The sequence below is a fragment of the Panicum virgatum genome, chromosome 5N (assembly GCF_016808335.1).
Source record: "Panicum virgatum strain AP13 chromosome 5N, P.virgatum_v5, whole genome shotgun sequence".
In the NCBI taxonomy this organism is placed as follows: domain Eukaryota; kingdom Viridiplantae; phylum Streptophyta; class Magnoliopsida; order Poales; family Poaceae; genus Panicum; species Panicum virgatum.
This window is the reverse complement of record NC_053149.1, coordinates 68,843,666-68,913,647: the sequence shown is the minus strand read 5'-3', so window position 1 is coordinate 68,913,647 and position 69,982 is coordinate 68,843,666. Positions and strand designations below refer to the sequence as shown.

Sequence of the window (69,982 nt, the reverse complement as noted above, 5' to 3'; positions counted from 1 at the left end):
TCAAGCTCCGTGATTCCGGCTCTGGGGATGACATTCACCGTCGGCAACATCACTTGGACCCGCGGAGACGGCGCAGATCCAATCTGTGTCAAACGGGCCATCAGTTACCGCCGGGTCGATCGCTTGCTCCATCGACCCTACTGAAGGCGCCGACTTCATGGCGGCGGCTCAGATCCAATCTGGGCGGGCAATTCTTCACCTACTACGTCTCCGGTTGCACGCCCGGAGACACGACCACCACTTCCTCGCTACGAGCCCCGGTTCAACCATGACATCGACCACCTGCTCGAAGGCTTCGATCGCATCGACCCCCCCCCCCCTCAGAACTACATGCTGTGACAAGTCTTTTAAACTAGGACAATCCACGCGCCTGCTGCGTGAGTTCCACTGAATTTAAAGAAAGATAGCACGAAAGAAAGAAAAATGAAAAGGGAAAAATAAAAAACTGCTCCAGCTCAACCCCATCGAAAAAAAATCAGCCCAGGTCCACCGGCCACCGCCGCCGGCAGCCGGATCCGCCGCCCGCGCGCCTCCTCCTCGACGCCGCCGGCCCGATCCACCACCGTCCGGATCTGTCGCCTGTACGCCAAGTTCCGCCAGGGCGGAGGCCTGCAGCGACCGGGATGGAGCGGGGGGAGGGGGAGGGTGGCGGGGACCTTGACGGACGGCGGAGCGGATCAGATTCACCTCCGGCACGCCGCGGGTTGGATCCCCCGCCGGCGGTAGGGCGGAGCGGACGGCAAGGTTCGCAGGGTCGGCGACGGGGGAGGGGGTCGAGAGGTGGGGAACCCGGGATGGGGCGGCGGCCAAGGGAGCGCGGCCGGCGGCAGCGGAGGAGAGCGGTGGAGGGGGCTGAGGCGCAGAGGGCGGTGACCTGCGGCGGGGGCGGAGGGCAGCGGTGCGGCGGCGGGGGCGCTAGGGTTGGGGTTTGGGGAGGGGGAGGGGAGGGTGCGCGGGGGTGGGAGGGGTGTAGGGACAGTGGGTGTTTTTGAAAAAAAATCTGGACGGCGGGTTTGATTAAACACAAACTGAAGGGCATAGTCGCAAAATAACTAAAGAGCGGCCTGGATCACCTCCTGCGACGGATCGAACGGTCCGCGTTGGGCGTCTCCTCCAGCTGCGACACGCGGCACTCCCGGGATGACGGAGCGCTCCCAGCGCCCCATCCCCCGGGTGTATAGAGTATTCTCCCACACCCCTAGCCCTTCCAAGTTGAGGGGTCTTCTAAGGTTGATATCCCATCCCCTCCTACCCCAAACAGACGTCGGCCACTCTTGCATTTTTGTCACAGCAATAGTCATAAATTTTGGGGAAGAGGGTTTTCAGGGGCACTTCCCCTAACCAGGTGTCCTCCCAAAACAAAGTGTTCTGTCCATTGTTTACTTCAAATCTGGCTCCCCACTTTATTTTCGGCTTAATCATTTGAATATTAAGTGCAGTTTGTGTTTCTCACTGGAGTTGCGCTCTAGTTTTAGTACCAAGCAAGTGGATGGCCAAACATAACCTCCATACAAAATAAACAGAATTATCCCCAAAATTTCACAAATTCAACTGCGTAGGCTATGAAAAATACTACCCATTTACACTATTCTGGATCATAGTTTAAGGGATGTCCATAAATTAGAACTATCAGGATAAGCTGAAAGAATGGACAGGGCTTGTCCAAGTTTTCAGTATGATAAGACTACTGGTATTAGTATTACAACCGATATATTTGGTGAACAACAAAAGCGACTACCTAGCACCTGATTGATCAGAACTGGCCTACCACGATGAGAAAGGTATAGCCTGAATGGCCGCACCATCTGGGTTGTTGCCCTGATCGCCACCACTCACATGGTAATAGCCATGGTACTGCAGCTGCGTACCAGGGCCAGGAGAAGCAACTGCAGTGTGGCTGGTCGATGTGCTCAGAATGGATGCTTGCTTGCTGTCTCCCACCCTCGCGTTCGCGTAGGACATACCGGTGAGCGAGACGTCGCCGCCGTCGGGGAGCCGTGCTGCGCCGCCGTACTGCAGCGCCGCGCCGAGGGGCTGCGCGGTGGGGATCATGGTCGTCGTCTGTGCCCGTGTCGGGTTGTCTGACAGAAGAGAGAGAGCACAGTTGCCGTTGCTATGCTTGCTGCTGCCCTCTGAGGAAGCGGTGGTGATCGTGAAGGGCTGGCTGGCGAAGGCCCCTGCCGCGTCACCGCCATGGTGGTGGTCGGTCAGGAAAGGCAAGTGCTTCCGGTCCTTGCCGTGGAAGAGGGAGCCGGCACCGTTGAGGTGGAAGGGCGGGTAGTAATGGTCTTGGAAAATGTCAGCCTCCGTCTTCACGACCGGCCATTTGGGATCTGCCATGGATGAAGCGAAGAGCTGTGGGTACGATGTGAATCTTGCCACTCCTAGACAAGGCAAAAATGAACTGCAGTTAGATTTCTGGTGTTGCAGTAGATTTCTGGTGTTGCAAGTGCAGATGATATATACTAGGCCAGATCAGCATTCACCAGGTAGCCAATGTATCAACATTGCACGTACAGGGCCAAGTTTATTCAGGGATGAATTTGATTTGTGATTAACCATGGTAAAATGAAGTAAAAGCCATCTTTCTCTGATATTATCAGTTCATTGCCCATAATTGTTTTCACAAGTAGGGAGCTTTTGAGGAATTCATGTGCATATATGTTCCAGATTGGTTATTGATACAGGTGTTTCTTGGAAAAGGGGCACCCAAAGACCCAACTAAACTGAAGATTATGTTACTAGCTGGTTTCAGCGATATTCACATGCATGAAGTTTCAGAGAAATTTCTAGGCCACACAAATATATTCCGGATTGGTTATTAGTACAGGTATTTCTTGGAAATGGCCAACCAAAGACTAACTAAACTGTTGTTGCTTCCGAACAGCAGCCTAGGTTCATCATGGTAGTGCAGGATTAGTACTAGGCAAGCTCCCTTTCCCCACCTCTTGGTTAAGAACAACATTTGATTGTAGCACTTGGCACTTGCAATGTGCGAAATGAATTTTGGCATAGTGCTGACAGGTGAGGACTCGGTTCAGCATACGATCAATCAAATGCAAGTTACTGATCCTCAAAGTTCAATAAGCTGTGCCTCAGCTCAGCTCACAAAATATGAAAATAACATAACTAATTATAAGCTGCGCTACCCGTTTGTGCCAGGTAATAATCCTAATCCAAATGCAACCTTAAAAAACAAATAATTTTCTGAAATTTCTGCTTTAATTTCCTTACATCGATCAATTCAGTGTTGTGTTCTCTATAGTTAATTCATCTCGCTAAACCTTGTGTTTGATTTCTCATGTATGTATGTTCAGTGGCAGACACATGTTCGATTCAAAAATAGAAGTGATTGCCCTGCGAGGAGCCAAGGAGAAATGAATTTACCATGATGGTTAGCAAACAAGCCTCCGGGGTTGAGAGGGTCCGGCTGCGGCTTGCGGCGCCGCCGATTGTGCCCATCAAGGCGCTTCCTGCAGCTCCTCTTCGTGTCATCGAACTCACCAAGCGAATGAAACCTGCAAGAAGAAGCAATTCCAAAGACCGTAAGGACTTGGCAACTCACCACAAGCATAAATCAGGGAAGCCGGATTCACCACATTTCAAAAAAGTTTAGTGATAAGTTCCAAAATGGCAAGTTGGTGTCACGGTGGCGGACCCGGAGTGCGGCTCACACAAGTGAAGGCGGAAAGCGGGAACGCGAAGGCGGGAAACGAAAGAGTAGCGTGTGCGTTGCGTGCGTTGTATGTGGGCCCGGTTGGCCAGTGAGAGAGGGAGAAACGGTGTATAACACCGCACAGCTGTAACAAACGATTATCGATTTGCATTTTGAACTCTGGTTCTCGGGACAGGGTGTCCTCGGCCCGTCCCCGTATCTCTCTGCTTCCTCTTGCGTGCGTGCTCACGTCGCCCGCGATCGCCGCCGGCCAAGGGTGTGTGACAGTTGGTTCCTAAAGAAAAACACTGGCCTTGTTTGGTTTCAAAGCGCTACCTAGCGCTACAAAAGAATCTCGCATGCATGGTGTGCTAAATGAAGTCTATTTACAAAACCTTTTCAGAGATGGATGTAACTTTTCGCGATGAATCTAATGATGGTAATTAATTGATGATTTGCTACAGTGATGCTACAGTAACCATCCTCTAATCGCGCGGTCAAAGACCTCATTAGATTCTTTAGGGTCACTAGCGCGGGGTTCTGGAATTGGTTTTGTAAACTGACTTTATTTGACACCGTAATTAATGGTCAAAGTGGCACTATTCACTAGCGCTAGAATCCTAGCGCGCATCCAAACAAGGCCACTGCTGGGTTATTGACTCCGATCTGGTCAACTCTTCAAGGTATCAACTACAGTCTACAGCGAACATACTGCAGACCCGAAACCAAATCCTCGTAACCTTCACGGCACGCTCTGGGAAATTCAGAACTTGATGATGATTCTGAATGAGGAGAAGACAAACCGAGCTACCCCTACCTGGGAATTCAGGCCCTTCTCTTCTAGAACACAAGATCCATCGGAATATGTACCTGATTGAGGCCTTTGAAAACAAAATTATGGAATGTGGAAAGCATGGGCAAGCCACGCAGACAACGACGACGACAGGGACACACACGCACACATCGGAGAGCAGGAGGGAAAAAATTGTTGTCCGAGTGAGACTGACAAGGACGGGAGGCAGGGACCCTCAGCTCAAAGTCCAGTTCCATTGCATCTGCCGCGCTGCCCCTTGGTCTGCGGTGTCGTAGGGACACCCTGCGAGCACGGGCTCGCATGCAGCGGCAGCCAAGCACTAGCAGCCGGCCTGACGGTGGGTGGTGTTCAGACCTTGACAAACAAATTCAGGACCAGGAGCTGGGATTGCAGGCTAATCCCACGTTTACAACTGTAATAGGAGTCCGGTCGTCAGGCTCAATTCTACTGTAAGTTTGGCTGTCCAAATCGTGCTACTGGAATAATTCTGCTCCAACTTTTGCATAAAAATGGGATCTTTGGTCGGCGTTGCTTTGCTTGCAGTGTTTAGTAGGTTTATTACTTCTGCATTTGACCGTGCCGTGCGTGCGAGACAGACGGATGCCGGAAGTTTTGGCTGTCGCACGTCGTTCAATCAATGGCAAAGCGCCAAACATCACGATGGCAATTAAAGGGACACATACAGGAGCTGCTGCAGCTGACAGCGAGTTCTTGGTCGCCCAAGCAAGCGGTCCAGTGATCCTGAAGCTAAACCGCCGTGTTTAGTGCAGAGCAGTACGGTTGTACGTGGTGGTAATTAACTAGTAGTAGGAAAATAATTCACCCCCCGGGAAGGAACACGGATGCATACAAGAAAAAAAACACGCATGCGACAGCCATGGACAGACAGAGGCTGTGGCATCTAGAGCTCGGACTGAATTATTTGAGCAAGAAACCAAAAGAGAATCATGAGTTTGAAGGGGAGGAAGGAATCCAAGAATAAGTATGGTGCATGGGATGTACGAGGGGTGAACCTGCTGCACTGCTGGCAGAAGCGCTGCTGCTGGCCGGCGACGGTGACGACGGGCGTCTTGGAGTGCGCCTCGCAGACCTTGTGCCGGCGGTGGTAGTCGCGGCCCTTGGACAGGTCCGCCGCGCAGCCCACCACGGAGCACGCCGGCACCGCCTGCTGCGCCTGTCCCGGGCGCGGCCGCTTCACCGGCGCGGACGACGACGGCCGCGGCGGCGCGGGCGGCGACGGCAACGGGGCGGGCACCGGCGCCAGGGCCCCCGCCCTCCAGCTCGTTGGCCCGCCCAGCTTCAGGTCCAGCGCCCCGCCTCCGCTGGAGCCGGCGGCCGCGACGACACCGACCCCGCTGCTGGGGCCGACTACCGTGCCCAGGTCCCACGCAGGGAGCATCTTGGCGTCCCAGTCCATGGCAAGACCACCGCTGCGTGTCTCGGGATCTTCTCTTCTATCGGGACGCACAGAGAAGGGCGGCCCTGCCGGCTGGTTTGCAGCTAGCTCGCCCTGGCTAGCGATGGCTGCTTGAAAGGAAACTGCGACCGCCTGCAGCGAAGGAAGCACAGGTCGTCGGAGACAACTGAATTGCTGCTCCCCCGAAGAGTAAGGAAGGGACCAAAAAGAAAAGCTGATTGCGAGCAAAAGCTCCGGGAGGAGGACAGGAGGGGCGGGAAAAGGAATGGATGAGGAGCAGAAATGGAGAGAGAGAGAGAGAGAGAGAGAGAGATCACAGCAGCTGCGACAGCATGCAATTAAGAATCCAAGAACAGCAGGCGGCACCCGCCACCAAGGGGAGCTGAGGAAGGCGGGGAAGGAAGAGATCAGGGAGCGAGCCAGCTGCAGTGGGGGGTTTAAAGCGAGGGGAGAGGAGCGGAGGGGAGGACAAGGAGTCAAGGTCCAAGGACTGAGGACACGGATGGATGGATGGATGGATGGCTGCTGGCGGGACGCAGCGTCCCCGTAGAGAGGAGGAAAGGCCCGAGCGAGCGAGCAGGAAGGTCGGAGATGGAAGGAGAGGGAGGGACAGTGGTGGCAGACAGCACAGGAGGAGACTCCTATTGGAGGACTCCAAACTCCAAGGGTGGCAATAATTGCCGAGAGCTGGGGCAAAATTTTTCTTTTTTGCAACTAAACGGGCTCTTACCAATGCCAGTGACATACACAGTGAGAGAAGGTGCGTGTGGTTGGGGGAGTAGGTAGGTGGGAGGAAGAAGAAATGAACAAACTACAAGGAGATGTGGGGTGAAAATTCAGAAAGAAAAAAAAAACACAGCAGCAGCTACTCCATGTATCTGGATGGAGCAAGGAGACGAGAGGAGGAAGAGCCAGAACCAATGAAGCACAGGGAGGATTCGCCCTCTTTGGTGGTTGCTGCTAGCTGCTGCCTTTCCTTCCTTTGCTCTCTCGGCATCAGCCTAGTAGTAGGCTTTGCCTCCTTGAGGGTTGCTTTTTTTTTTAGGGGTGGAAGGAAGCTCGTTCAGTGCAGCTTTAATTTTCTCCCTGTTGTGCACCAACAAATGGGCAAGATGAGCTAACCAGCTGCCCGCACCACTCCCCTTAAAATACTGCTAATAGAGTCTCTTCAGAGAGAGATGGGGTGAGAAGGACTAATTAGGCCCTGTTTAGATTTTTACATGTAAACGCAAAAAAGCCGTAAATGCATTAAAGTGAAACAGAATTTTACTAATTTGAAGTATTAAATGAAGTCTATTTACAAAACTTTGTGCATGGTTGGGCTGTAAATCGCGAAACGAATCTAATGAGCCTACTTAATCCATGATTTGCAACAATGATGCTACAGTAATCATCCGCTAATTATTGATTAAACATGGATTAATTAGCATCATTAGATTCGTCTCGCGATTTCAACCCATCTATGTAAAAAGTTTTGCAAATAGACTTTATGTAGTACTTCAAATGTCCTCTTTACATCTTTACACAATTTTACAAAATGAACTAAACCCCCCTTAAGTGCAGGGCTCCTCCCTTCACCTTTTGTAGGGGGGTTGGAGGCAGGGAAAAAGTACAAAAGTTGGGAAAGGGATGGATACGGTCTACGGAGGAGCTAGGGCAAGGAAAATGAGGGGGGTAGGCAGCGCCATAGCTTTCTTTCCTTCTTTCTTTTCTGTGTTGTTGTGTTTGCAGCTGCTTCTGTGCTGCCTCATCTCAGCTGACATGATCATGTTCACAAATCACAGCCACAGGACCATCATGAAACCTGGTATTGCTTCCTGCACTTCCAAAAGTGTACATCCATTCTCAAATGCATCATCTGGCTATGGACACTGGTTTCTTTTCTAGTTCCCCTAGGGTTTGTACTACTATATACAATTTCAAACATTTAAACATGTGGTCTTTGTCATAGATTTTGATGTAGCGTATAGAATAGCTTCACCTAGTTAACAGGGCATTTGTTGGGAATGGCAGTAGTAGAGGTAGAAAGCAATATTATGACATGTCGCAATATGATATTATTTTCGAGATTCGCTCCAATATATAGTACGCGTATCTCATCGCTTTTCAACGGTAAAAGTACATGCTCCACACTTTAAAATACAGGGATCAGCAAATTGGCTTTCATGGAACTAAAACGAACTAATAACTTATTCCTAGTTGTGAGCAGCAAAGGACTTTGATTGCTACTACCCGGAAAAAGTAACATATATATTCTTAAAGCACCTAGGCTGAAGTTCCAGGCTTGTGAATATTGTGGCGTGTCCTACTAGCCGCCGCCTTGTGTTCATGACTGTGGTCCCTCTAGCAAAGCAGAGGTATTTGCGCCTTCTTTAGCATAGTTTTATTCCCCTAACGAAGATTATTAATGTCCGCTGCCGATGCACCTACGTGAGGTCCAAGTTCCAAGTCTTAACTTGTATAGCCGCTGTTCTGCCTTTCCTAGTTTTCACACGTTGACCAATGGTCAAGAGTCGTATCGTCTTCACGGCAGTAGTACTACTAGTAATCTACTAGTCCCCTCTGGCCGTGTTTGGTTTTTTTCATGGAATTACTGTAGCACGCTTTCACAGCTAATTTAGAGTATCAAATGAAGTCTGATTACAAAACCACCTCCACAACCCCCTTAAATCGCGAGACGAATCTAATGAGGCTTTTGACCGCGTGATTCGAGGATGGTTACTGTAGTATCACTGTAGTAAATCATCGATCAATTACCGTCATTAGATTCGTCTCGAAAAGTTACACTCATCCCTGAAAAAGTTTTGTAAATAGACTTTATTTAGTACTCTATGTAGACATTCGTCTTTTTGTGTAAACTTGATTTGATGGCTTACCAAACACGCCCAGAGAGAGTTTATTTTTGTGTTTGCCTTTACCCCACGAAGACCTAGAATTTGTAACAGCGTGTTGGCGAGGGTTAGGACGGTAAATTAATGGTCTAGGCATCCGAGACCCGGGCCTGGTCAAAAGCTTTGGTCGAAGGAGATATTTATGTTACGAGGCAAATTTAGGTCCTTGTTTATTTTTGTCTTTCTCTCTTCTTTTTAGCTTCCAATGAAACTTCTTTTTTTTTTGCGAAACTTGACGGGTTAACCAGAAAGGACATCCAACAGTTTGTTTTGATGACATAATGTGCACTTATATCTTATCTTACTAGTTACTACTACTGATTGAAGACTCTCTTGAAGCATTCACATGAAACCATCTAGAATTCTACGTAAACACTCTAAAAAATATAGAGAAATTCTTAGAAAAATTAGAAGCGTCTAACCTTCAATCCGATCTAATCACAATAGCATTGGATCTGCTATCTATTCTAATAAATAATCCAACTCTGATATTATGAAAATAGACTAAACTAATCCCTAATCTTCATATAAATTACCCATATATACCATTATAAAAATAATGCAAGTAACTCCCTAAAATTTCATATAAACTATCCATTTGTATTATTAAAAAGTTAAAGTAACCCTAAATCTAAACCAAAATTATATAATTGTAAAAATATTAAAGTCACCAACATAAAATTCTAAATTACTATTTTTATAATTATTAATATATTATTTATGATATGTGTTACCATATTCATGTATGATGTAAGAGATAAGAATATCAATTCACAAACAAGTAATTCCACTAAATATATATCAAATGCATATGGATGTGTGATGCGAAATGAAATCTATTACAATTAGATAATGATAAATATATACTTTAAAATATATGTTAAAATATTTAATATATTAAAGAGGTTGTGAGAAAATAATTATAATTAATTGTTATAAATTTTATTTTAAATTAATTCTAGTTAGTCCAAGCAGATAGTCAGTTGTCTTTAACAGTGGGCAAGATTTCAAATTTGCAGTGTCGTGGGATTTTGGGAAGAAAGAATCAACGGACTTTTTTAAGTAAAGAATCAACTGACTCCGAGGAAAGGGGAAAAAATGAACTCTGAGGGCACTCCCAATGGAGTATTAATGGTAGTTTCTATCTCTATTAAATAGTTTGTCAAATCAGCAAAATGGTGATATGGCAGCTTAATTAATAAGAAAAGAGAGCACAAATCATAGAAATGGTTTCCTCATGGAGAAACCATGTCTACTCTTGACCCAATGCACAAGAAACCATGAATTTATTATTGGGGAGAAACCACTAATTTCTATGGAGTTAATGCAACGCTTCCCATTAGTGGAATTGAGAGAGAGAAAGAGAAAACAATTATTATTCAAAGACACTGAAAAATGGTTTCTATAGATGATTTTTTTTTCAATGGAAACCGTGTTAGCTTAGGCCAGTCAGGTCTATCCAGGGCCAGACCAGGATTCGGCTGTGGCGCAGTACTGTGGATAGTGCCACTGCAGACAGATACAGTAGAGAGTAGACTAGTAGTAGAGTAGAGTTGCGGATGCGCCCAGGCAGAAGAGACATGTCAGCGGGGATGCACATGTGAGAAACAGCCAATGGGGTTTTGTGATACAACTACTAGTACCTGAACTACTACCACAGCTGCATGCTGTGCCGTACTGGTACTGTAGCGGTATCAAGCACAAGCAAGGTCAGCCTCTGTTCTTCTCAAGCTTTGATCCAAAGTTTTTTTTTTTGGGGACATGCAGCGGAGTACTCCTAGAGTAGAGTAGGAGGACAAAAAGGAAGCCATGGGTAGCCTAACAAGGCGGCTGCATGTCTTGGCTTTGACCGTTATACAGTGCGCGAGTGACCACCGTCCATCCCCGACATTCCAGAAACAAGGGCCATATGTTTGGTTATATGTCAAATCACAATTTGCACAAAAAGATAAACGTCCGCATGGATTACTAAATGAAGTCTATTTGCAAAATCTTTTTAGGAATGGATGTAAATTTTCGAGACGAATCTAATGAGCCAAGTTTCATCATGATTGTCTACAGTGATGCTACAGTGACCGCGCTCAATCATCCTCTAATCATGCGGTCAAATGACTCATTAGGTAGAGCAACTGCTACAGTACCATAGTTATGTAGGTAATTTTGTAATTAGACTTTATTTAATACCCCTAATTAGTGGTCAAACATCATTTATCTCTCATCAAAATATTTTCACACTTCAACCAAACATGGCCCTAAAAAAACGCAGCGGCATCCGGCATGTGAGCAACGGCAAGTGCAAGGAATTAGAAATCCGTCACGTTGCCTCCTCTCCTCCCTCCATGGCATTGACCCCCGGGGGACTCATGCTTGGGTTTCCCCGCTGCCATCATCATGGGCTGGCTATGGCTGCTGGCTTGTGTACGCCGCTGGTGTTGCTGCAAGCCTCTGCCCGTCTGCCTCTGCAAGGAAGGAGAAAGCTTTGGGTGACGTGGCTCTGTTTGGTTATCAGTAGCACAAATAGCGCAATATTTGCAAAACCGTTTTAGAAATGGATGTAACTTGAAGGTAATTAATTAATAATTAGCTACAGTAATGCTACAGCAACTATCCTCTAATTGTGCGGTCAAAGACTTCATTTGATTCGTCTCGCAAAATAACGCAGGAGTTGTGTAGTTAGTTTTGCAAACTATCTTCATTTAATACTAATAATTAACGATCAAAGTGTTTGTGCTACTTCTACCAAACACGAGGAGGCAGGTGGGCTGGGCTGGCTGGATTGGTCAAGTCACCCAAGTCCCATCTCCATCTCATCTGCTGATCTGCGGCTCCCTCCGCGTCGTCCTGTTTGGCCGGCCGTGTCGTGCTCTTTTTCGGGTTGCCTGCTTTCTGCCGCGGCATGCAGCTCTGGCCACCATTGGGGCCCCGGCCCCAAGCTGCTGCGTGCGTGCGGGCATGCATGTGTGGACAAGCATGCAATTCACTGCCGCGTGCGGCCCCAAGCTACTTGACTATTCGATTCGCCAGCAGCACATGCGTGCCACGACGCACTCACTGCCGCGTCGGGTATGTATTGTAGGGGTAGCATAGCCATGGAGACTGGCCAGCAAGCAGCGGGAGAGTAGTAGTAGATAGATGGAGCCGCAGGCGCTGCTGCCTTGCCTCCTGCCTCAACAGACAGTGATTCCGTTAACAACACGGCCCAAGCTAGTTGCGTGACGAGGCATGGCATGCAAAATTCCACCAACAACGTGACCAAACCAGTACTCGTTAGCCACGTTCTGCAGTCTCCCTTCCCTTGGAATCCCGGCCTAGTACTTTACTGGTTCACACATGACATGCATGCTGCATGTATCGTGGTTAAGTTTAAAAGTCCAGAGAGGCGACCGACGACCAGGGTTCTCCTTTTCGTTTTTGGACCGAATCCCGCCATCCGGCGGAAACGGAATTCCGGGCGAAATTTCGCTAAATTTCGGTAATTCCGACCGAAATGGGTTTTTGAATTCGAAAAACGAAATTTCGTTGCATTCCGACCGGAATTTCGGTTTTCCCGACCGGAATTTCGGTAATTTTGACCGAAATTTCGGTTTTGTCACCGTAAAATGATGCAAATTAACAGAAAATGATGTGTACATATGGAAAAATTGAAAATTTTGGCAAAATTTCCCCTGATTATGTGTATATTGACAGTTTATAATGCATAACATATATATAACTCCACAAAACAATGACAAATACACCATTTAACACATAACTCATGTCCAAAGTCCACACATACAACGTAATACATCCAAAGTCCATTACAATTATTACACATAACTCATGTCCAAAGTCCACACATAGAACGCAATACATCCAAAGTCCATTAGAATTATTACAATCCAAAGATACAAAAGAGGCAAAGGCATAGTCCAGAATAATCCATGTAGCATATTCTCTGCATTTAAATATTTATGTGAAATAAATTAAATAAGTAGAGGAAGCAAAACGTATAGATAATTTCTGTTGATAGGATAAGTACCTGCATTCTTCAGTCCTCAAATCTCTCTCCCGGTGGTCCCTCATACGGCTCGTCTGTTGGTGGCAAATACACGTACGTAGGTGGGTGATGTTGCAACTGTGGAGCTCCATATGGTAGGTAGCCGTGATAATCCAAATAAGGCAATGCTGCAACTGCCTGCGGAAGTGGCGGGTTCACCACCCCTGGTGGTGGCCACAGAAAGCCCCCTGCAGGGGGAGAAGTACTGTAAGGGTTGTAGTACTGACCACTGGAGGCAGAGTTGGAGCTATCTTCATCATATGCAAGTGGGGCCTGTCGACCATGTCGACTTGTCGATGTTGTTTGTCGTTGTGAAGTAGGTGCTCCATGATCTGTATCTTGTGTTGCATGGGTGAAGTCCTCCTCCCCAGTGAACCTTATAGTAGGAGATATACGATAACCACCACTTTCGCCATCACCATCATCATCATCATCACCATCATCATCACCATCACCATCACCATCACCATCACCATCACCATCACCATCATCATCATCATCATCATCATCATCATCATCATCATCATCATCATCATCACCAATGTCCTCACCACCACTAGGCTCAGGTGTGGTATCGTCACTACCTAACTCCTCCTCAGTGCGTGGTTTCTTCCCTTTTCTCATTTCGGGACCAATCTTAGTCTTCCTTTTTCCCAGATGTGTGTCCCCAATTGTTTCTTCGGCCCATGTCTCCACATCTTCATCGTGACCATGAGAAGAGCCTATGTCAGTGAACATCTGGCTCGGCAATGGAGTGTCAGTGAAGTCTGAGTCTTCATCAAATGCTGGGTCTCCATTGGACCTTGAAAGCTTCATCCAATTTTGAATTGCTGATGACTGCCGGTACAAAGAAAGATCCATGAAACTGCTAACTGGATCATAGTCATATGGATCGGCCCCTCTAGTAGCACGTTGCAGACGCAAGCGGAGGTTGTAGTTCACAAAGACCAATTTATCCAATTTCTGGTGGCTCAACCTATTGCGCAGTTTGGTGTGGATGTAAGCAAAGGTGCTCCAGTTCCTTTCACATCCACTAGAGGCTGCACACTGCGACAACAAGCGTCGAGCGACCCTTTGCAACACTGGTGTATCTCCCCCAAATGTTGCCCACCAAGCAGCTGGTGAAGTTTTCCGGTCAATGGCCATTCGCCTAGCAATGTCACTAGAGAACTCACCTTGCTTCGTCCTGAATATTTCAAATTCCTGCAATGCAATTGCTGCTGAATTAGTATTCAACATTTTCTCCAGACCGTTGCGCATTACTGCCATGACTGTCTGTGATGTGCCCAAACTATACTGCACGTAAGGGTTAAGAGCACAAGCAGTGGCCATATATGTGCCTGACATCACTGTGTTCATCCTTGCATCTATCACAGCCATGATCTTTTCAAACCGGGGGTAGTCATTGCTGAACTTGCTGGCATATGTTTGCCTCATGTTTTGATACTCCATTGTCACCTCACTCAAATTAGGTGTCTTGTCTGTGTCAGCAAATCTCAAAAACATGTACAGAGGCTCAACATCATTGATCACATACTCCATATTCGCCCACCATTGAAGACTTGTGATGCATTCGTAAATGTACCTTCCAGTTTCACTTTTGAAGTGGCGGGACCGTCGGAACTCAGGTGACACTAACCATGTCATGAACTGGTCCTTCTTCCTATACATGCTTTCAAGGAACATGTAGTTGGTCCCAAATCTTGTTACATTCCACTTGACCAACTCTCCTCCGATGGCTTCCCTCATCATGCTGTGTAAACTGTTGGAGTTGTAGAGCCAGCTGCAAATTCGTTGCGCGCTTCGAATACAAGCATCATGCTCCGGCCACTTCCCTATGTCCTTCAGCATAAGGTTGATGGTATGGGCAAGGCAAGGCTGCCATGCAATGGTAGGGAACTCATGACATATAATTTTGCAGGCTTTTTTGTAGTTCGAACCATTATCCGTGACAAGCTGAATCACATTGTGAGGCTCCACTTTCATGACCACTACTCGTATCTCCTGCACAACATTGCCAATGTGATATGCGTATGGTCCTATATTTTATGCCAAGGTGAGAACAATGCTTCGATACATGGACATACCTTCAACAAGTATTGATGGTCCTGTATTTTGTCGGACGCATTGATGGACTTCAAGAAATACATGGTGCCACCGCTATACACCAAGAAATTAATGACCGAGTTACGCATAGGCCCCGTCCACGAATCACACATGATCGTGACTCCACATTCATCCCACTCGTTCTTCCACTTCTCTATCTCTTTCTCTATCTCCTTCACATTCTCATCCAAATATTTTCCATCTATCTCCCTCCCTGATGGTATTTTGATTCCAACACCTGCGGTCATAGAAGAGAAAGCATTAAGATCACAATGAAGGATATGTAATGTAGCTCAAAATATACATTGTTACCTTGTTTCTGGGTCTCCACGATCGCAGCTTTAAAGTATGGGTCATCGACTTTCCGGCCGGGAATACCGACAGTATGGCACGCCTTCGCCCATGCCCTCCCTAGAAGCTCTCTTGATGTCCTCCCCTTGACAGTCCATGGGCCGGTATCAATCCTTTGCTGCCGTGGACCACTGCTCAACCCTAGATGGTAGTCCCTAACCCTCTCGGGGACTTGTGACTGGCTCCTTCTGAACATCGAAGGCAGCGGTCCACCACTGCCTCCAACACCACCACCCGATCCGCCACCCCTATCATATCGTGGCCCAGCTTGCTGCATAAATTCATACTCTTGGCGGGACTGGTGTAAGGCCGCTTGTAGTTCTGCATCCTCGTCGAGCCCCTGGCCTTCCTCTTTCTCTAGATCAATGTGCGGCCTCCTTGCAGATTGGTCCCTCAGGAGCTTTTCTCGGGCCCTTGCTTTAGCTCTAGCCTTGTTCCTGTCCAACTGCTCACTAAAGAAGGCCTTAACTTCGGCTGGAACCGAAGGGCAGTCCTTCACATCTTTCCCCCTATGTGCCAAATGCTCTTTGAATCTTTGAACCTTGTTGCTCCTCCCCCACTCTTCTCCTCCCTGCAATACTTGCATTTGAAACCACCCCTGATCTTTTGGCCATGCTCCCACACTAGGTCTGGCATTGTCCTACAATTACAGAAAAATAGTAAGGTGTAAGTTCATGAATAACACATGAAGTAGCAACTCATGTTCTTTTTGATGAATACCTACTAACAACCCATGAATATCACATAAACTAACAATTCATTAAAACTACCAATTCATACATTGAGACTAACATGAAAAAATTCATACATATCAACTAACTGATTTTTTCTATGCTTTCTATGTCACTTGGTCTCTAGAATCTCAAATCAACTAACTTAGATCGACATCAACAAGCATCAACATAAAAAAAAACCTTCTCATACCTTAGTTCCCGGAGCCGAGGCGAAATCCGGTCGGTTTCACCGGTTTTCCGCCGAAACCGCACCGAAATCCGCCCGGATTACGGATCCATTCCGACAGCGTCTCCCGGGAACGGTATCCGCTACACCCCGCCCGGATTTCGCCGCCTTTCCGCCGAAATTTCGGTGCGGGGAGGCGAAAATCGCCGCCGGCGGCGGAGGGGACCAGAGAGGAGAACGTGGTGGGGAAAAAAGAGCTCGGGCGACCGTCACCCCTCACGCTGACGAGCAGATAAGGTATACCTTGTTAACGGGTTAACGGGTCCACTCATCGTTAACGGGTCCGAACTCATTTAGTGATTTTAACCAATCAAATCAACTTATATTTGAACGATTTCAAGTGATAGTCGCTCAAAAATGCACCTAGTTTTTTATCATAATTTTTTCATATTTTTTTTACAAATTTTTTTAAATTTTTGAATTTTGAAACGAAATTCACCGAAAAGTAGCGAAATTCCACTTCCCGGTAACTAGCGGAAACGGAATTTTTTCCGGAATTTCGCCGAAATTCCGCCGAAATTGTGAACCTTGCCGACGACAGCCCTAGCGAGCGGTTGGCCGGTGCACGGCTGCCGGCTCCGCCTAGCTCCGTCTCCGGCTGGCGGCTTCGGTCCTACTCCTACGTACGCCGGGCGGGACGCTTGCTATGCCGATGCGGCACATGATCGACGTGCGTGCCAGCAGAATTAAGGAGGTCACCTGACCTAGCTACTAGTACAGCAGCTCCATGGATTCCACGCCGGAGGATGCATGCATGATGCAATTAGTGGATCGGAGAAGATAATTCAACAAGGACCTAGGGGTCGGTCCCGCGTGTCTCGCTGGCAACGGCGACCTACGACGCAAACCCGGCCGTCAGGTGCAAGGACACAAGGACCACGCGGCGGTGCGCGCACCAGAATCGCCATTCGCTCGCGCGCTGGCAGCAGGCCGGGCCGCGCGTCGTCGTCCACCTCTCGCTAGCTTGACGCCTGGACCATGCATCGCCTGCCGATGGATGCATATAGAAATAGAATAGAACCAAACGCGAGCGCCGAGCTGTGCCCCGTTCGATCAGCATCTTGGTCGACGACGGCGACCGGCGACCTAATGTGAGCCGGCCGGCCGGCGACGAATTCCACCGTGCGTGCGTCCAAGAACGCCCGTCGTCGTCGGTGCAATAATATACCCCGTCAAGGTCGAGATGAGATTATACAATTTTCACGCAGCCAAGACGATCCTGGAATGGGATGGTTTGCTGCAGAACGTATTTTAATTTCACTACTGGAAAAAGGCCCAAAGACACCGGTTAGGAAAAGACTTAGGTACCGATTTTTGAACTACTATTCGGAAACCAAGACCAAAAGTCATGGCCATTATTACTGGGTAAAATAATTGAATTGCTTCTTGTACGACGACCGGCCCGTCGGTTTCAGATCGATCTATCCATCATGCATGCATGCATCAAAATCGAATCTTTCTGGTTCATCACCAGTAGTCACCGACTGGTGGACCCCTTTGTCGGGTACCACGATTAGGGACATCCTAATCGAGGTACTAAGATCACCTTAGAAAAACACAAACGCATGTTAGGCGACTGGGCCCACGAAGGCCCACAGCCACCTTCCAGTCTGGAAGAAAGGAAATGACTCAAAGGAGCCCAGCATGCGGCCCATTTGCAATCCCCTCGGACCCGCGGGGCAATCTCCGCCTCGCTCGAGGGCTCCCATCGAGACCCTCGACTGCGCCCCGCATCTCCGCCTCGCTCGAATGTAGCGAATCTACCCTCGAGCGGGCAACGCATCTCCGCCTCGCTCGAGGGTAGCGAACCTACTCTCAGCGCCACTGAGCATCCGCCTCAACCGACTTCTCCTCTAGCAGAGACCTGGGAGCTTCCCTCCCTCTCTCGCCACGCCTGTATCCCCCTACTACAAGCACCACCGGTGCAAGATAATACAGTGCCCTCACACACTCTCTTTGCTGGACGTACGGCCTCGTGGCCGGAACCAGAATAAACTCATGTGTTACTGTGTTGCCTCTTGCATCAACATCTGTTGGGATCCGGACCCCGGGTCGGAACACTGACACCCTCGAAGGCTCGAATGTTGTATTACAGTAGCAAGACTCCGGCGAGCAGGTCTCCACACGTACGCACATGTGATGAGTGCACAGATGGACACGAGAGTGGAGATCGACGACTGCCATATATGCAGCGACGACCTGCGAGCTGAGGAAGCCTTGCAGGCTTGCAGCGACGGAGACCGACCGACCGAGGCACGGGCCGGCACCAGTAAAGTGTAAAGTGAACTGAAGAAACCCGACCGGCCGGGCGGCCCCCCCAGCAACGGGGAGCCGCCGCCGCCGCCGCCGCAGCCCGCCGGGGACGCGATGGCAGCAGGGCACGTAGGCCAATCCATGCGGAGCAAGAGTTCGGATGCGTCACGCGGCTTCCACCACCTTATTATTAGTAGCACTACTAGTATGTATATGGCCTGGACGGATCATCATACAGGTTATAGGAGTATATAAATCATTGAGTGATGGATGCTGACGTAAATAACCCTCCAATAATGGGTACACCAGGACACAATCGAGGCAGCATACTGCTCCTTGTGTGTGGTAACATGATAGTAATTAAACCGCCTACTCTTATCCTACTCCTACAGAATGATTAAGGAGGTTAATATATACAAGTACCACTCTAAGTCAAGGTTTTTCTTGGTATGTTGGTGGAGGTACGGTGTTTTTTGGGGCAAAAGTTAATTTAGTCAAAATAAATTGGAAAGCATCATTATTTTTAGAGTCACTTTGCTAGCTAAATGATCTGGACGGAGTATGGTCAAAATCACCATACATATATATGCCTTGATAAATCTATGAATATAGATCACATAATGAGACGTTAGCTTAGCCACGCATGAGTCAAACAAAGCATGAGACCTTTATTACCACGCAGCATGCACAGCATGCGTAGCCCCTAGATCGATCACAGCACTAACTAGACAACCAGCGTCAAAGAATGCAACTTGCAACAATAAAATAGGTACGGGCCGGGCGTGACAGTACATAGATGAAAGTACCCTCTTATCTCCTACTTCAATAACAACACACGCAAATGGATCGCACATTATATGTGCTCATCATCAACCCTAGCTCCAACATAATTATTACACACAAGTCACTCGATTATTGGGCCCAATCTCGCAAACATGCAGAGAAAATTACACCTCCGCCACTACTAATGGCATATAGTATGTGCATGCTCGCTTTATGTCTCTGCGTGTAGTAGATAATTAAGTTGTACATGCATGTTGCTTGCTTTATAGCAAAAAGGAAGCTTTGCAGAAATTAAAGGTGGCCTAGTATTTCGTTCTGCTCCAAAGTAACTGGATATATATTGTGTATATATAGTTAGACCTTGTTGCACAACACTACTGCCAGATCAAGGTCACTGAACACTACTAGCTTGACGTACGGTGATGATGATGATCCACGGCCGGGACAGGGCAAAGGCAAGCGTTAAGTACGGTTTCAGAGAGTAGTTGTTGTTTATACTAGTGTTCAGTGGCTACTTAAGCTTTTGGCGGTACCTTAAACTAAGCTATGTAGCCCTCAAAGAAAGAGCAGCCTAGCTACTATAGAATAACCAGTGAGAGCAAGTATTATGGTGGGCTATAAAAGCAGGCTAAATGCTGAGGTGGAGGAGAGAGAAGAGAAGGGAGAGGAAAAGTGGGCTGTTAGCTTACAGCCAGCTTCAACACAAGAATCAAGACATTTTGTGAGATAAACAAGTGGGCCATGTATTTATGGTGGAAAGCTAAACCATTATAGAAGTGAGCTAAGAGATGACCTGCAAAGGTTCTTGCAGCCAGCAGCAGACTAAATCATTAGTCTTGCTCTGAGAGATAGTCATCGTCTTGGCACGAGGGCCGACCGGCCGTGTACTAATCTCTTTTGTTAATTTTCTTGATTAAGACCTAGACCTATGCTTCGCGCACTAATCAAGTCGATCGTGCCTGTAGCAGCTGCACTTATTGCTTGAGCCACTTTAATCACCTTAGTTAATTACGTAATTTAACTGTTTTGTAACCTAGCTAAGCGAAGTGGCTTTTGAAGGCCACCCATCTGATGAGTATCTGTCATTCTACTCCGTCTAAAGTTGCGTATAGTTTCCTGTTTCGTTGTTCTTCTTCGTTCGGTAACTAAGTATACTTTTCTAGTGAACTTTATAGATACATACTTTGTGTATCCCAATTCCCATGTACAAGGTATATAATGTTTCACTAAAAATTGAAAAAAATGCAAAAAAAAAAACTGTATTCAATGCCGTAGGCTTCTCGTATTGCTCAGGTCCGTGGAAAAATTGAAAAACGCAAAATACATACTAATTAATATAAGAGGTAGGTCGTTTTTATACCATGCTGCAGACAAGCGAATCAATTTGCAGCTGAATCCGTACTTGTTTGCCAACTTTTGTTGGTGTATTTATTCATGCAGGCATGTTGTAGAACCAGCCCGCCACCTCGTACTGTCGCACATGCATGTTAGTACGCCCGTTAATTATACTGCTAGCCTATTAACCCATGCAACTGCACGAGCAAGTAAATTACAGTTATATGTTTCTAGTTAACACTCTTTTTATTTAAATTATAATTTATTTTGTCTTTGTCTAAAAATTTCATTTAATTTAACTAAGTTTATGGGAAAATAGACTGAGATATATTTAGTCCATCTAGTGAACCAAGTTTAATCTATTATCCTATTATTTGGCCAACAAACGGAGCCTCCACGTTCACTCTCAAGACCTAGAAATTCCCACATTTGCCTAAAAATAGAAAAGTAAAAATTACTCACCACTGCCATTATGATAAAAATTAGACTAAAATACACCTTTGTCTAATTAAAAATCACCCACCAATGCCATTATGAAAAATTAAATATAAATACCAATTACCTATGTATCAGTTACAAATATATTCTATTAATAAAAACAAAAGCTAACAAAAATGAATCAAAATAAAATGAAAATAAGAATAATTATATGCATAATATTATTAAACCTCAACAAAACAAATTGTTATTACATGTATATCATATTTGAATTGTTTTAACCAACAATAAGACATAATTTACGATAATGAATAGGGTGATGTATGATAAAAAAAATAGTATAATCTTTAAGTAAAGATACAATGATATGCGAATTTTGAATTTTCAATACTAGCCGCGCAAATGCGCGGGCTGTACGCCTAGTTTTGTAGATATTTATGGATTTTTTCTATAAACTTGATCAAACATAGAGATGTTTAACTTACAACCAAACTAAAATTATTTATACTTTGGAATGAAGGGATTAGGCAAATGGAGTTTTTATTTATACACTATAATACTTCAAATAATTTGAATATAATTTAACTATTTTTCGGGTAAATATACTTTAAGTATACATCACAATCATGACTAATGCGCTTGTAAGCCCAGCTCTATCTTAGTGCCAGTAATCTAGATCAATACCATGGCATGACGCTCATCACAAAAGCATCGAATGATTTTTGTTTTTGGAAAGGACAACATCTCTCTTATGACATAGACACATCTACACATATATATCTGATTAGTCCTTTGGGATAGACTCTTTGATTTAAATAAGGAGAATAGATGAAGAAGGATAGTTAGGGTAGATATATATGACGGGTACTATTTTATAGACTTAAATTTTTTATAGATCTAAATTAGGCTAGATCTATTTTTTCTGTAATGGAGCAAGTGGGTAACTAAAATATAGATATAGGATATAAATTAGGTTGGATCTATTTTTTCCGTAATGGCAGATATGAATATTAAGATATGGATATAGAAGGTTATGTCACCTGCACTATCTAGAATGGCTCATGGTCAACGATGAAAATTTCTTTCTTATGTGAAAAGTCGATAGATCAACGATTTGAGGCCTTTTTAGGCTAGTTCTTCATAATAGCATAGGTGGGAAATTTTTAGAGACAAAGTAAATCCAAAGGCTATTATTATCAATGATGATTACCATATAGTGATTGGTGGCTAGATATTTTGCTCTTTAGATAATTTTTTTTCATGGTCGCGAAAAAAAAGATAATTTCTTTTTTATTTTTCTAAAGCTAGAATTCGATATGATTTTTTATAGTGGGTTGGAAAGGAGTCTCCAATTAGTAATACTAAGTTACTAACATATATTCAGTGGCGTCCTTGCGTGCATGTGTTCCATTTCCCGGCTGCTACTACTTGCCGATATAATAATTGATTTGCTTTTCCTACGGTAATTATATGGTCCGCACACGCGCACGACCTCGTACTTATACTAATTAACACCGAGATCGGTGAGCCCTCATTGTCTCGCATGGCTTCTCTTGACAAAAAAACTAGATGGTTAAGGGACCATTAACGGTGACACCGGCCTAATGAGGCAGCATCTTGCACGCAGGTAGAATTATATTTATAAATGTGCGCTGGTGTCTTCATGCTGTTAAGTGTTAACTAGATGCCTCGCAAAAAAAAGTGTTAAGTAGATGAGCAGTACAAGGTTGGTCGTTTTTTAGATAGCAACAGGACAGGCCGTGTTCCTTAATCATTACTATCAATTTGAATGTTTTCAAGTATATATGTACGTTTCTGTTCTCTCTCGTACAGTACTAGCGTAAAGTTTAAAAGGTAATAATAATAATACAGCAGGCTAGCTAGGTGTGGTCTAAAATAAGCTGACATAAGGGCAGCCGCAATGTGGTAAAAAAGTGGTCATTACGCAATAAATGCACCTTTGAGGACTGGCTATATACATTGCACAAGTGGTCTTTATAGCAATGATTGCTAAAGTAGTTCATAGCCATATGGACCGGCCATAAGAGAATAGAATATATTAACTTTTGATTTTACTGTGTACAAATGGATATTAAACTGAAACAGTTGGCGTTGGAAATGAGGAGGTTGAGTAAAAGCAAAAAAAAAATTAACTTGTGGGACCCACCGTATGACCTACCTAGTTATTTGCACATTGTGAAGTAACTTTTAGACTATTGACACCTGGCGTGGCCCCCGCCTTATGGTCCATGCGGTCCTCTAACATTGCCCTCGCCCTAACAAGTTGGTCCATGGCAGGCTAGCTGGCAGCTTACAGGATTATATGAGCTGGGGTGGCCTAGATTATATAAAAGTTGGGGTGTGTTTTTTTTTCCTTGATGAAATGAAAGTTGGGGTGTTTGTTATTATATATTGACCACATGAGCTCATATAAGCTATATTATAAAGTCAAAATAAGTTGGATTATATAGGCCGTGGAGGTAAACAAATAGGCCCTTCCTTTTTTCTCACTTACTTTGATATATATATATATTTATGTTTTCTTTATGTTTAGTTCACTGTGTGACCTAGTTTTCTTTGGAAAGACTACTGCGCGTCGTCCCACCTTTCTAGTTTGCTGAGATTTAGCTTGCTTATAGCTGGGTTTCTGTAGAAAATAAAGTATTGTAAGGAAACATGGTTAATACACTCGTACCAGACAATTAAAAGTCTTAACCCTTAGTTAGGAGTTTTTATTTTCCATTTTTAAAAAGCAATATAGCAACAACTTGCAAGCCCATGCAGATCGACAGGTCTATAGATTAGTGCAAAAATAATCATCATGTTGATGTAAAGTCGTTCAGAAAGAAGTAGCATATACTACATGCATGTTAGAACCTTCTATTCTCTTGCACTGGATTGATTTAACAATACCAAAGAAAAATATGAGAATATCATGAGAACGTGAAGACACTAATAATGGGCAGAAACGAGGAATCACCTAATGCTAGCACAGAATTTTGCTGATACGTTTTCTTTTCTTAATACATTTAGGAAAAGTTGTTTCTTTTTCTTTTTCTACTAGATGCGCAAATAGGTTGCTTGTTATATATAGTTTATTGTGTAGAATCTGTGGCTGCCGTTGTGCATCAGTAGTTTTTTTTTTTTGACTCGGTGCATCAGTAGTTGATATATGAAAATATGAAGTGGTAGCATCCTATACATGAGAACGCAGGTGTTACTAATCCCAAGTTGGAATAAATAAATATATACTGTAATCATCCTATGAACGACATCAGTGCAAACACCAGACAGAGGCCAGCCCAGATACCAACATGTCCACCAGACTGATGGTAGTGTAGCACGCATTAGTAACAGCGACACACAGCCAACGCCCAACAGTCGCCCACTGCAGACGCATGCAGACAGGATGTCACCATTTGTGATCTGTGTAGCGTCTTGCATGCGTCGTCGCCTTGTGGCTCTCAAACATCTCGCCATTTCTGTTTGGTTCCGCGAGAGATCGATGAGCGAGAACCTGTAACATCGTCCTACTAGCTAGCTAGTCGTTCTGTGAACTGGAACCTGAATTCTGCTAGCCGTAGCTGCTTACAGAGACCAGCTGCCGGCCAGTCGTTCTCAAACGAAGTGATTACCAGCTGCGCATTCAGGCGGCCATATATGGGCGCAGATGTCGATCGATCGCCAACTTTTCTAGGCGCGTTATGTTGTTTATTCATGGATGCAGGCATGTTGTTGTTGAAGTTGAACCACTCGCTGCATGCAGCCGGTTAGCCCCCATTCAGTGTCGGCCGTACAGACCTAGTGTGTGGTCCGTTTCTTGCTACTCGATCAGTTGCCGACTGTGATTTGTTGCTACGGCTGTCACGGGTCCGCACAAACATGCATGTCTGCAGCTCAGTCCTAGGTTGCTGTACACGCTCAATGTCCGCACAACTTTGCTAAACATTATCTTGAGAAAAGTTGTTTCAATTTGGATTTATATATGTGTGCAACTAGGGCACTTGTGTTCTTTTGCTCCAGAGAATAATCTGCCCTTTTGGACACGCTTCTAGAGCGGACGTAGGACCCCGAGCAAATAACAAGGGCGCAGGAACCAACAGATTTGTCTTGAGGTCTGATGAATCGTTGTGCGCGTACGCGTGCCACAGCTGCTGGAAGCAGGGGCAGGCATCGCCGTCGGAACTGCGGAAACCTCCAGCCAAAAAATCACTCTGTTCGGCAGCTACAGTAGCCTCCAGCTCAACAGTATTTTTCTCTCACACCACTCCAGCATCAGTTTCCAGCCACCAGCTAGCCAATAGTATTTTTCTCTCGTACAACTCCAGCCACCAGCTCCAGCTGCATCACAACGAAGAGTGAATATGCATGTGCGCACGCACCGCGCGCGTTGATCGATGAGCATCGGCCGAGCCTGCAGGTAGCTAGTAGGCCTCGCTCGTTTTCGCATCCGTTCTTTTTTCTTTCCGATCCGTCACTGAGTCGATCCTAAGCTACTAGAGTTTCCCTCACGAGCTGCAACTACTAACCTGCAGCAACAGTGTGTGTATCTCGTACGTGCCAAATAAAGGCAGCGGCGCCGTGCCTGGTTGCCTGCATTGCAATTACAAGGGTTGGAGACAGCGCATTTGACACCAGTTTAGCGAGATCGAGGGCCTGTGGAAACAGCCCGGGCGGTCGGTGCAGTGCATTGGAAAGTATCAACCGGCAGGCACTCTTGGAATCTGAACCTGAACCTGTAAGGATTTTTTTTTTGAAAAGAAAACCTGTAAGGATTCTCAATGCAGAGCTAGCTACTGCCTATAGCTAGGGGCTACTATACCGGCGGCTAGCCAGTCCATAGATTGGACGATCCTTTGTCCACGGTGAAGTCGTGAAGAGAACTAACTAGAGAAGAGAAGGCATGCATGGAAACGGATAGAAAGCAACAAGCACCCCACGTGTTGCGTCTAGCGGCGCTTTCAGATCCAGAGAGATAGAGACGCGTCAGTTTAATATCACATCTGCACATACATGTTCTAATCATCAGCTAATCTAATGGTAGTAACGTAGTGCATTGGGGCAGTAAAACATCAGGCATTGCAAACTCAAGGCAAGGCAGTCTACACCATTCTGAACCCTCAATGGATCCATGTCGATGCACCACCATTTTTTTTTCTTTTTGCAACCATGTAGATGTTCCATTGGCTAGCTCACTGTCACTGCTGCTTCCCAGTTACCACGAGCATCAAGTGACTAGACCAATACAGCTGCAACGACGTCAGAGTGGCTTACCCAATAAGATCTAATGAACCTGCAGCTACGAAATTTTATTTGCCTGGTCTCGGGACGCATGCATAAACAATGGCGACCCGGTGGTCGCTGTCGCAAGGAAAGGTCACCCCCAATCCACGCACGCAGCAGGGCCGGTCGCCGTCGGCGACGTCGCTGTAAGCCTGCGGACGTGCGCCGATCCGAGCAGCGGGATCCGATGGCGCCACCATGCCTGCCCGCTCGCCGGGCGTGGTTTGGTTGCTGACTGGGCAACTGCACACACATGCCTTCGATCTCCTTCTTAGACCGGTGGTTGGAACAGATCAAATCTAGCTTTTCCTGCACCGCATTGTTCCTCCATCTTGGTTCGTCACCCATCACCAGGATGCTTAGAATATCCCGACATGGTCCTTGCCAAATCCGGAGCCGATCATCTTCTTTAGGGATCTTAATTCACCCTAGGTAACTAGATACACCTAGGCCCTCAGCAATGGCAGCTACTACCGGCTGGTCTGAATCGGCTGGGTGGTCTCTGACACTGACAGTAAAGCAGCAGCTGATCGACACGAGGTATGCTCCGAATTTTTTGGAAGGACCTAGACCTCTCTGCAGAAGATTAGTTGAATCTTTAAGTAAGCAGTGACGACGCTTGTTGCTGGGCTCCGTGCAGGTAAACCACTCAACAAAATATGGTCCATGGTGTGGCAGCCTGGCAGGACGTCGTCATTACAAAGTAATACGATCACTCGTGCTGGGCCATGTTCAGGATTTGGGAAATTTCGCTAGCTCCTAGACGCTACTACAGGCTACCGAAAATAGGAAAAACGCGACCCGACCTACTCTCCGACAATCCCTGGGGGGAGGGGGGAAAAAGGACTCTATAGAAGTAGCAGGTGATGTTTAAACAGCAGGAAAGCAATGTGCTTGAATCTGACCAACTCAAAAATGGGATTTCATGAAAATATTGTCTGTGTTGTCTGGATGGTGATACAAGTGAACGACTTTGCTGCTGTTCCTAGTTTTTGCGTGGGCCTGTGGGTGGCAAAAGTTCCACGAGTATACAGCAAAGCCCAAGAATTAGATGAGCCGACGGGCCTGGGTCCAAAGCCTGAACGAACGTTTCTTTAACTGGGCCTAGACAGCGGAACCATGAGCTCTGGGCCGAATTATGTGGCCAACATACGACCACAACAAAGCAAGCAGCATAAACCCAGCGTTTTTTTTTATCACCAGAACCGAGTAGGCCGGGCCATGAACAAAATTGCCGTCACTCCGACCGGGGGTACAAAATCCGGGCCCATGTAGGACCCAGCAAGGAAGCAAAAAAGCATCGACGACGCGACACGGAATTCCATGGCGAGGTGGCAGAAGATACCTGACACGATCGATCTCCTCCCCTCCGAAGAAAAGATACTCCGGCTGACACGAACACGAGCCTGCCTGCACGGAATCATCGTAAGCAGGCGCAGAGAGGCTGACGCGAAAGCGACCCAACTTGCTGCGCGTCTGCCCGCGCCGCGAATTGCGGCCGGAGACGTTGCCCCTTTCGGTGCCTGCGTCCGACTGCAGATCGGGTGGCAACCTCACAGGCTCGCTTTCGGGGTTCGCGGCCGCCTCGGGCAGCGCGGCGCGTCGACGGGTCATCGGCGGCCGTCGCAGATGCGGGCCAGGCGGCGCCGGCGCGGTCGGTGGCCGCCACCGGCCAAAGCGCCGACGCCGTCGGCATGAGCACGGGCCGTGGCCATCCGAAACCGACGGGTTCGTATCATCCGATGATGCCCGCACAGTCGCGGGATCTCAGGATTGTGTTCTGGTATGGTTGGGAGTCGGAGAAAGGAGAGGCAGCCAGTAGCCGCACATCCGAGATCCGACTGGGATGGGATCCCATCGGCGACTGTTCACCACTCGAGAGGATTGAGCGTGGACGTGAGCAGGCAGAGAGGCCCCTTGCGTTTTTGTGGTCCGACTGACATGCGCATCGCATGTTGTATAGTAGCAGCAGCATCCAAGCTTTTACAGCCGCCGTAGTAGCCCTGTTACCTCGTGAAATCACAACAGATACTGTACGGAGGAAGCATAGATCCAAGGGCTGTACACAGTGACGGAGCTGGGATTCAAATTGAGGGAGGCTCATTTTCCTTTCTTCTTCCTCCTCCTTCCTTTTTCTTCTTCTTTCTCCTCCTTTCTTCCTCCTCTTCTTCACTCATGCTTGAAAAATATTGAAAGGGGCTTGGGGGGCTCCATGGATTCTATGGAAGTAGGGGGGCTGGAGCACCCAGCACCCCCCCGCTCCGCCACTGGCTATACAGTCGGCACTCGGCAGCAGCAGTTACTTGCTGCACGCCATTTCCGGCGAGAGCTGAGCTGAGAGAGCTCGCTGCGCTGGTTGTGTGGACTGTGGTTGGGTATCCGAGGCAGGCACCTTTTTAAGCCGTTCGTGGTAGCAGAACGCATTATTGATCGGCGGTTGGTTAATCCGGGCAGGTCGGCTGCCAAGTTGCATGCATGGGCGCCACCATGTGATGACCCGGCCGGCCGCTCCTCCTCCACCATCATCTCCGCCTTTCCGGTAGCGCAGACTCGTGACCCGATTCGATTCCGGTTCCGGCGGGGTCACCAGCACCGCTCTACAGCCTCCCGACCTCCCTCCCCGCACTTCCCCTTGTCTGCTCCGATCGGTCGGTCCATGGCGCGACGAGGCTTCCCTGTTGCTTCCCCGCACCGTTGGGCAGCACAACTGCTGCTAGATTCCGCTCGGCCGAGAGCGCAACCGCAAGCCCGGCAACCACCGGCTGCGTGGTCCCGGACATGAGGCCTGGCGGCCGGCACGGCGGTGTGCGGGACGCACGCACGTATGATTGGAGCCGGCCGGCGGCGGTGCCCGCGACGCTGACACGGCGGCGACGGGTCAGCGGATTAATTCCGGTCAGCAGGCAGGTCGCCAGCTGCTTAACGGTAACCACCGGGGTTAGGTTAGAGGCGCGGCTGGCGTGGAGCGTGCGTGCGCTGGCTGCCTGAGAGGTCGCCCTCGCCCCGGCCGGCCGGGCACCGAGTCCTGGCGGCGGCCGCTCGCTATGGCGGACCCGTCCCCACGGCACGACCGCACAAGCTGTGGCTGGCAGCGTTGGTACGGTGTGGTACCAGTACTGTTGCCCACCAAACGGCGATAACACCAACTCGGCCGGCGGCCCCGTCACCATCAGCCGCAGATCAAGGTCTTCTTTAGTTGCAGGGTGTAAAATTTTTTGAAATAAAATTTTTCTAAATTTAAAGTACTAAATATAAATTAATTATAAAATTAATTACAGAACCCGTCTATAAATCGCGAGACGAATCTAACGAGCCTAATTAATCCATTATTAGAGGTGTTACTGTAGTGTTACTGTAGCAATTTAATATTTAATTACGCTCTAATTAGATTCATTAGATTCGTCTTGCGGTTTACAGGTAAACTGTGCAATACATTTTTTATTTCGTCTAGATAATCGCAGGCAAACTGTGCAATATGTTTTTTATTTCGTCCAGATTTAAATTTTCATGTTGATGCCGAATTTTTTTTTGGAATTTTGAATTATACAACTAAACAAGCGCCAACCCCCTGATAACGAGCACACGCTGTCTGAATGATATTGTTGGTATTCATGTGAGCTCGTTTTTACCGCAAAACAGCTGGGTTTTGGTGAAGCTATTCGGCTCAGCTGGCCAGCTGGGTTTGCCGCAACAGTACTGCAGACAGTACGGACATGTGGTGCCTAGCGAGCTTAGCTCCCGATGTGAACATAACAGTTACTTAGGCCGTGTTGAGATGTTTTGCAAAAAAAAATTGCGATGAAATCTTACTAATTTGAAGTACTAAATGAAGTTTATTTACAAATTTTTTTGCATAAATGGGTTGTAAATCGCGAGACGAATCTAATGATGCTAATTAATTCATAATTAATCAATAATTAGCGGATGGTACTGTAGTATTACTGTTACAAATCATGAATTAAATAGGCTCATTAGATTCATCTCGCGATTTACAGCCATCCATGCAAAAAGTTTTCTAAACAAGACCTTAACGGCACTTATGTCACACTTGAATAATTAGCGGATGATACTATAGTATTACTGTTACAAATCATGAATTAAATAGACTCATTAGATTCGTCTCGCGATTTACAGCCATCCATGCAAAAAGTTTTCTAAACAAGACCTTAACGGCACTTATGTCACACTCGCCTCGCCCCAACATTTCACCTCGCCTTGCTTGCTTTGGAGGGAGGAGAGAGGGGGTGGGGAGAGGGGGGCAAGTAAACGTGGTGTGGTGGCCTGGTGGTCGTCCCCCGAAAAGAGCGAGGGGGGCGCGCGTCCCCAGACAAAGATTTCAGAGCGCATATGCACTCTGCGGCTCGCGACAGGCGAGGTGGAAATCGGCAGCAGCGGCCGCACACCACCCATCCACTCGCCCGCCTCGATGCCATTGATAAATACGCGTCAGGTAGCAGCCCACGCCTCTCTTCCCTCCCTCCCTCCCCGCTTCCCCTGCTCTGCTCTGCACCTGCTCACTGTGCCATATGCCCCTGCGAGCCCATGGCATCCTGCTGAGAGCCTGAAATCCATTCCCCATTGCCGCTTGCAGCCGCCGCCTCGACTGGGTGTGGCTCCCAGATCCACGCCGCCGCTTCCCAGTAAAGCTGCTGTCGGCCGGTGGCGTCGCGCTGTTGTTGCTGAAGCGGCAATGGCGGACGCCGTGGAGGCGCTTCCTCCTCCTCCCCCGGAGAGCGGCGCCGAGTCCGGGAGGTCGTCGCCGTCCCCGACCGCGTCGCCGGAGTTCGAGTTCTGGATGGTGGGCAGGAACCCTTCCGCGTTCCCGGCCCCGGCCCTGCTCACCGCCGACGAGCTCTTCTCCGGCGGCGTCGTGCTCCCGCTCCACAACCTCCAGGCGGCGGCCCCCGACGGCGACGCCGCCCCTGAAGGCGACGCCGAGGGCGCCGCCAAGGACGCGGACTCCGCGGCGCTCCCGCTGCCAGAAGCGGAAGGCGAGGTCGCCGCGCAGCCGCTCGCGGAGTCCGGCATCGCGCCGACGCCTGACCTCCCCGCGGTCACGTTCAAGTGGAAGGACATCTTCAAGGCGGCCGGCGGCGAGGCCAAGGACCGCAAGAAGGTGGAGCGCCGCGTCAGCAGCGTCAGCGGGAACGCCGAGCTGATCAACATCAACATCTGGCCCTTCTCCAGGAGCCGCTCCGCCGGCCACTCCGCGGGCGGCGGCGCAGCGACGGGCTCCTTGAGCAGGGCCAAGCCAGCGAATCCGAATCCCAACGCCAGCGCCGGCTCCAGCGGGAGCGCCAACACCAATGCCGGTGCGAATGCCAGCGCCGCGAGCGCGCCGCCGGCCCCGCGCAAGGTGAGCAGCGCCCCGTGCTCCCGTAGCAACTCTCGCGGAGAGTCCTCCGGACCTGCGCCGGCCATTCCCGCCGCCGCTGCGGTTGCAGTTGCCGCCGCCGCCGCCGCCGCGGCAGCAGCACCACCGGCAGCAGAAGAAGATGCGACGGCCGCCCAGGCGGTGCCGTTGCCCACTCCTATCACCACCAGCAGCAGCAGCGCCTCATCCATGTTGAGGAGGCTGGTGCCCGGACAGGGCCGGAACAACAACAGCAACACCTCCGGCGGCACTGGCATCCGCGTCGGGCGCCCCAGCCCCGTGTGGCAGCTGCGGCGCAACAAGCTGCAGCAGACCGCCGCCGAGCAGAAGCATGCCAGCGCCAAGAAGAAGGCCACGCCCGCCCCAACACCCACAGCAGCCACCGAAGCAGCCGGCGACGACAAGGCGGCGCCGAGCGTGGCCGCGCCCGCGGCCGGGTGCCGGAACAACGCGGGTTGCTCGGAGGGCGCTGCCGAGGAAGGGAACCCGCCGCAGGGGCTCTTCGGGCTCCGCACCTTCTTCTCCAAGAAGGTGTACTGATCCACCGGCAGAGCAGACCACGGGCGAGGCGTTGTACATACAAATTCGAGCTCTAGGCTCGTTCTTCCACATCTTTACCTTACGTCCCTCTTCCTTTTCTTTTGCTTTTTCTCCGTCCTCTCCTCTAATTCAACTGCTAGTAGCTTCTTCAGCTCGTTCTCGTTACTGTACTGCAACCTCTGCTAAGCTCTTAGTGCTCACCTCAAGCAGCAAAGCTATGCATCTGATCGACCATGAATCAAGCACCCATGTACGAGTAAACGGTAACACGCCTCATCCATGCCACTGGTGTGCAAGTGTGAAATGGTGAGGGGCCGTTTAGTTCCCAAAATTTTTTTTCTCCTGCATGAAATATTAAATATAATTAAACAACAAAATTAATTGTAGGATGTACACGATGAGACGAATTTTAATTTTTTAAATCTAATTTGTGTGATTAGCTATAAGTGCTACAGTAATTCATATGTGCTAATAATGCGGTCAAAAGTCTCAAAAGATTCGTCTTATGATTTTTAAGAGAGTTCTAAAATTATTTTTTTAATTAGTGCCCGAAAAATACTTTTGATATTTAGTGAAACAATCCATGTGATCTTTAAATCAAAAATTTTCGCTAAAACATGGGATGATGGGTCGGTGGTGACTCTGGCCAGAGTGCCCTGGGACGACGGGACGTGACGAGATGCCAAATGATTTGGGGGCAAAAGGCTGGGGAAAAGCCGGTGGCAGGCCGCTGTTGGGCGTGGCCTCTGCAGCGTTTGTCCCGTCGGGCGATCGATCGAGCAGCGTGGGGTGGAATTGGATCGAGCGGCCGGGGACGGGACCGAGGGATAAGCAGCAGCAGCAGCAGCAGCGCATGCGGCCCCGCGCGTCGCAACAAGCTGCGGCGCGGGGGCGCATGGGTTCGTTCGTTCGGCACCAGGGCGCGCGACACCGGCCACGGCTATCCATTCCCACGGGCCGGGCGGCGCACGCCCGGAACGCACACGCACGCCTGCGCCGCGCGCATCGGGCGCACATGCTGGGATCTCGCTGGCTGGCGGCCGCATTATTCTACAGGTTCCTCCGTGCCACCGCCCATGCTGAATCGCTGGGCGCTCCTGCTGCTCGATTCGTGCCCGGCATGCAGCCGGAGCCAAGCACTGGATCCCCTCCCCGCTGGGCCCGGATGGTGCTGGACCATGCGCCCGTGCCTGCCTGTCGTCCCTGCCCGGGCGCCCTGCAACCAGATTTGCAACCATCAGCCAGCCCCGCGATGGATGGGATGGGATCGACCGAGCTGTGGCTGTGGCCTGTGGGAGCCCCAGCGCCGGTGGGATGAAGGGCCAGCCGGTAACAAATAACCCCACACCCCTACTTGGCTACTAGCATCTACCCTAGCGCAGCAGTAATGGCCGTGCTGGTACGCCGCGTTGGAAAGGTAAGATAATGATTTAGCTTGCTGCTAACTGTAAAAGTTCAGGCGTTTTACATGTTTTTGTAAAAAAAAATTGTATGGGAATTTTACCAATTTGAAGTACTAAATAAAGTCTATTTACAAAACTTTTTACACAGATGGGTTGTAAATCGCGAGACGAATCTAATGATGCTAATTAATCCATGATTAATTAATAATTAGCGGATGGTTACTGTAGCATCACTGTTGCGAATCATGGATTAAGTAGGGTCATTAGATTCGTCTCGCGATTTACAGCACAACCATGTAAAAAGTTTTGTAAATAGACTTCATTTAGTATTTTAAATTAGCAAGATTCCTTTAAACTTTTTTGTGTTTACAGTTTTTTTGTTTACACGGAGTGGAAACTAAACATGTTCTCATTTTTACCGTTAGACCTTCTCCAAAGGACTAGCGACGTCGCCGGTGGACGTGGAGGAGAGAGGGATGAGAAACCGGCGCAGGTACAACTTCGTGAAGCGTGCATAAGAGAGAGAAATGCATACTAGATATGCGACTATGGTTTTGTTTGGCTCCAGGATTTTTTCAGAAGTCCCTATCACATCAAAAGGAATCTTACTATTTTATAGTATTAAATAAAATCTGTTTATAAATGTTTTTTTACAGCTGAGTGCTTTTTCGCGAGACGAATCTAATGAGCCTAATTAATTCATAATTTGCTACAGTGATGCTACAGTAACCATTCGCTAATCATAGATTAAGATACCTCATTAGATTCGTCTCGCAGTTTAGTCCAAGGGTTCTACAGTTAGTTTTATAATTAATATTTATTTAATACTTCTAAATACTAAAAAGTCCCTAGGACTTTTTTGAGTCCCTGTTTCTAAACACCCCCTAAATTCTCGCTAGCGAGAGACTTTTAGCACTGTTGATTGAATAAAATATTGAAATGCATACTAGATATGCGACTAAGTTCTCGCTAGCGAGAGACTTTTAGCACTGTTGATTGAATAAAATATTTCTTCAGCTGACGATGTCGCCCATCATTAGAGGAGGTCTTATATATAAGTGGTTTAGCTCTCCACCATTAATACACGGTCTACTTATCTACTCTCTCCGTCTCTAAATAAGTGTCGTTTCGCTTCCCGAAAAATAATTTTATGTTAAAAAATATTAATAGTTATGATACATAATTAGTATCACTGGAAAGATATTTGAATCTAGTTTTTTAACAAAATTATTTGGAGACTCAAATGTTGCACATATTTGCTACAAATTGAGTTAAATTTGTGGCAAGTACACCAACAACGATACTTATTTAGGAACAGAGAGAGTATCTCCCAAAGTTTCTAGATTTTTATGTCGAAGCTGGGTGTCAACCTACTTTCCCTCTTTTTCCTCTTATTTCATCTCCACCTCATTATTCAGTTTGTTTGTGGTTCACCATAATACCTACTCGAAGTAGAGGCGGCGGATGTACCGTGGTTTGGCGTTAAAGGATCGCTGTCTCTTCTTAACTGCGCGGCTAGCCCAGCGTCTCGTACGAGCGCCGTGCCGGCGCGGCAAGGCGCCCGGACACAAGTTGGCTCGCAACTACTAGCTACGAGAAAAGCCGCGCGGTTCGCATCGAAGTCGATTGAAATTTAAGTTTAAGATTGACCTGAGGGCAGCATCTAGGCGAGTACAGCATCCGAGCCTGATGGTGACTAATCTAATCACGGATGCAGGCAGGATTAGGCAGTACGGGCCCGGGCCGTCGGATCGGGGCGCCACGCGAGAGCAACTGAGCAAGTGGGCCGGCAGCGCCTGACCCCGGAGCCTGGATGAGGAGTAGATTATGCTACGCAGCCTTCGCTTCGAGGTTGCTCACGACGCGCAGCACACTCACAATCCTTTCTGCTTTTTTTTTCTTTGGACAAAAGGTGCAGCCCGGGCCGGAAGAGGAGGAAGGTGGGAATCAAAAGGAAAATCAGCAGCTTTGACGTATCATGAGCCCCTTGAGATTTGGGCTGGGGCGGCAGAGCGACAGGGATGGCTCCGCTCGTCAGAGAGAGGGAGACGACTATGAATGGAAATGGGTCGGGTCGATCTATTGGATAGTTTACCCGATCCATAAAAATATGGCCAATGGGTTCTAGAAGCCGATTCTAAATTTCAAAATAAGTCAATAGAGCTGAAATCTATTTTTCAAAATGAGTCAATAGAGCCGAAATCTATTGACCCAATAGGTATTATGGGTCGACTCAATTGTCATATTAATAATTTTTTATTTAATTTATTGGTTTTCTTCATTCTTTTGAATAAATACAACTGGTCATAAGTTGTTAGATTCTATATACTTCAAAATATAGTGATGAATATTATACGTTAGAAGTGAAAATGAATAAAATTAAAATCATGGATCGCTAGTAAACATATTTAATTTGATGCATTGCTAACAATCTTAATATATTATTGTGATAGGTTTTAATCTTGAATCTTATCTTTTTTTAAAGTGTTGATAGTATTTATAGTTTAGAATTATAAAAAAAATATGAGTCGACCCATAATATCTAATAAACCATTAAAGTCATAACATATAGGAAAAATAGGTCAACCCACGACCTCTGGGATTGGCCTGGAGGCCATGGTGCCGGGTCCAACACCACCCGGGCCGGGTCGGCCCGTTCCAGTCTCGAGAGACGACAGACGAGAGGAACCGTGCTGCGGCGACCGGCGCCGATGCCGGTGGATTCGATCGATCGGCGACGAGCGAGCGAGCGGTGGCATCGCACTTAAGGCTGGGCCGCGGGGTGTTGGTGGTCTGGTTGCGTTGCAGGCAGGCGGGGGACGGTGGTGGTGCCAGCCCCAGGGCCGTGCGCACATGCCGTGTTGGGAACGGGCGAATCGGTTCGCCCGGATCCATGCGTTGCACGGATGGATGGTGCCGTCGCCGGATGGCTAGGGCCCCGGCCCCCGGGGTTGTTTCCTTTCCTTTCCTCTGAGGAGCGAGCGATTGGACGGACGGATAGACCAAGGGGATTCAGCTGCCGACGATTCAGAAGTGATAGTATGCGTCATGCGGTTAGGCTGACCACAGCGGAGGGAGCAAGAGCAAATTTGCTCCCTCCTCGTTTCCCATGCCCTCTCTGTCTACAGTGCCAAATAGTGCATCTACAGTGTCAAACAGTGTATTTACTCCTTCATTTCCTCCTTTCACTGTGGACGGTCTTATGGCACTGCCTGTCTCTCACTCTATGTCTGTCACCGTATGTGAGCTTTGGTTGGTAGTAGATAGTACTAGTAGTAGAGTTGGTAATGGTTTGAAGTTTATTTTTTAAACTTGCCCGAATGGTTCGAATCGAACACGGTTCCGATGAACGATATAGTGTTAGTACGAGCTTCTTGGGCTGGTGGTCGAGATGCATGCTTGTTAAGGTGTGAGCACAAAACACGGTTCCTCTTGTTTCTTCGCTGCTACTAGAACATGCTAACCATGCCTGCACCCCATGGTATATTGGCCCTGTTTAGTTCCAGCGCAAAAAAATTTTGCGTTGAAATCTTACTAATTTGAAGTACTAAATGAAGTCTATTTACAAAACTTTTTGTACAGATGGGTTGTAAATCGCGAGACGAATCTAATGATGCTAATTAATCCATGATTAATCAATATTTAACCCATGGTTACTGTAGCATCACTGTTGCGAATCATGGATTAAGTATGCTCATTAAATTCATCTCGCGATTTACAGCACATCTATACAAAAAGTTTTGTAAATAAACTTCATTTAGTACTCCATGCATGTGTCGAAACATTTGATGTGACGGTTTTTTTTACGTTTACGGAGTTTATGGGGCGGGAACTAAACATGGCCATTATATTATATAGCAGTAATAAGATCCACAGCCTGCGGGTTCGATTTGTCGGTGAACGTACGTGCAGTGCTACCGCATCGGTGGGTGAACCCGCACGACGAGGAAGGATCAGCTTCGGAACACATGGACGACGGATCCCTTTCGCGGGATGACAGGAGGGCCCGCGCGCTGCTGCTCCCGGTAACAGTCACTTCCCTTCGCGCTGCTGCTCAATCTCCAGTTGCTCGCCATCGCATTCGCATCATCAGAGGGGCCGGGCGCGCGCTGCCGCGGCCCCGCGTCACCATCAAAGATCGCGGTGGCATTAGGGATCCGTGTTTAGTTGGCGGATGGTGTAAATGTAAAAAAAATTTCGACAGAATCTTATCAATTTGAAGTACTAAATGAAATCTATTTATAAATTTTTTTGCACAGATAGATTGTAAATCGCGAGAAAAATCTAATGATACTAATTAATTCACGATTAATCAATAATTAGCGAATGGTTACTGTAGCATCACTGTTGTAAATAGACTTCATTTAGTACTTCAAATTAACAAGATTCCTTCGCAAAATTTTATGTTTTTGTGTTTACGGTGTGGTAAGGAGTAGGGGTCTCAGATCGATGCAAGTCGGGGGCGCAGGGAGGACGGAGCCCGAGTGAGGAGTAGGGGTCTCAGTTCGATGCAAGTCGGGGGCGCAGGGAGGACGGAGCAGTCACGGGGGGAGGACCGGAGGAGCTCAGGAGCAGGAGACCTTGCAGCTTGCACGCCGCAGGCCCGGGACGGAGGACCTGCTCAGCTGTTCCCGCATCGGCCGGCACATTACTCCGCGCCGCGCCGCGCCGCGCAGCTAGCGTGGGCGCGCACTGGGACTGGGACTGGACCTGGGCAGCTAGCGCGCGCGGCCGGCAGGGCACGTACGTGCGCGCAGGGTTGTCAGTGCCAGTCGTCACCCGGCGGCCCCCATGCCATGGCCATCGCAGATGCAGATCCAACGTGCATCGTGGTGGCAGTGGCACTGGGGTCTCCGCGCGTGCGCCAATCATGACTCAGTTGGTCCGTCTTGTGGCCTCCTGGGATCCCGTCCACGGCGCCGCTCGGACTCGGCAGTGGGCAGACACGGGCGCGTGCTCCTCCGTATTTATGCAGCTAGGAGTTTGTTAGTACCGTTCCTGAGACTGACTCTGATCCAACTAGGCCTCGGTGCTCATCTCGGCCCAAGCTTCCAAACATGTGTGTATCTGGCCGTGAGTGGATTCGGCCCGAGTAGTGGTGTGAGTGAGCTGGCGCCTGCGTGCGCGTCGCGTTGACGGGTTCCTTGCTTAAGAGGAAAGAAGGAGTAGAGCTCCGGCATGTATGAACAAACACAACAACTCTCTCATGGAGTAACCTGACCTCCGACCGAATTCCCTCTCTTCCTCTCGCGAACTCTTCCTCTGATCCGCTCCTCTCTCCTCGGTAGCTAACATCCTGGTATCAGATTCACTGTCCTGGATCCCCTTCCCCCTCACGATCACTTTACCCGACTCCAAAAGCGCGCCGGTGCCATGGATCCCGCCGTCAAGCTCGTCCTCAACGAGATGCAACAGCGGTTCTCAGAGGACCTCCACAAGGGCCTCTCCGAGCACGACGACAAGTGGGATCAACGATTCCTCAACCTCGAGCACACCCAGAGCGCTCGGTTGGATCGCCAGGAGGAGGCGGCGCAGGTGTTCGACGATTGGCGCCCGCGCATCGAAGCCACCGTCGACAACGTCAAGCTCGAGCTCGGGAAGGTCACCCGCTTCTGGGATCGCTCCTTCCGCGAGCGCGCCGTCCAGGAGCCTCCGATCTTCCCCAGCCCGCAGTCGGCGATGGAGCGCCTACCTGCTCCTACCGGCATCGACAGCCCCAATGGGCACCGTGTTGATCCACAACCCCGGGATGAAGGATTCGGATCCGTGCTGATCCAGTCCCACATCTCGGTCAAGGGTGCGTCCTCTCACTCATCCCCCAACCCTCACCCCCATCCCTCCCCGGTGTCCTCTGGTTTCTCGCGGGACAATCCGCTTCTCGGCAAACTCCCCAAATTACACTTCCACCGATTCGATGGCGACAATCCCCGCCTCTGGATCTCTAGATGTCAGGATTATTTTGAGATGTACTATGTTGATTCCAGTTTTTGGGTTCACCTTGCTCTGAATCAACTCGATGGTGCAGCCACACATTGGTCCCAATCTGTGGCCAAACGTCTTAAATAGTGTTCGTGGTCCGAATTTTCGTCTATGTTGCTTGAGCGTTTTGGTCGGGATCAACAGGAATCCTTGATCCGTCAGCTTTACCACATCCGCCAAACCACAACAGTCACTGATTATGTCGATCGATTCTCTGAACTTGTCGACCAGCTCATTGCTTATGAACATACCACTGATCCCATGTATTACACCATTCGATTCCGGGATGGCTTGCGAGATGACATTCGTTCTGTTGTACAAGTTCAGAGACCGTCTACTCTCGATATTGCTTGTTCCCTCGCTTTGTTGCAGGAGGAAGTGGCCGGTCCGGCGTCTCGACGGGATGCTCGTCGTCCTGATGATGGGTTTCAGTGGAGGCCGCCGCCTCCCAGAGGGCCTCTACCACTTCCGGCACCGCCTCGCGTGGACAAGCCGCCTGCTCCATCCCTCGTTTCAGCAGACGACAAGCATGCCGCCGACTCCGGCAAGCCATCGGTCGACAAGTTTGCGGCGCTCAAAGCCTATCGGCGCGCTCGCGGTCTCTGCGACAAGTGCGCTGAGCATTGGCGTCCGGGTCATCAGTGCGCGACGACAGTACAGTTGCATGTCGTGCATGAACTCATGGACCTTCTCTCTTCGGATGTGGGTGATCATGTTGGGCTGTCCGATTCGGCAGACACATATCCCGGCTCTTCTACTTCGAGTGATCAGGCACACTTGTTTGCCACTCTCTCCTTGGATGCTCTCGCAGGCTCAGATGGTCCCAAGACAATGCGATTCATGGGCTCTCTTCAGGGACAGGACATTCTGATTTTGGGCGACTCCGGTAGCACCCACTCTTTTGTGAGTATTTCAGTGGCCGCTCGTCTCCAGGAAGTCTATTTATAAAACTTTTTGCATGGATGGGCTGTAAATCGCGAGACGAATCTAATGAGCCTACTTAATCCATGATTTACAACAGCTACAGTACCATCCGCTAATTATTGATTAATCATGGATTAATTAGCATCATTAGATTCGTCTCGCGGTTTACAAACCATCTGTGCAAAAAAGTTTTATAAATAAATTTCATTTAGTACTTCAAATTAATAAAATTTCATCGTATTTTTTTTTCAAAACATCTAAACACGGGCCAAATGCGGTGGCGGCGACCCGATCCAGCGGTGGGAGCATCGGGTCGCGCGTGGCACTGACCGCCTACCTGCTTTGCCTCTCGTTCTGCCGGATTCCCATCCTGTGCTGCTCCGTTGATTTCTAGTGCAGTAGACCTCAATTGGTTCAGCATTTCCTTTTGTTCCGGGTTCACCCGCATGCGGCATGGAATCGGGAGCTAATTCACAAGATCTTTGTTTGGTTGTGTTTAGTTCCTCCAAAGTTTCCAAATTTTTCATCACATCGAAACATTAAATATAGCAAATGATGCATGCATAGAACACTAAATGTGGGTAAACAAAACAAATTATTGCACAGTTTGGATATACGTTGCGAGATGAATCTTTTGAGCCTAATTAGCCCATGGTAGGACAATATTTACCACATACAAACAAAAAATACTACAATGCTTTTCAGCTTTACTTTTCACAAATTTTTCGCATCTAAACACAGTTTTTCTATTTTTAAACATCAAACCGAAGTAAATTCCGGCATCTGCATCGAGTTCAGACTTGAAACGAAGCAGAAAGATCACGAAACAGTCCATATTTGACTGTACATTTACTACAGGAAGGATGGCCCCAATGGCACAACCACATTGGGCCTCCAAATGCTGCAACACCGCTTCAACAACGGCCTAGCCTAACAGTCCAAGATCAGGGCCCAAAGGTAACCCGTAAAGAAGACCGGGGGCCCATGAAAATCAGCCGACGGCCCTAGCCTAGAAACCTTCGCCTCCGTCGAACAAGACGACAGAAACGTTCGTAGTTTCCAACGCCGCGGCCTCGCGATTTCCTCCCTTTCCCGGCGCGGCGATGGCTCCTCCCCTCCGCCTCCCACTCCACTCCAACCAGCCAGCGCACCGCGCCGCCTCGACACCCTCGAGCTCCTCGCCGAGCCCCGGAGACTCCCATGAATTATTCGGCGGCGGTGGCGGCGGCGGCGGGGTGGCTGCTGTCGCCGTTTCTCAACAGCCTGAGCGACCGGATCCGCTCCTGCGCCGACGACCTCTTCCGCTACCTCCCCTCGGGGTCCGCCTCCGCCGACCTCGAGCGCCTGCAGGACTACATCGTCCGCCTCAGCGCCTATGCCTCCGCCGTGGAGCGCGCCCGGTGCCGCCCGCTCCACACCACCCTCCTCGCCTGGCTCAATCGCCTCAAGGACGCCGCGGACGACGCCGACAACATCCTCGACGAAATCCACTACAGGAGCCTTGCGGATGCACTCACCGCACCCAGCCCCGATCTCTGCAGCATCCTCGTCACCCCCGGCTCGGTCTGCGGCCACCTGGTATCAGTATGCTCCGACCACCCCTTCAAACGGTTGCCCTCCGTCCTCGACAAGCTCGCCACCGCCTGCGCGGACTACGCCGGGATCGCCTCCCTCGTCGGGCTCGACGGGGCCGGCTCTCCGCAGCGTGGGAACCGGCTCGCCAGGAACTCTAGCTCCATCATGCCGGCTGACGACGCATTCTTTGGCCGCCAACGAGAGCTCAACCTTCTGGTTGAAACGTTAGTTCGTTGCAATGGTTCTGCTCAATTCGGGAACCAGAGTGTACCGGTTGTTGGCATTGTTGGAGATGGTGGGATTGGCAAGACAAAACTTGCTCAGATGGCGTTTCATCATCCAATAATTCTGGAGCACTTCGATCTGCGGATGTGGGTGTGTGCCTCGAGTCATGTGGATGATTTGAGTCTTACTAGGGGGATCCTGCAGGTCGCTGCAGATTGGAAGGTGGACTATGATGGGATAGTGAATTTTGACAGGTTGCAAAATTTACTGGATTCTGCTGTTGCAGGGAGGAGGTTCTTGCTTGTCCTAGATGATGTTTGGGATGACAAGGAGATGACCATGCCGGCCAACAGGGAGAGGTGGAGGAATCTCCTAGCTCCTCTGCAGCGTGGGAAGCAAGGGAGCAGGATCGTCGTGACTACACGAATGAAGGTGGTTGCTGACATGCTAGGTGTGAGGATCCCAATGATGTTGGGTGGGTTGGGACTGGAAGAGAATTGGTGTCTGCTCATGAAGTGTGCGCTGGGTAGTGAGGATAGTCGTAAATACCCAAGTTTGCAGAAGATTGGGAAGAAAATAGCGTTAAATCTTAAGGGATCCCCTCTTGCTGCCAGACATATCGGTGGGATGCTCAGTAATACTCGAAGTGAAAGAGAGTGGAACAATATCTCAGGGACAGATATTCATGATGACATTTTCTCGACACTTTTATCGAGCTATTATCATCTCCCTCAGCATTTGCAGTATTGCTTTTCGTATTGCAGCATATTTCCAAAGAACTGGAAGTTTGACCACAAGAAATTGGTCAGAATGTGGATAGCACAGGGTTTCGTTCAGACTGAAAGTGGGAGCTTGGAGGATTTAGGTATGAAATATTTCAAACGGAGCTTAGAGGATTTAGGCATGAAATATTTCGAACAACTGTTGGCAAGATCATTCTTTCATACTCTTAGGCAGGGAAACAGAATGCACTATGTTATGCATGACCTGATTCATGATTTGGCACAAATGGTTTCCCACTCTGGTTGTGCAAGGGTTGAAGGCAACATGTCCAAAAGCATACCTTCAACTGTTAGACACATATCTGTTTCAAGCAACTTCCTCCCACACCTCAAGAAGCAATGTGACTTGAGAAGATTACGGACATTAATTGTATACAAAGATTCGTTGATGACCTCAAGTACTATCCCAGTTGATTTTCTCTCAGAGGTAAAGAATGTACGCACTTTAGATCTCACTGGATGTCTTATATCTGAGTTACCTGAAGCAATTGGTCATCTAATTCATCTGCGTTACATTGCACTTCCTGGTACTATCAAGGTGCTACCTGAATCTGTGAGCGTGTTACTGCATCTCCAGACTCTTGATATTCCAAAGAAGTGTCAACTAGATGCATTGCCTGAGGGTATGCACCAGCTGGTCAGCTTGCGGCATCTTGGCGTAGATTTGAAGTACATTTCAATGATAAGAGGTATTGGTAGCCTCGTTAAACTTCAAGGGTCTATCGAATTCCATGTTAAAACAGAAAGCGGGCATACCTTAGAGGAGTTGAAGAATATGAAAGACCTCCATGGTCTACTTCACATCAAGAATCTGGAAAATGTTCAATGCGAGGACGAAGCTTGCGATGCACAACTGTCCAATAAGGAACATCTTAAAATTCTGAAACTTGAATGGACCTCCGCAGGTTCAGCTTTTGGTCCCCCCATGGATGCTGAAGTATTACAATGCTTACAACCTCATAAAAACCTTGAAGAGCTTCATATCAAAAGGTACAAGGGGAAATCATCACCAAGCTGGCTGGAGCTAAAAAGTTTTGAGGTGGGATTTCTATCGGATCTAAAATCCTTGTATCTGACAAACTGCAGAAGGTGGAAGCTGCTTCCTCCACTTGGACAGCTTCCGTCTCTGAAGGTGTTGCACCTAAAGGAGATGTCCTCTGTTACTCAAATTGGAATTGAATTCTATGGTGGTGGCACTATGACATTTCCATCACTGAAGGATCTTGAATTTGATGACATGTCAAACTTAATTAGTTGGACGGGAGGAAATAGCAACTTAAATTTTCCTCGCCTGCGTAAATTGAAGATCTTAAACTGTCCAAAATTGGTCAAAGTGCCCTTGCTTCCTCCTACAACAAAAAGTGTGACGATAGAAGGAATTCAAAAGATTTCTAATCTCAAATTGACCCCTTACTGTTCATCTAAATCAGGTAAATTTGTTTTGGAAATTTCGTCTGCGAGCATGTTGGGAGAAGGGTTCTTGCATCAGAAACACCTTGAGGCTATTGAGGTTCTAAACATTAGAGGTTGTTGGGGTTTGATACTTGCTGAAGGATTGTGGTTACCTTCACTAAGAAAACTGCGACTATCACAGTTCAACATGGATGATGAACAGCTGAGTTTGTGTTTGGAGCACTTAACTGCTCTCACCTCATTAGACATAATTGACTGCCAGAATATCACATCTTTTCTCTTGCCAGAAGGTTCAAGGCATTTTGAAACACTCCGGCATTTGTGCTTTCAGGATTGCCAGATGCTTTCCTCCTTGGCTAACCTGGAAAGCTTTGTTTTCCTAAAAAGTTTGATCATTGAGAGGTGCGCAAGAGTTATGACAGAGTCCTTGCCAACTGAGCTCACAGGAATGACATCTCTTAACAAACTGAGCATTTCGCACTGCCCAGGGTTTCAATCACTACCGAGAAACATGCCATTGTCCCTGGAATTTCTTCATTTGATTGGGTGCCATCCATTGTTGACCCAGTGGCTTCATGAGAGGAACGGTCCAGAGTGGGAAAGATTGCCATTATCTCAGATCACAGTATACTAAAGTGATACCATCTGTTCTTGCACGGTATGCTATTACACTACATTGTTGGATTGCCTTTTATTGTCCTAGTGCATGATGATTTTAGAATTATTGTACAACGGTTAACATGAGTCGATCTTATTTTATCTCGAGGGCATGGTGTGACAGCTGTACAGTAGTTCTAGCCTGGTTTGAAGCATGATTGGAATAATAGGTCAATTGGCTTATTCAATCGTGTGGCATACTGGCATGGTCCTATTACAATAAAGGTTCCTAACCTTTTTCACCTCAAAACTAATCTTAATGAACACTACTTTTTTGCTTACCATTTGTATTTAATAGGTTTGAATATTGAACTTGATTTTTATGGTCTAATTGTAATTAGAGTCCACTAGATTGAGGGATGGATATTTTCTCATTTGAGTATTTCTGGCACCATTTTCTTTTTCGGAGAGCGACTAAACCATTCATATCACTTTTTTTAGTAATAATGGACAATAGATAGTACTCCCTTCATTTTTAGAAGGTTTATTTCGTTTCGTTAGGACAAGACCTTGACCAATGACTACATCAACATCAACATCAACAAAGCCTTTTAATCCCAAGCAAGTTGGGGTAGGCTAGAGTTGAAACCCAACAAAGACCATTATTCATGGTTCTGGCACGTGAATCGCGGCTTTCCAAGCACTCCTATCCAAGGACAAATCCCTAGGTATACTCCAGTCTTTCAAGTCTCTTCTAATTGTTTCTTCCCATGTCAACTTCGGCCGGCCCCTGCCTCTCCTCATATTACCTTGACCAATGACTACTCCATTAATATTTCATTTACATGACACCGTTTTAATCATAAGAAAGTATTTTCGAATACCGATCTCTTAACATCAATTTTGGTTTTAGAATACTGGTCATAACATCAATTTTGTGTCACAAACATTATGCATTAATAGAGTATCTGTTGGTCAAAGGTTTGTGCTAACAAAAGGAAATAAGCCTTGCAAAAAAAAGAGAGTAGGGAGTATATCAGTACCTCAGTGTACACTACCAATTCTAGAGAAAAAAACCCATCATAGATTAGACATCTATTATGTATGTTTGGGGGAGAATAGTCTCATGAAATGACATTACTAATAAACTCGACCTACTGCAAGATTCCATTATCTTCTGGGTATCCAATGCCTTGGCGCTACATAATTTTTCAAACCGATGTTGTGCCCAGTATCTTTTCCGCATTGCCCTCTGGAATACTGCTTAGCTAAATGCTAGGTAGTTCTATGAAGACTGCTCTCCCAGCTTGCCAGTTCCTTAGTGTCCTTGGTATCTGATGTCTGCATTGGTGGCTTGGAGGCCATGGTTCATTAGACAAAAGGCAGTTGCTTCTGTAGAAGGCCCTCTTGGTCCCATCTTTCATTTCGATAAAGCAATTCCCTGCAGTTCCATTGAAACACGGTAGCAGATTTTTTTTACTGTGGTTGTGAAGTGGCTGCACTGAGGGAGCCATTTAGCCATAATTCTTCTCTCCCTTTTTGGTAATGTGACGTCTTGCAATGTTACCACAGTGCTTCAAACCTCAAGTTATGGTTTTATGCCCATCATTAACTAGTATTGTTAAGATCTAGTTTCTCAACCTTGTCATTTCTCACAATTGAGCTTCCCTGTACCTCTTTTAGGTACCTGTCTTGCTGAATGAAGTAAGACAGTGGAATGGAGATTTGGATTTTGGACATGAAGCTGGTGCTTAAGGTCCTGTATACATTTGCAATAGGATGTCGGCAAACATAATTGCAGTGCCTTAAATTCGAATCGATGACTTCTCTTCAAAGCTTTGTAAGGAAACAATCATGAGGATACTTGGTGTTGCAATTGCATCTCAGGTTTTAGATCATGGCCAGCTCCAGTTCCCTGGATATTTTCACCACCTGTTCGCTTCAAAGCATCATCTGCAAGCTCTACGAGGATGTGGTATCCACTGCACTACTGCAGCATTCAAGTGTGGGAACCAGGGAAACCGAAATATTAAATATCTATGTCTTCATCTGTTCATATGTTACTTCGCTTCAGCGTTACAGTTAATCCAGAACATGATGGAGTTTAGGGCTCCAGGCAGCTGAAGTAAATCCAATTGATGTGTTTGGAGAATGAGATCACCGTCCTCGAGGGAGATGAGGACTAATTACTGTATATCTTGGCAAATCAACAATTTTGTGCAGTTTATGCCAGCCTGAATAAACCTGAACCCCATGTATGTAAATGTTTAAAACTAAATATTCTCATTTATATCAATCACTGCCACCACCGAAAGGTGTGCAATTCAGTCAATAGAGGATGAATACATTAGCTATTAGTTTACATGTAGAATAGAGTATAGGCCGACCCTTAGGTTAGATGAGACACAATTGGCCAAATCATGCTACATGAATACACTACATGCGAAATTCTACTTAAACAATTAAACTCAATGTGTACCTGGAAGAACTGAAATATGGAGTTTGAGAAAATGAAAATGGTGCTGCCTGGACTGTAAAAGGGTTTATTAAGAAGCCTGGAACCTGAAGCCCAGAGCCTCAGAAGAGACATACAGAAGAGGAATAGAGCCAGCTCATGCTCCATGGATCCTCTGCACTCTGCATAGAGGTGTTATCACACATAAGCAGTTGCGTGCATGACACAAGCTGCCAAGTTCAGGTTTGTTAAAAGCGCTTCATAGGTAGCGTTAGCAAGAGTCTGTTGCTACCTCATTGGTAGAGCATAACTCTGCCCTTTGTGAGGATCAATGGTAGTTACTTTTGGATGATGAGTGATGGATAACATTAAGTGAATTTGATGTATCTCTTGACTCGTGATGTGCAGACGTAGAATGCGATGTGACGGCTGACGGCATATGGTGAAAGCCAAGCGAAAGGTTCATGCCAAATGACCAAGGGCGGTGAATGGTGAATGCGAGTAGGCTTGGACTGAGGGACCCGAGAAGGTCGAGCGGAGTCATGGGCGGTTGACATGGTGCATGGAAGAGCAAGAGTACATGGTGATGAAGACGATGTCGGCCAAGTCGAGCGGGAAGGCAATGGCAAGTCTTGTAGGTGGCCCATGCGGTGGGAGCGCGAAAGACTTGAAGGCATCAAGACTCGGCGGGAGGTTGGACATGCGTCAACATCGGCGGTTTGACCTCCAAACCGGAGACTCAGTCACATCGTGCGGCGTCGTGCAAGAAAGTTTGACCGGTTTAGCGTCAAAACCGGGGTTCAGCCATGTCGTGCAGCAACGAGCAGAAGGGTTTCCCGGTTGGTGGCTCAAAAGGGGGGGGGGGAGTCCGGTGCGTCGGGTGGTGTCGGGTCGGAGGACGCGTGACACCATCACGAAGCTTGCGTAGAGGCGAAACAGCGTCGGGGTCCGTCCGATGCTCTGAAAAAAGGATGGACGGTTTTATCTTTGAGAGGTATTTAGGTTGTGCATTTCATGTAAGGGTGTTCAGATTTGCTGAGTGTCTATATATAACGGTTTTACCTTTGAGAGGTATTTAGGTTGTACATTTCATGCAAGGGTGTTCAGATTTGCTGAGTATCTATATATACGTGGAGAGGATATTGGGCAGACCGCCTCTTTGATTTCTCTTATTTGAAGGTCCTCTCTTTTATCTTGAGAGCTAGGGTTTGAGAGAGATATGACTCTTTGTTTGAGTTTTTGGCCATCTATGCTTTGAGTATGCTAGGAGTAGTTTGTAACCGGGACTCGGGAGTAATCGAACATCGAATTTGCGCTCAACCTCGTGCTCCCGAGCATTTTTTTCCCTGGTGATTTTCGGGGTATTTTCCTTACGATTTTCGATTCACGAGTTATACTTGATCTTTTCGTAAATTTCTTCGCGGATCTGCTGGATCTAGTTATGGCGATTCTATGCCTCAAACTTTATCTCGATTCGTTGAGTTTTGACGAAGTACTTTAGATCCAAAGTGTCGAGCTCTTTTGCGTGTGTTCTTCTCTGTTTTTGTGTGCAGGGAACCGCGTGCGTCGCAAGCACAAGTGGAGTGAGGGGAACGCGGCGCGGCTCGCTGCGCGCGGCGTGGCATGCTCGCGCGGTGCGGCCAGCGGCGGCGGCCTGCGCCGGCGGCGCATGGAGGCACGCCGTGCCTTGTGCTCGGCGACCTGAGCACGACGAGCTCGTGCAGACGCGCAGCACGCGCAAGAGCCAGCAGCAGGTCAGGGGCACGCACACGGCCCAGCTGCAGGCTCGTGCAGGCCGGCGCTCGGCTGGTGGCCCAGCTCAGATACTAGCGCTGGTGGCGCTGCTGGCAGGCCTGTGCGGGGCAGCGGCCCACGCGCTACCAGCAGGCTGGAGCGGCCAGTGCCAGCGGCAGTCCAGCTCAGGCACGGCCCGCTGGCCAGCGTGAGAGAAGTGCACACAGCCCAAGCAGCTCGTGGACACGTGCAAGGTCCGCAGCAGCACAGCTGAGCTAGTTCGCACGCCTGCAGGTGAGGCAGCCGGTTCATGCTGCATTGAACAGGTTTGCACTGAATCGATTCAGAGGAGCAAGTGATTAATTTATCGAGCCATCATTTTCATGCTATAGTAAAGCAACTGTTAATTCTTTTATTCAATATTAACTTGCTTGCTTGGACGGCAATTGGTCCGATCCTTTTAGTTTTAATCTAAATGCTTTGTCTTGCAGGCCCTGTTTGATTTGGGCCCTAGTACATGTAGCACAAATTTTGATCAATAATTAGGGCTATTAAATAAAGTCAGTTTGCAAAACTAACTCCACAACCCCTGCTACTTTGCGAGACGAATCTAATGAGGCATTCGACCGCACGATTAGAGAATGATTACTGTAGTATTACTGTAGACAATCATCAATTAATTACCGTTATTAGATTCGTCGCGAAAAGTTACACCCATCCGTGAAAATGTTTTGCAAATAAACTTCGTTTAGTACTTCATGCATGCAAAACAAAATTCGTGCTAGGAATAGCACAAAGAAACCAAACGGGACATATGATTTGACTGCAACTATTAATTGACCACAACTTTTGATCATCTTAAATCCTTAGGATTGAATTATATCTTCATGTCTTGGTTGATTAAATCTTGCAGCCTTGGTTAAGTGAACCTTTTGTGATAGTGTTGCTTGAGCAGATTGCCTTGAGTTTGCTTCCGCTTAGTCTCGAGCTTTCGGCGTTTTTTGCTTAATCTTTGCTTCCGCTATGTTGTGCCTTGCTCAAGTAAATTGCGTTTTGCTTGCTTTCGCTTGATCCCTATCCTCTAGGTACAGCGTTTGCATCAATAGAGAACTTTTTCCTCTGTATGAATCGATATTATTCCAATTTCGTCCCGAAACTTCCCAAGAAAAATCTCGAATTGGATCCAAAATTGACGGGTTAATGTGAGCTTATCCATGTGGTTAGGCACTTTTCAAATAGGAATCCATTTTCTAACTGGCTTTCGTGCTTTGGTGAGTCGTCCGAGATCCTTTCGATGACCTATGTTGTCTTGAAGGGATATCTATATGATCCGATCGATTGCATAAGACCCGCAGTAGCAATAGAACGGGGAAAGTATACAGAAAAGACAGTTCTTTTTAATTTCGATTATCTATATATTAGTTCGTTTCTATTTCTAGATATCTATTTCTATATATTAATATTAGTTAGTAGTACTATTCTATTAGTTAGCGATCCCGGCTCTGTGAGTTCTTTCTTCCGTGATAAACTGTCGGCACCAGTTCTACATTTTTTCTCTGTGGACCGAGGAGAAAGGGGGCTCCGCAGGAAGAGGATTGTACCATGAGAGAAGCACAGAGGTCAACCTGCTTCAAATATGGAACATGGATTCTGGCAATGCAACGGAGTTGGGTCCTCATATCGATCCGAATGAATCAGTCTTTCTGCAGAGGTCAATCTTTGCCTATTAGGCAAGAGGATAGCAAGTTCAAAATTCTGTCTCGGTAGGACATGGATTTCTATTACTATGAAATTCATAAATGAAAATGATGTAGTTAATGGGAGGGCTACCATTATCCTTTTTCTTGTATGTGTTCCTAAGAGAAGGAATTTGTCCATTTCATGTTTCGAGGTCTCAAAAAAAGGGCGTGGAAACAGATAGAAATTCTTGAATGGAAATTGAAAAGAAATGTAGCCCCAGTTCCTTCGGAAATGGTAAGATCTTTGGCGCAAGAAGAAGGGGCGACCCATATCATCTTGACTTGGTTCTGCTTCCCCTCTTTTTTAAGAATACCGGGTCGGGCGTCAAGTTTTGCCTAATCGTTCCTAAGATGAGCATGTCACCAGTTGACTCGTGTCATCTTGGCGATTAGAAGAGAGGTGTTTTGGTAGTGGATTGGAGTTAGCCTTTTCGGAGAGATTTTTATTGGCTCTCATTCACCCCCTCTGGTCGCTCGTCCCGATCCCACACTTTGTTTATCACACAAGAGACTCACGGGCAACTGAGATTAGAGGGGAATATTATATGCAAGAGCCTTTTTTCCCCTCCAGTTATGCATCTTGCGTCCTTCCGTAGAAATCAGTGCCACTTGGAGTTCTTGTTTTTCTATTTTGTGGATTCTTGGCTAAGTACCTTCCTTTTGAGGGCCTCGAAATTTCAGTTACTGTTTGACATTTAGTCCACTGTGACAAAAGTGATATTGTACCAATTTACTACCTGATTTTCCAGGCAGTAAATTTTGGCTTTGCTTGCGAATCCCTTGTAGGTAACTTTGGCGAGGTTGGTTGAGTTTGTCTCATTGAGTTTTGGGGCTATCTTTTGTTTCACAGCAACCTGGCAGAAACTTCGTCCCTACTCCATCCTTACAGAATGATTCCTTTGTCTCAAGAATCTGCAACTGAGAAAGGCATTGGGGAACACGAACAAGAGATTGCAAGCTATTTATGCAAAGGAAGCGCATGAGGAGATTACATCTAACCACTGCAAGGATGTTGCACATAAATCCATTGAAGAAAACAAAGGCCATCTGATCTGATGCATGAGACAGGTCAGATCAGATGGCCTTTGTTTCCCGACCTGCCACGGAGAAGGTGTACCTGGCAGTGGGGAATGACGAGAAGCAGTGCGAGTTTTTCCTGCTATGGGCTAAAAACTTCATTCCACCCCAGAAACCATTAGTCGTTCTCCACATCTACAGGCCAGCCACAACAATCCTACATGGTAAGAACTGCACCGTTCATGGCTGGGTCACTTCACTGGACCTAACATTTATTTTTACTGGATATGCATTATACCTCTTAAATTCTATAGCCATTATTTTCAGTGGGACTGGGAGCTCCAATGGTTGCAAGTATGTTAAGGGAAGATCTTGTTCGCGATTATCGGAAAGATGAGAGGGACAATATTAAGATCTCCTTGAAGAAGTGCTTGCAAAACTGTAAGGTGAATGCTGAATCAGGATGCCTTCAATGTTTCCATTTTTCTGCAAAAAGTACACTCTTTCATCTATGTTATTTAGGTCCAAGCAAAGATGCTGATTATTGACAAACATGATGTTGCTCTTGCAATTTTGGAGCTCATCAACAAGCATAAGATTACCACACTCATCATGGGAGCCAAAAACAGGTATGCTAAACTTACTACTATACAAGAAACATCTGCAACTTGCTAGTGAGAAATATGGAACATCACTCCAGTTTGATTCTTTGACTTGTTTTATGGGACCACCCATCCTTGATACAAAAAGACATGACGGGAAGAGCAAGACAGCAATCATTTTGGAAAAACAAGCTAATCCTTCATGCAACATTCTGTATCTCCATGAAGGGAGTCTCATTTCAAGCAGGTAAATTTCCTGTTCTTTTATCACATAGCTTCTTTTCAACAACCACTTAGTTCTGACATATTATTAAAGAAATACCGATGTTGACATGTAAAACCTGAAAGCATGACGTGTAGAAATCTCATAAATGAAGTTACACATGCCCACTTTTCTTGATCTCTAGATACAAGATCAACTGTGCCTTTCTTTTTTGCCAAGTCAAAATCTTTGGTTATGCCACCCTACAAGCATAAAATTAGTTTTTGGCCAATTGTTTTGTCATAGGGAAATCTTAGTAGCATTTTTAGCATCTCTTTGAACCGAAAAAATCATGTTCTTTTCTGTAAAGAACTGTCAATATTTCTCTTACACATTTGATATTTAACGGGCATCAGCGTGTTGATGTCTGCACAGCCAGAAAAAATGAGATGTCTTCTTTGGGAGGCTTCCACTTTTCAGGCAGCAGCAACACCACCACCAGTAAATCCTCTTCATTCTTCAACTCTCGTAGCACAGCCAACACCTTTGATGCAGAACAGTTGGATGATCCTTCTCTTGATATCAATCCTACACACATATTCAGTGACAACAGGTTCGACGCCATAATTGGTCTCAAGTCACTTGGCACTTTCAAGGAGCTAGTTAGCTGGCGAATTTCTGCGGAGAACTCAAGAGATTTGTACCACGAATTTCATTCCAAATACTGTGACATCTTAGCCAGGTGTGATTTCATTGGTGGCTTTGGCTCTGTTCTTGGTTTAGACTGCCAAAATTTGGGGAAAGCACACTGGAAGTACATGAGGAGCTGGCCTGCAGTGTTGGATTATATTGTCAGTATTATCAACACATTGCACATGCAACTCAAGCAGAAGCATCTTTCATGTGATGGATTTATACATGAAGATCTTTTAGAAGCAGCAAGAAAACCTTTGACTCGTCTGTTCACTGTTGCTTCAGCTATCTGTGCCCATGAGATCAGGGAGCCACCCGAGAAGCTCTTCTGCATATTGAACATTTACACATCACTCGCGGATGTCATCCCCACTCTCAGGAATGTGTTCCATACAGAGTCTATCAGTAGAGATGCTGAGGGCCTTCTTGCTAAACTGAATGACTCTGCGAGGGAAATAGTTAAAGAGGCTAAAATATTGATTCAAACTTATAGCTCACAAACAGCAGTGCAGGATGGAGGAGGTATCATGGCACTCACTGGGTATCTCATGAGGTACATCAAGTTGCTAGTAAAGCATAGGAGTTCACTTGATACCATTCTAGGACATGGTCACAGTGATGATCTGTTGACATTTGAGGGAATGAACTCAACATGTCGATTAGTATCTGGGCTTATTGCTGACTTGGATATAGTGCTTGAGAAACATTCCAAGTTACTGTCTTCTAAAGAACTCCAGTGCTTGTTTTTGATGAACAACACATTTCATACTACAGGAAATCAAGCAATCAGATGTACGGTTAATTGTAGGATCCAGGTGGATTGGAAAACGCCAGTACTGTATCAAGGAATACATGAAGGGTTACCTAACTGCAGCATGGGGACCAGTTACGAATTTGTTGACTGTAAAAAGCTTATCACCTAGTAAAAGGCTTAGGACAAATGTTCTAAGTTTCCTGTCTGCCGGTCCGACTCCCCTGCAGAATTTTACTTGGTCATTCAATGAAACTTGTAACACTCAGATGTGCTGGAAGGTACCCTGTCCAGTTCTCCGTGAAGAGCTTCGTGTAAAAATGATGGAGTTTGTTACTCCAGTCTACCATGCACACCTGGAAAGTTTAAAACAATTTGGAAGGGATACTGCTGCAGATTTTAAGCTGGGGTTGAAGAGCAAAATCAACGAATTGTTTGAAGGATGAATATTTCTTGCGGTGGAAAGGAGAAAACAAATGAAGAAAGCAGTGTAGTAGAGCCTTCAGATGTTGTGTCTTTTTTTCTTTTGTCCTTGAAATTTTTGTCCCTATAATCTATAAATGATGAACTGTGTACCAGCTTCAGCTTAACTAAAGGAATACTTATGTAAATACATACTTCCTTCTCTTCATATACCATTTTAGAATATGTCTGGTCAACTTTCTTACTCTTGATAGGTAATATCTACAAATTATTTAGATCCTGTGAAAAATGGACCTGACAGAATTGTTATGGAATACGCCCAATTTATAATGCTCGAGAAGTTTATAGACTATCCCCTGTGTCGGATGTACAAGGTTCTAGTTTGCAGACCTTTGTATTTTCAGTTGGGATGGTCTACATGTTGATATTTTCAGGCATAGAACCGAAGGCAGCAAGCGTGGAGGATAAAGACATGAGAGCTAAAACAACAATAACAATATTTTCCTTCTTCCAGGTACTGAAGCTACAAACTAAAATTTACATTTGTTAATGTAGTGAGGAGTGTTATCTTAACATGTGTACCAAGCTTTTTTTTTTGAACTGTACAGCAGGGGAGACCCCCACTGTGGTAGTATATTAAAATTAATAAAAATAAATAAAAAGCTGTACAAAGCATGGGGATGGCATGATCCCCATAAAAAAAAAAACCCAAGCTTTGTTATTTTTAAACCATATAATGAGCCCAATCTTTGTTGCCTTGTTTGTTTTGTTGGCTCTGGTTGTTCATTGGAGTTACCTTCTGTTTCTTACTACCCTGAAAGAGACTTCATCACCAGTCATCGTTGTAGAATCATTCCCTAGTGAACAAGAATGTAACATAGAAAATAGTGAGTGGAACAAGGAGAAACGGCCGGCCTCTAATATAAACATATCATCCAGTGGCGGAACCAAGATTTTAATCTTGGGTAGTCCAAACAAGTACATGTGTTAATATTTCCTATATTTTACATAAAAGTTTGTTAAATTATTAATAAGTACTAAAGGAAATCACAAAATTTAGGGTAGTCCTAGGACTACCGTGCTACCCTGCTGGGTCCGCCACTGATATCATCAGCAGCTCCTTTAGATGTTGAAAAAACAGAATCTAGTTTGGAGATATGGTAGCGGATATGGAGCGCCGGACGATGCAGCTGCTGCAGGCAGTTTTAGCACCAGAAGCAAGTGGGGAAGAAGAGAAGGTACACCTGGTGTTGTCCATGGAGGATGGTCACAAACTGCAACAGGCTTTGCAACTTGTTCGACCGCAGAGAAAAGTAGTCCTTGTCCATATCCACCGGCCGGCAATGATGATCCCAATCCCAACCAGTAAGAAACTCTCCTTACTGAAACTCTCTGTATGATTAGTAGAGAAGTTACATGGTTATACATTTCCCGGTTTTGACATCATTTATCACAATTTGTTTCAGTGGGTGGTACCGTACATGCAAGCATATTGAAAGATAATATTGTCAAGGGCTATAGGGATGAACAGAGGGATCAGGCTCTCCAAGCCTTAGAGGGGTACAAGGAAATCTGTACTAGAGCAGAGGCGAGTGATGAATCAAGAATCATTTTCTCTTAGTGGAATGCTCTGGTGAGCTATAAATTAATAGTGCCATAATTTTTTCTTCTAGATTCAAGCAGAGACGCTGATGACCGAGAACGACAATGTGTCAGCTGGGCTTCTGGAACTCATTGCGGAACATAAGATCACCACACTGATCATCGTTGGTATTGGCAAAAGTTGGTGCGTATTTTACAAGCTGCTGAGGTTCTTCTACTTCCTGTGGTTATTTAGTGAGGAACTTGCATCTTCTGTCACAGGGTAAATAGATCGAAGAGAAACTTAGCAGCAGCTTTGAAGAAAGGAGCTGACCCGTCCTGCAATATCTTGTTTATGCATAAAGGCACGCTCATCTCTGTTAGGTACCGATGGGTAGATTTCAAGTAAATCGTTTTCAATAAGGCCTCAGAATAGCTGCACGTTAGTGCAATCAAGGAAATATTTCTCACACAGCGCCTTCCTTTTGTGCAGTCAACATGATGGCAGTGTCTTTGCTTTTGAGACAAAAGGGACACCTTTTTCCATAAGCAGTCGCCGCCTCTCCCTCTCTTGCAGCAGCAACAGCAGCCCGTCTCCTTTCATGTGGAGCACACCATCTTCTCCCTCCATTTTATGTGATTCCTGGAGCACACCCGATAGTTTGGACCCTTCACAACTGGATGACCCCTCTCTTGAGATCGCTGGCTCCATAGTTGGTGATAGCAGGCTCACTGCTATTCTTGGTGAATCAATTGATACTTTCAGGGAGCTAACTGGCTACCTGAATTTGGTCAGAGATTCACATGAAATGCACCAGGCGTTTCAATCCAAATACTCTGAGATAGTGAGTAGGTGCCAGTTTATTGGCGGCATAGATTCGGTGCTCGGAGCAGACCCCGAGAATTGCGGGGAGGAATACTGGAAGACCATCAAGGCCTGGCCTGCAGCATTTGAGCATATTGTTAGCGTTCTCAACATAGTGCTGCAACTCGTTAAGCAGAACTGCTTCAAATACAATGGGCTCACACCCGACAAGATTTTTATAATTGCAGAGAAACTTATAGATCGATTTCTCGAAGTTGCGTCAGCTGTTGCTAAGGTGAGGAAGTCACCAGAGAAGCTATTCTGTACATTATACATGTGCAGAGCAATTGTTGATTCAACTCCCTCTCTCAAGAAAGTTTTCCCTTCAGATGTTCTCAGTAGAATCGACAGCGTCCACACGGTACTGAATGATTCTGCCAGGGGAATACTTCGGGAGTTTAAAGAGTTGATCCAGAACTACAGCTCACAGAAGGTAGCACAGGACGGAAGCATCTTGCTGATAACCGGGTACGTCATGAGATACATCAGAATGCTGATAAATCATGCTGGCTCACTTGATACCATTTTGGACTATCGTCAGAACAGCGATCTGTTTTTCTCAAAGGGGAACACCGGTCTGCTGTTGTTTGAGGGAATAAGCTTGACAGGTCGTCTGGTATGTGGGCTTGTTGGTGACCTGAATAAAGTTATTGAACAAAGGTCTAGATTATATGCTTCTGAGGGACTCCGGTGTTTGTTCTTGATGAACAATGCTAACTTCATAATCCAGGAGATGGAGCATTCGGATATAAAGCTGATCGTCGGATCTGAGTGGCTTAAGCAGCGCAGGGATGACTTTGATATGCACATGAGGGATTACATGTCCTCGACATGGGAACAGGTCACGTCTTATCTGACGGCTGCAGCAAGCCCCCCTCATAAATTACTTCGGCCCGGGCTCCTCAGTATCTTCCACACAAACGCACGCCGCTTGCAGAGTTTCGATTCTGCTTTCAAGGAAACCTGCAACTCTCAGATGAACTGGAAGGTGCCGTGCCCAGTTCTTCGGTCCAAGCTCCGTGATAACATCTCGGAGCATGTTACTCAAGCCTACACGGCGTATTTGGAAACGCTGAAACAGTCTTCGGCGGGTGTTGGAAGGGATTTTAAGAGCAAAGTTAGTGAACTCTTTGAAGGGTGAGCAGATATCGCATTCTTGGTTTCAACAAGACCAGAAGATGAAGAATCCAAGCCCTAGTCCTTTCGTCCCTTCCCTACCATTTTTTCCTATGATGATAATTCAGAGTAAAGTGTGCTTCAGACTTGAGTGGTGTAACTGTGTGCGTCCCCCCTCTGTAGCTGATTGTAGTGGAAGAATGTTCAAAGTATGACCAAAATCCCGACCGTCCCTTTTAACACGTGTATTGTTATTGCTATAAGTATTTGTACATGTACTAGGATGGGATAAAGCAGCCTCTCCGGCCAGAAGAATATACGGATAAGTAAGTGTTCAGGTTCGTGCCATACATTTCTGGGCGGAGAAGATTGGTGAATATTCAGCTGCTTGCATGCATAGAGGATGTCGATGTCTCCTTGTTGGGGTTGGGGAGATCCAGGAGTAGCATCCAACGCTGCCGCTACACCAACCCAAAGGACAAGGGAGTTTTTTTTTGCGGGTAAAAGGACAAGGGAGTTAAAAAAAACAAAGGACAAGGACTTTGCATAGTTTTTGCAGGTAGCTAGCTGATTGTTTTTTCTAGCAGACAGCACTGCTTGCGTAGCTTGAATCCCAAATGGTCTTAAAAGTTTAACAAGAATCATGTTTGTCCATGACGTCGCATTGGTCCGATCCAAATTGCCGTTGTCGTCACATGGCTTCCCGTTGTTAAACCCCAGCGTGCTTCGTAAAGAACGCAGCCAGCTCATCAATTCAAATTCCCGGCGAATATTACACTGTTCATGTTCTTACAGGCAGTATAGCGCAGCATCTTATCATGAAGGAGACAGAGATTTGTAAAGGAAAAAAAATACAAAGGCACGGTTCTTGTTAGAGAGATCTGGACCAGAAAAGTTTGTCACAATGGGCCCAACGACGTACGGCCCACAACACGGCCTGCGAACACCGAGCGGGCCTCCACGTCTCTCCGTGCTCGCACTCCAGGGTGTCGGGGAGTTTTTTTTTTCATTTTTATATTTAAAAAAACAAAATTTTAAAAATATATGCTGAATAAGAAAATTTTCAAAAATGGGTGCCTGTCGCCTGTCGCCCATCCAATTGGCGACAGGACCTAAATGTAAATTTTTTTTACATTTAGGTCCTGACGTCCAGGGCGCATTAAACAGTGAGCTTGTAAAATCGATATAAAATCGTAGAAAAATAAAAAAAATACAAACTCAACTGTTCTGAATTCTATGAAATAAGATCTACAACTTTTGTTACATAAAGTTTTTCATTTTATCAATGTATCTAAATCAAGAAAAATAGTTCTTGTACCTAGAAAAATCTGAAATAATTCATTTGGTCTATTTGTTCTTATCTAAAATTTACCAAACTTTTTTATAGCTCTTAGGAAATAAAATCATGGTACTGGTTATAGCTTCTAATACTCAGTATAGCAGCATGGATAAATAACCCATTTAAACTAGACATATTGCAAGATCTAATTTAAAAACTTATTCTATAAATGTTTTCTGGGCCTACCAATTTTGTACAAGCCCATGCTCACCATACGCAACACTCTGGCCAAATATAACATGCATGCAAAGGATGGATCTTGAGATTTAAATAAAAATACATTAAAATAGTATTTAAAATAGAGCAAGATACATTGATCAAATGAAAAAATTTTATGTAACAAAAGTTGTAGATCTTATTTCATAGAATCCAGAACAGTTGAGTTTGTATTTTTCTGATTTGTCTACAATTTTATATCAATTTTACAAGTTCACTGTTTAATGCGCCCTTGACGTCAGGACCTAAATTATTTTTTTTTACATTTAGGTCTTGTCGCCAACTAGATGGGCGACAGGCACCATGTCGCCCCCGCTCATTAGGGGCGACAAGCACCCATTTTTGAAAATTTCACTATTCAGCATATATTTTTGAAATTTTATTTTTTTTAAATATAAAAATGAAAAAAAACGCGTCGGGGCGCGTGGAAACTCACGAGAGATGGCCCACCCGTGGACGTGGTCACAGAGAGGCTTCTTCGTGTTGACTGGGAGTCTGGGAGTATTGGGTCCAAGAAATTCATGTATGGGCTCAAACAGAGACCTCATTTGGCCCATTAATGGACGAATACGGCTAGGCCCATCTGGCACCGTCGTCTTCTTCCCCTGCACAGCTTGCTTTGGCAAATCAGTCCCTTTCCCTCGTGTGCGCCGCCGCCGGCTCATTCCTTTTTTTTTTGTTCTTTTTTGAGGCAGTAGTGCCAAGCTCATTCCTTGGAACTCACGATCAGAATATCCGGAGTGCCCTACGGACCTTCCCAGAAGAAGCTTCGCCTCTGCCAGTCTCTTTCGTAAGGAATTCGCTCGTCTGTCATCGAAATCAGCGTCGAGGAGCCGTCAAATTCCAAGAGAAATGGCAGCTACTCCGATAGACAGATCAAGCGCGGTTTGCTTGTACTCGGAGGAGGGCATGAACAGAAGGTCCAACCGCGCAAGTAGCCGTCGTCCAAGATCCAGTATCCCCTGATCTAATGCAACCGGCGGCGGCAGATGACAAGATTTACCTGGTGATGGGGGGCAGTGAAATCCACTATTACATCTCTCTCGGCTGGGCTCTGCAGAATGTCCCACTGCACAAGACCGTGGTTCTCGTCTACATCTTCCGGCCGGCCTTCGACATCCCGATGCTCTGTAAGGAATTAATGTCTTCTCTGTGCGTTTGGGTTAGAACCGTAGACACAACCATCAAGCACGCCCTGTCATTTTTTCCTTACCCCTAACTGGTCTTCATCAAAAGGCTGGCATGTGAGACTTGTTTCACTGTTTCTCTCAGCACGCGTAGTGCAGCCCACCGACGATTTCCTTATTAGTGCATATAGAAGAGGCCGCAGGGAGCATATCTTGAGGTCATCTGAGTTGCATGTGAGGATCTGTGCACGTAAAAAGGTTAATAATTATCACACTAATCCAGATTGATGGGACCTTTTCATGGTGTTTGTGTTTCCACGGGCAGATATTCACACTCCAGATTTCTTCTAGGTTCGAGCAGAGAAGCTCATAGTTGAGAATGATGATGTTGCAGCTGCGCTTTTGGATCTCATTGTGCAACATCAGGTTACCACGCTCATCTTGAGTTCTGTAATAGATAGGTATATTGTAAACTACAATCGAATTGTTCCTGTTCTTGTATGTGGATGTTCCAGTTTCTTGCTTTGGTTAAGCTCATCTTGAATTGATACACATGACGCAGAATATACCGTTCGGAGGGAAAAATACTAGAAAAGTTGGAAAAACAAGCAAATCCATCATGCAGCATTTTCTATCTACACAATGGAAATCTCATTTCTACCAGGTAAATAATAACTCTCCTGTTGTATCATTAATACTAGTTTTTTATTAAAGTGCTGTACATAAACGAGAACTCCAATGCTACCTGTCTGACACATGAACAGAAAGCTAATCTCCTTAAAATCGGTACTAGTTTTGAGTTTGCTATAGACTTACACTGCATTTATAAGGTTATATTATTATATAAATACCACAAGTTAAAGAGCAGTGCTATAAGAATGTAACCAAAGCAAGAAACTGGAACATTTTCTGTCTTGACATGGACTTTCGCTTTTTAACGGATTGTGGTATTCTCAAAAATTATTTTTTCCCTCCTTAAAGACCTGATACTGACTTATACAAGTCTCCTGCAACTCTGCAAGGATGACATGGTGATAGTTTCTATGTAGCAGCAAATTAGTTTCCCTTTTCCATATGCTGATAACATATGCAAGGTAGGGTTTTGTGTTGAACCCTTTCACTACCTCCAATCCAAACAAACTGATTTGCTAGATTCCCGTACCTTGAGCGAACCATGCACCATCTGAGTAGAGTATACTTTCTTCTTGGTTTTATCCAGTAACAACAACAACCGTGACCGTTTTTCTTACTCTGGTTGTGCTAATGCATTTTACTACAACTTTCTTAAAAGCAAAAAATATATATATTACTCATCTAATCAGTAGTTCTTTGACCTTAATGTTGTATATCTATGTTTGGAGAACTTCAAACGCACCCAAAATAGTTCAAAATGGAATCACAATATCTAAGACATACTTTTGTACTATGCATAAACAGGCGGGGGCATGTCAATGTGTATGCGGTTGGAAGTGGAACATATGACTTACCTGCTTCTTCCGGAACCTCCCAGTGCCTCTCGGGTAGCAGCAACAACACCAGTGATACCTTGTCTTCATTATTCAGGGATTCGTGTAGCACAGGCAGCGGATTTGATGTCGCACTGCTAGATAATCTTTCTCTGGAAAACACAAATTCCATGATGCATGACACTAGGTTCAGTGTTGTCTTCGATCACGAGTCACTCAGCACTTTCAAGGGGGAACAGCTAGCCATCTGAATGTAGCTGGCCAATCAGAAGAATTCCACCAGGCATTTCACGCCAAATGTGTCGAGATGGGTATTGAATCAGTTCTGAGATTAGATTGCAAGAATTTTCAAAAGAAACAATGGATGCCCATCTATAGATGGCATCAGGTGCTGTTGTTTACAATCAGGGTTCTTGATGCAATACTTACGGAATCCAAGCAGAATCATATTTCAGAGGCAGCCAAGGAACCCATTCGTCTCCTCCTCGGTCTTGCCTCCAAAGTTGCTAAGGTGAAGAAATCACCTGAGAAGCTCTTTTGCATATTAAACATGCACAGATCACTGTTTGACGCCACCCCAATCCTCACAAGAGCGTTTGATGCAGAATTTGTGAAGATAGAGGTCGGGGGAGTAGTTGCAGCATTGAAGGACTCTGCAAGGGGAATGCTTCTTGAGCTGAAAATCTTGGTTCAGACTTACAGACCACAGCACGAACTAGCGCAAGGCAGCGTTCTAACGATAACTGAATTCCTCATGAAATACATCAAGTTACTGGTAAATCACACTGGAAACCTTGATCCCATTCTATGCCAAGGGCAGGCTGATGATCTGTTGAACATTGAGGGCGTGAATCTGACAGGTCGTCTAGTGTCCGGGATCATCGCTGATCTGGAATCAGTGGTTCAGGAATCTAGCTCATATGTATCTGAAGGACTGAAGTTTCTATTTCTGATGAACAACACGGATTTTGTATTGCGACAAGTTGAAGAATCGGATGTGCGCCTGATGGTAGGAGCCCAGTGGATCAAAAAGAGTCACAACAACATCAAACAGTACATGAGGTGTTACCTATGCTCATCATGGAAACAGGTAGTGCATCCTCTGGAGACTGCAACTACCAGTTCCGAAAAGAGGCTCAAGAACAGCTTCCTCAAGATATTCTACCCCACTCCTAGTCCCCTACGGAGTTTTGAATCGGCTCTCAACAAAGTATGCAAATCCCAGATGCACTGGAAGGTGTGTAGCCCAGTTCTTCGTGTCGAGCTTCGCAGAAGTGTCATAGAGTATGTTGTCCAAGCATACCGAGCATACCGGGACAACCTGGAAGAGTCTGTGAGTGGTGATCTTGAGGACTTGGAGCCGAACCTGAAGAGTAAACTCACTGACTTGTTTGAAGGTTAAATAATTACTAGTACCTTGGATAAACAAAATGCTGAATGTAAATGCCACTAGTCTGCACTATGGAGATTCCTTAAGCATTTGTTTGGTGGAATTTTACTCTACACACTGTTGTTTTATAGCTTTCCTCCAATTAAACTACCAATCAGCTATCTTAGTCCTACTAGGATTATCTTGTTTTTGCTTGTACGGATTAACATTACTTTGCAGGGTCAATCTACCTTTCTTCACCCCAGCCCAGATAAATCATGAGGGGTCCTTTGGCTTCATGGGATTGAGAGCATTACTGGACGACATTTGCTACGGTACACCGAAATGACTGTGGACCATTGATTTTATAGACTATTACCTCTTAGGAGGTAATAGTTTTAATATTTATTCTATGTATTTTAAATCCGAAAATTAAGGATTAGATCTAATTTGCATGCATGATTAGTTGAGATCTGTCATCCATGCACTGGTCACATAGTAAATGTGTCACGGTTAGTTGAGATCTGTACCACCTAATGTGCCATGACGTGACATTTGGCAGATGCATTTTTTGGCTGCTCCATGCCATGCACGTCACATTTTCCAACCAAATTTTTTTGTACCAAACGTTCTGCCGGCCATTAAATTGAGACAGAAACATTTTTTGTCCCCTCGAAGCGTTAGATGTGACATCAAATTATCTCTTAGAAGCATTTGAAACAGCATATTTTTTTTAATTCATTATTATAGACATGATTCATACATCAAAATTTATCTTGTGAGTCCAAGAAAATAGCACAGAGATGGTACAGAATACAAGGTAAATCCAAATTTTGAGACATGTTATGAATTCTCTAAAACAAATTAAAACATGTGTTGCAATAGGAGGTAGGACTACAATTTGATGACATGTTAATATTTATCAAATCTATCTAAAAAAAGTTGAAATAATTGAAACTCTTTTTCACCAAGATTAGGCCCATCTTACCCTAAACTAGTATCATGACACATAAAAGGTTGAAATAATTGAAACTCTTTTTCACCAAGATTGGCACATATGTATCATGACACAATCTAGTGTTACGTTAGGACTTGGTCTAACGTGACATGCCTGTAACAAATGACTTGGAGAGAGAGATGTATATATGTAGCGTTAGATCCAAGTGTTTATTTTCTATAGTGTGACAAGTGACATAAAGATCGTGCACATTTTATTGCTATTTTTGCGTGAGAGGCGTGCTATATTTTTTTTCCATGCAGGTACATGCATGATTTAGGTAAATCGCTTGCATGCATGATTAGAAAAATGAGATTTAGCACATTTCCATGATTTTCGGATCTGCATGCATGCAAGATAATTAAGCACATATATTTTTTATGTTTAAGATGGATTTAATCCTTGGAAATTCAATGGCTCAGATTCATTTGAACTCTTACCTCTTAAGAGGTAAATGGAGTACCGTAGCAGTGCCCCTGGACACATCGTGAGGGGGATTGAGAGCATTACCCGTGCAGTAGTCAGCTCCTAGTTATCTGTTGTGGAGAGTTCAGATGTGTGCTTTTGGAGAAAAGAAAGTGAATTGGTCCCGTGATGTACGAGCACGATGTTCTCCTGGACAGTAATGCACTAATGTATGGTGACTACTGATTGACTCGCTTATTCCAATTGTGAGCTCCGGCTGTCATGTCTGGAGTCTGACATAACTTATTGTCGCCATCCCATGTTTCAGAACCTGGAAAAATTTGCCGAGGACACATGTAGAATTGTGGCTGGAAGGCACAGCTGCGTTGTAGAACAGCTTGCCTTAGCTTCTGCAGGGCGTGGTTGTACTTTGTGATGCTGAACTCTACAGGATGCGTTTGCAATATGGTGAAGAATTCGCCGCTGAGTACCATGCGCAGCCGCAGCCGCAGCCGCAGCACAACAAAGAGCTTGTCAGGCGACAATTGCAGCTTTGTGACCTCATCCGCAAAGGCAAGAAGGCGAACTGCTTAGTGCGTATGACCATGCGAGCGCAATGCATGCTGGGTCTAGGGTCTTGGCCTTGATGTGGATCTCCTGCATGCACCATGGCATCAATCTCATGCTTGCCACTGCCATGCCGCAGCTGTGTGATCGCCGGCTCGGATACAGCTGACTATTTGATCGATGTTTCTGCAGGTGTTTGCATCAGTTTCCTCGGAGCCAACATAGACTGATAGACATAGCTACTGGCAGGTATGGATGTCGAAGAGCCTCGTGCGCTCGTGGGGAACACAAAAGACGCACCGCTAGATTGTTGGGGATCCCTTCATATGTATGCTCTAGGGGTAGGAGCACTATTTGATCTCTGCAGCTGCTGCATCAAGTGCTGCAATTTGTTGCTCGGAGGCAGCTCAGAGGTCTACTTTGTTTTCGTTTTTTTTTTGAAACTTTTTTTTGTTAGGAAGAGAGGTCTACTTTGTTGCAGCGCTCTATCTGGAAGCCCAACGTGGATGGGCCTGCCACAATTAATAAGGCCTAGAAGTGGACATGGGCTTTGGCTGCTGCTTGCCTGCTTCCAATCTCCTATTTTTCATGACTTCATTTTACAAATTACAGACCGCATGCCTTCACAAAATAAGCCGGCAGGTCTTGTGCACGACGACGCTTATGGATGGAAATGGGTCGGGTCAACCCATTGGTGTTACACCCTGAAATTTTTAAATTTCATGATGTGATTAAAATTCAAAATAAAACAATATTTTTCTCATAATTGTAAATTTTCTTCCCAACATTTATTTTCTTCACAGGGAATTTAGTATTTAAAAAATAATAATAATTTGTTGTTTTCTAAATTAAATAGGGTCTTTTTGTTTGTGTTGCATTCATGCTGCGGTGCATTGTTTATTTGTTTGAGTTTCAATTTGAATTTGAATTCCTTGAATTCGAATTTTAATTGAATGTGTTTGTTTCTTCTCAAGAAAATGCAAAACCTTTCTCCCTCCTCTTTCTCTCTTTCAGCCCAACCAAGAAACCGGCACAAATCTCCTTTTCCCTCTCTCTTTCTTTTTCCCGGCCCGAAACCTTCACCCCGCGGCCCAGAAACCACATCGCCGGCCCATTCTCTTCCCCCAGCCCAACCCGACGTCTCCCACCCTTTTCTTTTTCTCCACCGCTGACAGGTGGGCCCCACCTGTCAGGGTCTTCATCTTCCTCGTGAGCGAGCTGGACTCTGCGAGTCCGGTAGCCGCTCGCGTTCACGCGTCGTGACCTTTCTTGGCCCGCACGCCGAGGCCCGTCCTCCGCCCTATAAGTAGCGCCGCGGACTCCCTCGACCCGTGGACCAGTGCCGCCGCCTCCTCCCTCGCCCAAACCCTAGCCGCGGCCGCCATTGGAGCTCCGCCCGAGCTCGGGTCGACGCCAATCCGCCGCTCCGACGCTTCCTCGTCGAGTTCGACCCCCTCCGGAACTTCGCATCGAGGTGAGGCACGCCGCGGGACCGTTTCCCCCTCTCCTCTCGCTCTTCTTCTCGCGCGCAAGCTCGCTGGAGCTCTCGCTCTGCCGGTCACCGTTGCACGCCTTGCCCCGCCGCCTGGACCTCGCGCGGATGCCCTAGATGGTTTCGCCACCTCCCCCGCATGCTTCCCGACCCAACCCCGAGCAGAACCGAGCCCCTGAGTGCCCAAACGCCTTCTCCGGCGAAGCTCCGGCTGAGCGCTGCCGTCTGCTGCCCCCTTCCGCCCAGGGCCGTCCGATTCTAATCCTAGGGTTTAGATTAGATCCAATCCAAATCAGATCAAAGCCTTTCAGATTAGATCCAACGGCTCGAAACAGATTTGACCCGAGTCAAACCGTTATGTACCGGTCAACCCTAGGTGTTTTGCAAAGAAGCCCCTCAGTTTTAGGCAAATAAACCCGCAGTCCTCCTGAGTTCAAAATTATTTCTGTTTTAGTCCAAATCTTTATAGAAAACACCCTGAGTTTTTCTAAAATCGAGACCGCCGTCCAAAGCTTTAGTTTTTGCTTGCTAGCCCCTGTAGTTTAGGTTTAATCTCATTTTAGTCACTGGTTTCTTTAGAGCTAGCCCCTGGAAGTTTAAATTTATCGCAAACAAGTTCTTGGAACCTTGTTTTAGCCATAACTTTTCCGTTTTAGCTCCATTTTCATTAATTTTTGCGCTCACGTGATCCTTGTGACGGGTGCAATAGCTTTATCACTTTGTTATCCTTTGTGAGCACACTTTACTGTGCCTTGTAAATCCTTTTTGCTAGCCTTTCACGTCTATAGTTAAATCGCATTTAGGTCCCTGCAACCTTGTTTCTCCCATAGAATCGCCGTCCTAGCTTCGTTTTCCGCATTTCTTGCGCTCTCGTAACCGTAGCAGCGAGCCCTATCCATTAGTGCATTCTTTTTATGCCTTTCTTTTGTTTTGGTGTATTGTTCTTAGCTGTACTTGTTGTTTGCTTTGTATGTTTGCTCGATGATTGCTTCGAGTAGGCGGATCGTTGTTGAAGCTTGAAGAATCAAGAATTGCAAGTGAGCAAAAGCTGAAAAGCAGTGAAGAGCAGTAAGAGTAGCTTTTTGTTGGAGAAAGCCAAGTGACCCTAACCATCTTTCTGTCTATGCTTATTTACAAGATTATATGATTTAATTGGAACATGGAGAACCACCCAGGAAAACAGTACAACCACAATACTATATAGCTCTAGTCTTGGCTGATTAATTAGAAACTCTAGCTTGTGACAGTCTTATCGAAAGGGCAAGAGGGGATGCATCGATGGGGTATAGCCCGGTCCTCTTGGGGTAGCGGCCTTTGCTAAGGAGCTGACCATTAGGGAGGGTTATGCTCTGCTTTGACTTGAAACCTTAGCGGATTGTCATTTGTTAGGGAATCTTTGTAAAGGCCTCGTAGCGTCCCTATGCAATCACACCTCGGAAGTGTGGTATTGTGCCTAGTTAGCACATGCGTGGTTGGGCTCAAAGTTCTTCGGAACTTTTATGCGAATTGTGGTGAAAGTGTATAATCTCTGCAGAGTTAAAACTAACCGGTTAGCCGTGCTCACAGTCAAGAGCGGCTTGGACCCTCACATGATTAATAAACTTAAAGATGGATATAAATCATATTCTGGTTATTTCTTGTGGCCTTGCTGAGTACCAACCATAAGTGTACTCACCCTTCCTTACTGCTGCTCAGAAGAGAAAGTTGTTGTGAAGTCTTTTGAAGATGATGCTGAGTTCTAGGCGTACGCAACCCCCAGTCGATTGCCTATGAAGTTTGAAGCATTCGTTTCCAGGATAAGTTGTATAACTCTGATAGTCTTTTATTTGTTGTAATTCTCTTTTACGTGATACTATTACTGATTATTCACTTATGATGTTTCTATATGTATGAAACTTGATCCTGGCATATATATAGTTATACATTCGGTTTGCTTCTTAAAACCGGGTGTGACAATTGGGTAGTTGATCCGACACACAAAAATAGGGCCAATGGGTTATAGGAGCCGACCCTAAATTCCAAAATGGGTCAATAGGGCCGGTACCTATTGACCCGATGGGTATTATGGGTCGACCCACTTGTCATATTAATATTTTTGTATTTAATTTATTGGTTTTCTTCATTTTTTTGAATAAATACAGCTGGTCATAAGTTGTTAGATTCTATATACTTCAAAATATAGTGAGGAATATCATACGTTGGAAGTGAAAATGGATAAAAATAAAATCATGGACCCCTAGTAAGTATGTTTAATTGATGCATTGCTAACAATCTTAACATATTATTGTGATATATGTTAATCTTAATCTTATCTTTTCTAAAAGTGTTTATAGTATTCATGGTTTAGGATTATAGAAAAATATTTGGGTCGGCCCATAATACTCAATGGGCCATCAAGGCCATAACATCTAAGAGAAATGGGTCGACCCATGACCCCTAGAATTGGCCTCGAGGCCATGGGGCCGGGTCGGCCCATTCCCATCTTGAACGACGCTGATTGGCTCATGAAAGCAACTTCTAGAGGCGACATTATGAGCAGTAACTAGCTTTATTGGTCAGGCAACAGTATCGCTGCTTTCTGAACTCGATATTGGTCAGACAACGGTATCACTGCTTTCTGAACTCGACATCTAGCGAGTGAATCTGGGCCGTCTATTTATCACTTTAAACGATTTCTGCTGATTCAATCGGA

At 46.3% G+C, this 69,982-nt stretch overlaps 6 protein-coding genes across 19 annotated transcripts; 4 read left to right on the top strand and 2 right to left on the bottom strand.

Annotated features, from left to right (window-relative positions):
* Window positions 1-1,516: 1,516 nt before the first annotated feature.
* Window positions 1,517-6,982, bottom strand: LOC120675636 (squamosa promoter-binding-like protein 2). 2 transcript variants are annotated; one of them, XM_039956839.1, is made up of 4 exons: window positions 6,210-6,580; window positions 5,483-6,164; window positions 3,388-3,518; window positions 1,517-2,384 (listed from the first exon to the last, which is right to left on the bottom strand). In XM_039956839.1, exons 2-4 carry the CDS (start codon window positions 5,884-5,886, stop codon window positions 1,765-1,767), a joined length of 1,155 nt encoding a protein of 384 aa, XP_039812773.1. In that variant the 5' UTR covers window positions 5,887-6,164; window positions 6,210-6,580; the 3' UTR covers window positions 1,517-1,764. The 2 variants fall into 2 exon arrangements, with proteins under 2 accessions (XP_039812773.1, XP_039812774.1); XM_039956840.1 differs by having other exon boundaries at window positions 5,483-6,982.
* Window positions 6,983-12,562: 5,580 nt separating this feature from the next.
* LOC120675108 lies at window positions 12,563-15,466 on the bottom strand. The gene is made up of 5 exons (XM_039956198.1): window positions 15,232-15,466; window positions 14,901-15,157; window positions 14,196-14,817; window positions 12,796-14,084; window positions 12,563-12,711 (listed from the first exon to the last, which is right to left on the bottom strand). The coding sequence occupies exons 1-4, from the start codon at window positions 15,464-15,466 to the stop codon at window positions 12,805-12,807; spliced, it is 2,394 nt and encodes a 797-aa protein (XP_039812132.1). The 3' UTR covers window positions 12,563-12,711; window positions 12,796-12,804.
* A 15,546-nt stretch (window positions 15,467-31,012) lies between these two features.
* LOC120675736 (mucin-19-like) lies at window positions 31,013-32,532 on the top strand. The gene has a single exon (XM_039956945.1). It carries the CDS (start codon window positions 31,013-31,015, stop codon window positions 32,234-32,236), a length of 1,224 nt encoding a protein of 407 aa, XP_039812879.1. The 3' UTR covers window positions 32,237-32,532.
* Window positions 32,533-41,581: 9,049 nt separating this feature from the next.
* LOC120675663 (disease resistance protein RGA2-like) lies at window positions 41,582-47,496 on the top strand. Its single transcript, XM_039956868.1, has 2 exons — window positions 41,582-45,195; window positions 46,818-47,496. Exon 1 carries the CDS (start codon window positions 41,743-41,745, stop codon window positions 45,169-45,171), a length of 3,429 nt encoding a protein of 1,142 aa, XP_039812802.1. The 5' UTR covers window positions 41,582-41,742; the 3' UTR covers window positions 45,172-45,195; window positions 46,818-47,496.
* A 2,159-nt stretch (window positions 47,497-49,655) lies between these two features.
* LOC120675107 lies at window positions 49,656-58,552 on the top strand. The gene is made up of 11 exons (XM_039956197.1): window positions 49,656-52,303; window positions 52,407-52,525; window positions 52,602-52,708; window positions 52,830-52,928; window positions 53,293-54,498; window positions 55,132-55,264; window positions 55,899-56,115; window positions 56,217-56,338; window positions 56,424-56,536; window positions 56,614-56,715; window positions 56,825-58,552. Exons 1-11 carry the CDS (start codon window positions 52,141-52,143, stop codon window positions 58,335-58,337), a joined length of 3,894 nt encoding a protein of 1,297 aa, XP_039812131.1. The 5' UTR covers window positions 49,656-52,140; the 3' UTR covers window positions 58,338-58,552.
* A 1,939-nt stretch (window positions 58,553-60,491) lies between these two features.
* LOC120676326 (exocyst complex component EXO70B1-like) lies at window positions 60,492-64,022 on the top strand. Of its 13 annotated transcripts, XR_005675775.1 has the most exons (6): window positions 60,494-60,997; window positions 61,140-61,252; window positions 61,346-61,455; window positions 61,557-61,658; window positions 62,432-62,971; window positions 63,066-64,022. XR_005675775.1 is itself a non-coding variant. In XM_039957576.1 (5 exons), the coding sequence occupies exons 1-5, from the start codon at window positions 60,838-60,840 to the stop codon at window positions 62,474-62,476; spliced, it is 495 nt and encodes a 164-aa protein (XP_039813510.1). In that variant the 5' UTR covers window positions 60,492-60,837; the 3' UTR covers window positions 62,477-64,022. The 13 variants fall into 12 exon arrangements, 12 of the variants coding, with proteins under 12 accessions (XP_039813510.1, XP_039813508.1, XP_039813503.1 ...); XM_039957567.1 differs by having other exon boundaries at window positions 62,432-64,022; XM_039957576.1 differs by having other exon boundaries at window positions 60,492-60,997; window positions 61,346-61,420; window positions 62,432-64,022.
* The last annotated feature ends 5,960 nt before the right edge of the window (window positions 64,023-69,982 follow it).

Excerpts from the sequence above, each read along its gene's own strand:
- LOC120675636 (XM_039956840.1), bottom strand. The coding sequence starts at position 5,886 with ATGGACTGGGACGCCAAGATGCTCCCTGCGTGGGACCTGGGCACGGTA. Across the intron at positions 3,519-5,482 it reads TTCTGCCAGCAGTGCAGCAG|GTTTCATTCGCTTGGTGAGT; the intron begins GTTCACCCCTCG and ends TTCTTCTTGCAG. Across the intron at positions 2,385-3,387 it reads CTTGTTTGCTAACCATCATG|GAGTGGCAAGATTCACATCG; the intron begins GTAAATTCATTT and ends TGCCTTGTCTAG.
- LOC120675108 (XM_039956198.1), bottom strand. The coding sequence starts at position 15,466 with ATGTTCAGAAGGAGCCAGTCACAAGTCCCCGAGAGGGTTAGGGACTAC. Across the intron at positions 14,818-14,900 it reads ACCATCAATACTTGTTGAAG|GAGATACGAGTAGTGGTCAT; the intron begins GTATGTCCATGT and ends AATGTTGTGCAG. Across the intron at positions 14,085-14,195 it reads CTACCCCCGGTTTGAAAAGA|TCATGGCAGTAATGCGCAAC; the intron begins TCATGGCTGTGA and ends CATCACAGACAG.
- LOC120675736 (XM_039956945.1), top strand. The coding sequence starts at position 31,013 with ATGGCGGACGCCGTGGAGGCGCTTCCTCCTCCTCCCCCGGAGAGCGGC.
- LOC120675663 (XM_039956868.1), top strand. The coding sequence starts at position 41,743 with ATGAATTATTCGGCGGCGGTGGCGGCGGCGGCGGGGTGGCTGCTGTCG.
- LOC120675107 (XM_039956197.1), top strand. The coding sequence starts at position 52,141 with ATGGCCTTTGTTTCCCGACCTGCCACGGAGAAGGTGTACCTGGCAGTG. Across the intron at positions 52,526-52,601 it reads AGTGCTTGCAAAACTGTAAG|GTCCAAGCAAAGATGCTGAT; the intron begins GTGAATGCTGAA and ends TATGTTATTTAG. Across the intron at positions 56,339-56,423 it reads AAATCTGTACTAGAGCAGAG|ATTCAAGCAGAGACGCTGAT; the intron begins GCGAGTGATGAA and ends TTTTTCTTCTAG.
- LOC120676326 (XM_039957571.1), top strand. The coding sequence starts at position 62,768 with ATGGGTATTGAATCAGTTCTGAGATTAGATTGCAAGAATTTTCAAAAG.